Raw genomic sequence first — 72,089 nt, 5'->3', positions numbered from 1 at the left:
TAACACATACGTAATCATGATGTAGTAAGCCAAACAATTGTTCAACATATCAAAATGTATTTCATATTTGAAATTCTTCAAAGTAGCCACCCTTTGCCTTGATGAGTAAAAACAGACCTCCGTTTTCTGCTAGCTTGCTACCCATGACCTGGCTAGCTGTCTGAATCGCCGTGACCCCAACCAACCTCACTACTCACTGGACCCTTATTATCACTCGGCTAAGCATGCCTCTCCTTAATGTCATTATGCCTTGTCCATTGCTGTTCTGGTTAGTGTTTATTGGCTTATTTCACTGTAGGGCCTCGAGCCCTGCTCATTATACCTTATCCAACCCTTCAGTTCCACCACCCACATATGCGATGACATCACCTGGTTTCAATGATGTTTCTAGAGACAATATCGCTCTCATCATCACTCAATGCCTAGGTTTACCTCCACTGTATTCACATCCTACCATACCTCTGTCTGTACATTATACCTTGAATCTATTTTATCGCCCCCAGAAACCTGCTCCTTTTACTCTCTGTTCCGGACGTCCTAGATGACCCATTCTCATAGCTTTTAGCCGTACCCTTATCCTACTCCTCCTCTGCTCCTCTGACGATGTAGAGGTTAATCCAGGCCCTGCTGTGCCTAGCTCCACTCCTATTCCCCAGGCGCTCTCTTTTGTTGACTTCTGTAACCGTAAAAGCCTTGGTTTCATGCATGTTAACATTAGAAGCCTCCTCCCTAAGTTTGTTTTATTCACTGCTTTAGCACGCTCTGCCAACCCGGATGTCCTAGCTGTGTCTGAATCCTGGCTTAGGAAGACCACCAAAAACTCTGAAATCTCCATCCCTAACTACAACATTTTCAGACAAGATAGAACGGCCAAAGGGGGCGGTGTTGCAATCTACTGCAAAGATAACCTGCAGAGTTCTGTCCTACTATCCAGGTCTGTACCCAAACAATTTGAACTTCTACTTTTAAAAATCCGCCTCTCTAAAAACAAGTCCCTCACCGTTGCCGCTTGCTATAGACCACCCTCTGCCCCCAGCTGTGCTCTGGACACCATATGTGAACTGATTGCCCCCCATCTATCTTCAGAGATCGTGCTGCTTTGTGACCTAAACTGGGACATGCTTAACACCACGGCCATCCTACAATCTAAGCTTGTTGCCCTCAATCTCACACAAATGATCAATGAACCTACCAGGTACAACCCCAAAGCCGTAAACATGGGCACCCTCATAGATATCATCCTAACCAACTTGCCCTTTAAATACACCTCTGCTGTTTTCAACCAAGATCTCAGCGATCACTGCCTCATTGCCTGTATCCGTAATGGGTCAGTGGTCAAACGACCTCCACTCATCACTGTCAAACGCTCCCTGAAACACTTCAGCGAGCAGGCCTTTCTAATCGACCTGGCCCGGGTATCCTGGAAGGATATTGACCTCATCCCGTTAGTAGAGGATGCCTGGTTATTCTTTAAAAATGCCTTCCTCACCATCTTAAATAAGCATGCCCCATTCAAGAAATTTAGAACCAGGAACAGATATAGCCCTTGGTTCTCTCCAGACCTGACTGCCCTTAACCAGCACAAAAACATCCTGTGGCGTTCTGCATTAGCATCGAACAGCCCCCGTCATATGCAACTTTTCAGGGAAGTTAGAAACCAATATACACAGGCAGTTAGAAAAGCCAAGGCTAGCTTTTTCAAGCAGAAATTAGCTTCCTGCAACACAAACTCAAAAAAATTCTGGGACACTGTAAAGTCCATGGAGAACAAGAGCACCTCCTCCCAGCTGCCCACTGCACTGAGGATAGGAAACCCTGTCACCACCGATAAATCCACTATAATTGAGAATTTCAATAAGCATTTTTCTACAGATGGCCATGCTTTCCATGCAGCACTGCACCCCCATGCAGCACTGCACCCCCCACAGGAACTCGCCCAAGCCTTCCCCATTTCTCCTTCTCCCAAATCCAGTCAGCTGATGTTCTGAAAGAGCTGCAAAATCTGGACCCCTACAAATCAGCCGGGCTAGACAATCTGGACCCTTTCTTTCTAAAATGATCTGCCGAAACTGTTGCAACCCCTATTACTAGCCTGTTCAACCTCTCTTTCGTGTCGTTTGAGATTCCCAAAGATTGGAAAGCAGCTACGGTCATCCCCCTCTTCAAAGGGGGAGACACTCTTGACCCAAACTGCTACAGACCTATATCTATCCTACCCTGCCTTTCTAAGGTCTTTGAAAGCCAAGTTAACAAACAGATTACCGACCATTTCGAATCCCACTGTACCTTCTCCACTATGCAATCTGGTTTCAGAGCTGGTCATGGGTGCACCTCAGTCACGCTCAAGGTCCTAAACGATATCTTAACCGCCATCGATAAGAGACAATACTGTGCAGCCGCATTCATTGACTTGGCCAAGGCTTTCGACTCTGTCAATCACCACATCCTCATCAGCAGACTCAACAGCCTCGGTTTCTCAAATGATTGCCTCGCCTGGTTCACCAACTACTTTTCCGATAGAGTTCAGTGTGTCAAATCTGAGGATCTGTTGTCTGGGCCTCTGGCAGTCTCTATGGGGGTGCCACAGGGTTCAGTTCTTGGGCCAACTCTTTTCTCTGTATAAATCAATGATGTCGCTCTTGCTGCTGGTGAGTCTCTGATCCACCTCTACGCAGATGACACCATTCTGTATACTTCTGGCCCTTCTTTGGACACTGTGTTAACTACCCTCCAGACGAGCTTTAATGCCATACAACTCTCCTTCCGTAGCCTCCAACTGCTCCTAAATACAAGTAAAACTAAATGCATGCACTTCAACCGATCGCTGCCTACACCTGCCCACCCGCCCAGCATCACTACTCTGGACGGTTCTGACTTAGAATATGTGGACAACTACAAATACGTAGGTGTCTGGTTAGACTGTAAGCTCTCCTTCCAGACTCACATCAAACATCTCCAATCCAAAGTTAAATCTAGAATAGGCTTCCTATTTCGCAACAAAGCATCCTTCCCTCATGCTGCCAAACATACCCTCGTAAAACTGACCATCCTACCGATCCTCGACTTTGGTGATGCCATTTACAAAATAGCCTCCAACACCCTACTCAACAATTTGGATGCAGTCTATCACAGTGCCATCCGTTTTGTCACCAAAGCCCCATATGCTACCCACCACTGTCACTTGTACGCTCTCGTTGGCTGGCCCTCGCTTCATACTCGTCGCCAAACCCACTGGTTCCAGGTCATCTACAAGACCCTGCTCGGTAAAGTCCCGCCTTATCTCAACTCGCTGGTCACCATAGCAGCACCCACCCGTAGCACGCGCTCCAGCATGTGCATTTCACTGGTCACCACCAGGGCCAATTCCTCCTTTGGCCGTCTCTCCTTCCAGTTCTCTGCTGCCAATGACTGGAACGAACTACAAAAATCTCTGAAACTGGAAACACTTATCTCCCTCACCAGCTTTAAGCACCAGCTGTCAGAGCAGCTCACAGATCACTGCACCTGTACATAGCCCATCTATAAATAGCCCAAACAATTACCTCATCCCCTACTGTATTTATTATTTATTTTGCTCCCTTTCACCCAAGTATTTCTACTTTGCACATTCACCTACTGCAAATCTACAATTCCAGTGTTTATAATTGCTATATTGTATTTACTTTGCCACCATGGCCTTTTTATTGCCTTTACCTCCCTTATCTCACCTCATTTGCTCACATTGTGTATAGACTTGTTTTTGTACTGATTTATTGACTCTATGTTTGTTTTACTCCATGTGTAACTCTGTGTTGTTGTATGTGTCGAACTGCTTTGCTTTATCTTGGCCAGGTCGTAGTTGTAAATGAGAACTTGTTCTCAACTTGCCAACCTGGTTAAATAAAGGTAAAATAAAAAATAAATAAAAATGACAGCTTCACCTGGAATGCTTTTCCAACAGTCTTGAAGGATTTCCCACATATGCTGAGCACTTGTTGGCTGCTGTTCCTTCACTCTGCCGTCCAACTCATCCCAAAACATCTCAATTTGGTTGAGGTCGGGTGATTGTGGAGGCCAGTATGACATACCAGTGCTATGATGTAATCGGATAATTTAGTATGCAGATTGGCGCAATCACTCCTCTATTCTGAGAGCAGGCACCAATTAATTGTCACTTCCTGTGTGATAATGGCTCACTAAAATCACGACTACACACCGAGGGATATGTGTGTGTGTCTGAGAGAGAGAGAGAGACATTATGAGAGAGAGAGGTGAAGAGAAATAAAGAGAGCATTGAGAGAAGGAGAGACATAGAGTGAGACAGAAAGAAAGAAAGAAAGAAAGAGATAGTAACATCCACTAAACTACCAGGTGTGAAACAGGGAAGAGACTCAGGGGGTATGTTAATTTGGTATAGAGCAGACCTAACTCACTCTATTCAATTTATCAAAACAAGAACATTTTACATTTGACTAGAAATTCAAAAGGAAATGATCTCAACAGAGAAAAATGTCCTCTTGTATGCTACCTATATCCCCCCACTAGAATCCCAATACTTTAATGAAGACAGCTTCTCCATCCTTGAGGTGGAAATCAGTCATTTCCAGGCCCAGGGACATGTACTAGTCTCTGGTGACCTAAATGCCAGAACCGGACAAGAACTTGACACCCTCAGCACACAGGGGGACAAACACCTGCCTGGAGGTGACAGCATTCCCTCCCCCATATGCCCCTCTAGGCACAACTATGACAACATAAGCAACAAAATGGGTCACAACTCCTGCAGCTCTGTCGCACGCTGGGTATGTACATAGTCAATGGTAAGCTTCGAGGGGACTCCTACGGTAGGTACACTTATAGCTCATCTCTTGGCAGTAGTACTGTAGACTACTCTATCACTGACCTCAACCCAGAGTCTCTTAGAGCGTTCACAGTCAGCCTACTGACACCCCTATCAGAACACAGCAAAATCACAGTCTACTTGAATAGCGCAATACTTAATCATGAAGCATCAAAGCCAAAAGAACTGAATAATATTAAGAAATGCTATAGAGGGAAGGAAAGTAGTGTGGAAACCTACCAAAACACAATTAGGCAACAAAAAGTTAAATCCCTTTTAGACAACTTCCTGGACAAAACGTTTCACTGTAATAGTGAAGGTGTAAACTTGGCAGTAGAAAACCTAAACAGTATATTTTACCTCAGCATCCCTATCAAATAAAAAAAAATCAAACAGAAAACCCAAGAAAATGAACAACAATGACAAATGGTTTGACGGAGAATGCAAAAAACCTAAAAGAAATTGAGAAACCTCTCCAACCAAAACATAGAGACCCAGAAAACCTGAGTCTACGCCTTCACTATGGTGAATCACTAAAACAATACAGAAATACACTACGGAAAAAGAAGGAACAGCACGTCAGAAATCAGCTCTATGTAATTAAAGATTCCGTAGACTCTAACAATTTCTGGGAAAATTGGAAAACACTAAACAAACAACCACAACAGTTATTTATCCAAAATGGAAATATATGGGTAAACCACTTCTCCAATCTTTTTCAAATCAAATTGTCCCCACGGGGGACCAGTACAGGAAAAAAAATGTATGAAATGTATGCATTCACTACTGTAAGTCGCTCTGGATAAGAGCGTCTGCTAAATGACTAAAATGTAAATGTAAAATGTAAACATGCGCCGTATACAACAGGTATTCACCTTACAGTGAAATGCTTACCTCCTTAACCAACAATGCAGTTTTAAGAAAAATAAGTCTTATGTGAAGAATTGATAAGTAAAAAAATAAATGGTAATACATCAAAACATAATATTTTTTCCAAAAATACAAAAACATCAAAAAATAAAAATACATTAAAAAAATTAAATAGAAAAGTAACAAATAATTAAAGAGCAGCAGTAAAATAACAATAGCTAGGCTATATACAGGGGGTACGGTACAGAGTCAATGTGGAGGCTATATACAGGGTGTTACGGTACAGAGTCAATGTGGAGGCAATATACAGGGTGCTACGGTATAGAGTCAATATGGAGGCTATATACAGGGTGTTACGGTACAGAGTCAATGTGTACGGTACCCCATGTGTACGGTACACAGAGTCAATGTGTACGGTACCCCATGTGTACGGTACCCTAAAGTAAAGTGACTATGCATAGATAATAAACAGAGAGTAGCAGCAACGTATAAAAGAGAGGAGGAGGGTTGGGGACTTTGCGCTCCGGTACCGCCTGCTGTGCGATAGCAGAGATAACAGTCTATGACTAGGGTGGCTGGAGTTAGGGCCTTCCTCTGACACCGCCTTTTATCCTCTTTGGGGTAGCGTCCCACCTGGCCAACATCCGGTGAAATTGCAGAGCGCAAAACTCAAAATACAAAATTCGTAATATTAAACATTCATGGAAATACGAGTGTCTTACATCATTTAAAAGCTAAAGTTCTTGTTAATCCAGCCACTTTGTCAGATTTCAAAAAGGCTTTACGGCAAAGGCATACCATGCAATTATCTGAGGACAGCGCCCCGCGTACAAAAGCATTATAAACATTTTCCAAACAAGCAGAGGCGTCATGAAAGTCAGAAATAGCGATAAAATAAATCACTTACCTTTGAAGATCTTAATCTGTTTGCAATCCCAAGGGTCCCAGCTACACAACAAATGGTCCTTTTATTTGATAAAGTCCTTCTTTATATCCCAAAAAAGTCAGTTTAGTTGGTACGCCTGACTCAGTAATCCACCGGTTTCCCTCTTTGAAAATGCATACAAATGAATCCCAAAAGTTACCAACTTCATCCAAACAAGTCGAACGACGTTTCTAATCAATCCTCAAGTACCCTAATATGTAAATAAACGATCAATTTAAGATGGAGAATAGTATGTTCATTACTGGAGATAAATAACGAAGTGTGCGCTCTCATCCACGCACGCCACAATACTACAGCCCAAATGGGAGCCACCTAGAAAAACTACAAATTCATTAGCTCATTTTTCAAAAATCAAGCCTGAAACTATTTCGCAGGAACTGCAATCTGGGAGGTATTCCTTTGATTTTCCTATTTACAGGCATTTTAAATGGTGTTACCTCCAAAAACAAAATTCCCGGATGGATTCTCCTCCGGTTTTTGCCTGCTATATCAGTTCTGTTATACTCACAGACATTATTTTAACAGTTTTGGAAACTTTAGTGTTTTCTATCCAATACTACCAGTTTATGCATATCCTAGCTTCTGGGCCTGAGTAGCAGGCAGTTTACTTTGGGCACCTCAGTCTCTAAACTTCAGAATACTGCTTCCTAGACCGAATAAGTTATAGAGGTCCTGGATGACAGGAAGCTTGGCCCCAGTGATGTACTGGGCCGTACACACTACCCTCTGTAGTGCCTTGCAGTCGGAGGCGAGCAGTTGTCATACCAGGCAGTGATGCAACCAGTCAGGATACTCTTGATGGTGCAGCTGTAGAACTTTTTGAGGATCTGAGGGCCCATGCCAAATCTTTTCAGTCTCCTGAGGGGGAATATGCTTTGTCATGTCCTCTTCACGACTGTCTTGGTGTGTATGGGACATGATAGTTTGTTGGTGATGTGGACACCAAGGAACTTGAAGTTCTCAACCTGCTCCACTACAGCCCCGTCCATGAGAATGGGGGCGTGCTCGGTCCTCCTTTTCCTGTAGTCCACAATCATGTCCTTTGTTTTGATCACGTTGAGGGAGAGGTTGTTGTCCTGGCACCACACGGCCAGGTCTCAGACCTCCTTCCTATAGGCTGTCTCATATTTGTTGGGGATGAGGCCTACCACTGCTGTGTCATCTGCAAACTTAATGGTGGTGTTGGTGTCATGCCTGGCCATGAAGTCATGAGTGAATAGGGGGTAAAGGAGGGGACTGAGCACGCACCCCTGAGGGGTTCCCGTGTGGAGGATCAGCGTGGTGGATAGGTTGTTACCTATCCTTACCACCAGGATCCAGTTGCAGAGGGAGGTGTTTAGTCCCAGGGTCCTTAGCTTATTGATGAGCTTTGAGGACACTATGGTGTTGAACACTGAGCTGAAGTCAATGAATAACATTCTCACATATGTGTTCCTTTTGTCCAGGTGGGAAAGGGCAGTGTGGAGTGCAATAGAGATTTCATCATCTGTGGATCTGTTGGGTTGGGCCTGCACTCCCTAATTGACCAACAAACAAAACAAAACATAGGCAAAGTCTTCTCATGCTTTGTTGATTTAAAAACGCTTTTGACTCAATTTGACATGAGGTTCTGCTATACAAATTGATGGAAAGTGGTGCTGAGGAAAAAACATACAACATTATAAAGTCCATTTACACAAACCACAAATGTGCGGTTAAAATTGACAAAAAAAAATTTCTTTCCACAGGGCCGTGGGGTAAGACAGGGATGCAGCTTAAGCTCCACCCTCTTCAACATCTATATCAACGAATTGGCGAGGGCACTAGAACAGTCTGCAGCACCCGGCCTCATCCTACTAGAATCTGAAGTTAAATGTCTACTGTTTGCTGATGATCTGGTTCTTGTGTTCCCAACCAAGGAGGGCCTACAGCAGCATCTAGATCTTATGCACAGATTCTGTCAGACCTGAGCCCTGACAGTAAATCTCAGTCCCCTAAGCAAGCTGGTCCTGGGGCTCTGTTCACAAACACAAACAGATCCCACAGCAACACAATTAGACCCAACCAATTCATGAGAAAACAAAAAGGTGATTACTTGACAGATTGGAACGAATTAACAAAAAAACTAAGCAATCTAGAATGCTATTTGGCCCTAAACAGAGAATACACAGTGGCAGAATACCTGACCACTGTGACTGACCCAAACTTAAGGAAAGCTTTGACTATGTACAGACTCAGTGAGCATAGCCTTGCTATTGAGAAAGGCCGGAATAGTCAGACCTGGCTCTCAAGCGAAGACAGGCTATGTGCACACTGCACACAAAATGAGGTGGAAACTGAGCTGCACGTCCTAACATCCTGCCAAATGTATGACCATATTAGAGACACATATTTCTCTCAGATTACACAGATACACAAAGAATTCAAAAACAAACTGTCACATCTGCTTCTGCCACACCCCCTAGTGGTTATCCGGTGTCTGCTTGACCTGCAGCCATTCCCACAGTACAGACTCTCTCTCTCTCTCCCCCTCCCTTTCTGTTTGTGTGGTTGGAGACAGGTGTGCTGGAGTCAGAGCAGATCCCTACCAGCTGCAACTCGTTCCATAATCAAGACCTCTACAAATACTCAGTTCTGCCACTTCCACTCTGCCAGATTGTAATCTCTGCTCAGTCAGTTCACGCTTCTAGTCATTATTGTTACCCTGCTGTACCTGTTTTCCTGCATGACGCTGTTTATCCTCTTCATTGCAGTCTTGCCGCCCTGTCTCTGGCTCCTGTCTCCTCTTCCACATCTCACCAACCTGCCACCCTGTTCTGGAATCACCACTCCCTTGGATTCCCCTCTGGACCTGATTACCCTGTTCCAACCCAGCACACTCCAACCTCAGCCTTCACATCTGGTTTACTACAACTCATCCAAGCTTCCAAGGATCTGCACTCCATATCTCCCTGTGTTACAATAAATACATTGGTTCATTCATCTCTGTTTCCTCGTCTAAGTCCGCCTTTGGGATCCCCCTGTGCCGCTCCGCGTAACACAAACCCAATTTTGATAAACTGTGATAAAATCACAGCAGCAAGATTTGTGACCTGTTGCCACAAGAAAAGGGCAACCAGTGAAGAACAAACACCATTGTAAATACAACCCATATTTATGTTTATTTATTTTCCCTTTTGTACTTGAACTATTTTCACGTAATATGACATTTGAAATATGTCTTCATTCTTTTGGAATTTTTGTTTATCTATTTCACTTGCTTTGGCAATGTTTACATATGTTTCCCATGCCAATAAAGCCCTTCAGTTGGAGAGTGAGTGAGAGAGTCAGTCAGTGAGAGGCATCAAAGTCTTCAGCTGTCTTTATGTAATGTAACTTCCTCAGGGAAATGGGAGAGAACCCTTTAAGTCTCTCTATTCCCTGTCAGGTTGGGGGACTGTAGATCTGGTGGACTGAATGAGACAGATGGAGGTTGTGTGCGCAGCAGCATTGTGTGTGTGTGTGTGTGTGTGTGTGTGTGTGTGTGTGTGTGTGTGTGTGTGTGTGTGTGTGTGTGTGTGTGTGTGTGTGTGTGTGTGTGTGTGTGTGTGTGTGTGTGTGTGTGTGTGTGTGATCAGCTGGTGAGCAGATACACGTGGCCTAAAAGAGCAGAACACTGGATTGGCTTCACTATCGACTGAGATGCGTGGGTGTTTGTGACACGGAGGGTCTTTCACATCATCAAGATGCTATTGATCGCAGACATACTATAAAGGCTCTGGCACACCAATACCGTTTGCTGGCCGAGAGTACTTAGCACCTCTGAGCGTAATTTGCAAACCAAGTGAGCAACGATCTAGTGAAAAATGTCGCCAGTCAAACGACTACAGCGGATGGTACGTAAAAACACAACGCGCTGAACGATCGGCAGACGAACACTAGAAGCACATTCAGTGCGACGTGTTCGAGCCTTTAAGAGCCTTAAGATCCACTGAGGACATCAGACACCGCAGCCATATGTTTGGCACAACACACACACACACATACACACGGACACACACACGGACACACACACAAGATTCCAATAACAGCTCAAATAGCACTGTAACAGTATTCCAAATGTAATCAATACGTATATATCTATCGACACTGGATTACACAAGATATACAATGAGTGATAGGTACAGCAGTAGATACAATTAGACTGAACTATGTCAACAATCCAGTATATAAGAAAATATGCAATGTGTATAAACAATGTAACTAAAATACAATGTACAGTAGTAGAAATATTAGAATGAGCTATGTCGATAATACAGCAAATTTGATAGAATTGCAGGAAATTATGCCCAGTTCAAAACACCTGGGAGATCTGAACTTGGAACTCTGAAATCTCCGACTTCAGTGGGTTTAATAAGACATCTGTGAACTCGGGGAGAGAAAAAAACGAGCTCTGACTGTGAAAATTCATTTTGAACGATCATCCAACTAGGAATTCCAAGTCGGCAACTCGGGGCTCTTTCTAGAGCTTTCCGACCTTAAGCTTTTCCGAGCTTTTCTGACCTTAAGATCACTGACATCATGATTTGACCTAGTTTTTCCCAAGTTCCCAGTTGTCTTGAACACACCATTAGCTTCTGGATGGTGTGTATAGACAGTAGTTATATATCATTGTGTGTATAGACAGTATAGACAGTAGTTATATAGGATGGTGTATATAGACAGTAGTTATATAGGATGGTGTATATAGACAGTAGTTATATATCATTGTGTGTATAGACAGCATAGACAGTAGTTATATAGGATGGTGTATATAGACAGTAGTTATATATCATTGTGTGTATAGACAGCATAGACAGTAGTTATATAGGATGGTGTATATAGACAGTAGTTATATATCATTGTGTGTATAGACAGTAGTTATATAGGATGGTGTGTATAGACAGTAGTTATATAGGATGGTGTGTATATACAGTAGTTATATATCATTGTGTGCATAGACAGTATATATATATATATAATTGTGTGTATAGACAGTAGTTATATATAATTGTGTGTATAGACAGTTTGGACAGTATATGAATTGAAAAGGTGAGTACAGCAGTAGTTATATAGGATGAGCCATGACTAGAATACAGTAGGATATACTGAGTGATAAAACATTATGTAAACATTATTAGAATTAAAGCAGTGTCTAAGATGCAGAGTGGAGTATCGAAGGTAGCTGGCTTAGAGACAGTGTCTTATGTTCAGTGCAGGATACTAGTCGGAGCCCGGCTTGTATATATATCTGTCTCTCTGTCGCAGCCTTGACGCACAGCAGGGTGAACAAGCCGTGGGTCGGGTGAGGTCTATATCATGGTCACGTGGTTATTAAATCACAGTCTTGTAATGTTGCATCATGACATGCTTGAAAAAGGACTCCTAGAAAAAGGATTCCTTGAAAAAGGACTTTGAAAAGGGACTCCTTGAAAAAGGATTCCTTGAAAAAGGACTCTTTGAAAAAGGACTCTTTGAAAAGGGACTCTGAAAAAGGAGTCTTTGAAAAAGGACTCTTTGAAAAAGGACTCTTCGAAAAAGGACTCTTTGAAAAGGGACTCTGAAAAAGGACTCTTTGAAAAAGGACTCTTTGAAAAAGGACTCCTTGAAAAAGGACTCATTGAAAAAGGACTCATTGAAAAGGGACTCCTTGAAAAAGGACTCATTGAAAAAGGACTCTTTGAAAAAGGACTCTTTGAAAAAGGACTCTTTGAAAAGGGACTCCTTGAAAAAGGACTCTGAAAAGGGACTCCTTGAAAAGGGACTCCTTGAAAAAGGACTCATTGAAAAGGGACTCTGAAAAAGGACTCTTTGAAAAAGGACTCATTGAAAAGGGACTCTGAAAAAGGACTGTGTCCCTTTAAACGGCAGGCGTGGCTTTTCTCCTCTCCCCCCGCCTTTTATGCAAATCCCCGTCTTTCTCTCCCGCATCATATAGTGCAGTAGTCCGGTTGTCAAGTGTCTATTGTGAAATCTATCTAAGTTACTGGATGTGGAAAGTAGACCTACGAGTTACTTTTCCCAGTTTGAGCGTTCAAGTGGTAAACAACAGCTATTTATTGAGAGTAATTTACCGCAAGAAGCTTCAGCGTCGCTGTGTTGGTTACTACGCATTATAGGAATTCATTAAGAAGACGCCCGTTCAATTTCACCAACGCTAAAAGGATTATTCAAATATTTAACAAAGATAAAAAAATATATATATATATATATTTTTTTTTTTCTCCATCCCCGGACGGAAGTGTGTTCTGTTTCTTTACTCTCGCCCATTACTAGAAGACATACATCGCAGTGTTTCAGAAGTTTGGGTTTGTGAACACGCCTGTTGTTATTTAATTAATAATTATGTTAGATTTAGGCTCTACCAGTGGATTGCTATTTATTTGCTCTCCTGCCTCTCAGTGCTATGTGAGATAACGGTTTGTTTTGGTTACCGTAAAACGTTGAGTGTTGCTCTAAAGACTCAACACTTTTTTTTTATTGAGACATCTTGGGAATTGTTGTTTTGGCATCCATTTAAACGGCATTTTATTAGCCACGTAACCCTAAAGAAACATACAGGACGTTTGGTTTGGTTTTGGTTTTTAGCCGACAAACAGAGGGTTGCTGACCTGTAGCTCTATTTCCCCGGTGCAGTTGGACTGTTTTATTATGTAATGCAACTATGTTGCGAAACTTGTTGTTATGTAGTTTTATCATAACAGACTATTGTGTTTATCATAGCAGTCCAACGTGCTAGGCTGATTCCAAGTACCCTCTCTCTGTTCCAAGGTAGACTAGAGATAACGGAGATCAGTTCACAGAGTGCGCTTCCTCAACCACGCCTGCCCTGACCTCTAGATGCCGGGAATAAACTCCACCGCCTCTTCTCGCTATGAGTCCGGCTGGGAGATGGAGTACGATCACTACCAACATTATTTCTACGACGACCACGATCCGGACGAGGATTTCTCTAAATCCACTGCGCCCAGCGAGGACATATGGAAGAAATTCGAACTAGTACCAACCCCGCCCATGTCTCCTATCCGGACTTTGGAGGGGGCCGCCGGGGTCGGGATGGTCTACCCTTCGCTGGGGGACAAACTCGAGTGGGTGTCTCAGTTTTTGGGTCAAGAGGACGACCAGGATGTGCCGTGTAAACTCAGCTCCGCCGACGAGGCTTTGGGGAACCTGAGCTCCATTATCGTACAGGACTGCATGTGGAGTAGCTTTTCGGCGGGCAAGCAGCTGGAGAAAGTTGTCGGGGAGCGGCTTGCCTCCTGTCAGGTGTCGGTGCCGACTAAACTGCCCGTGCAGGCGTTGGGAGCTGCCATCAGCACCGCCGGGAGGGCGCAGTGCGTGACGGTACCAGTGGACGCGGCTGTTCCAGTTCTCGGTAGCCCGGCGACGGATTGTGTGGACCCGGCTGCTGTTCTCGCCTTCCCGCTAACCGGGGGAACGTTTAAGAAACCGTCGGTGTCCTCCGGTTCAGAGACCCACACAGACTCATCAGGTACGTTATAAGTTCAACATTGGACTGTGAAACTGACTATGAAAAGCTCATATATATATATATAATTCCATGCATAAGTGTGGATGTAGCCAATTTGCCATAATGACCTTACTGCCCACAAAGTTTTTTTAGCCTAGGTGGCAGTTTTCAAAATGGTTTTTTGAACAGTATTGGTTGTAATGTGGCTGCGGAAGGCTATAGGCTTAGTGACTGCATTGCTGCTGCCCCTCGCTGCCCCACTGCTTTGTGAAAATGACCCACCCATCTGAAACATCTGTTTCTTGACTATGGTCCAAGACACCAGCTGCTAGAAAGAACAGAGTCCCGGGCTACACACACTTCTCAAGTATAATTTACGGTTCACTTTAATGTTCTTATCATTTCCTCATCCTCAACTACACTGAAAGAAACACGTTACATTTTTATATGTTATATATATATCTGTGATGCACTTCTTGGATAAACAGAATAACTTGTATTAAATATGCTCTCTACATTCTCTTAATTTCATAGAGCTACTTTCTATTGGCCTTCAGTGTAGGTATTTAGGTTGGCATGTGACTAGTCTCTCTATCTAATGTGTGTGGAATGTCACAATGGAGACTTGTTGCAGTCCAAAGTCTTGGCATTCCTTCCTGAACTGAACTGAAGGGGCAACAGCACCAATTGTGTAGGCCAGTGATAAGAATGGACATTCACCTTGTTAAATCTCTTGCAATGTGTGACACTGTTTCATACCAAGGCTTGGTATTCATATGTATTAAGTCAGAAATGTGGTCTCATCTATTTCAATACTGTATGAAGGGGGTTGGATGCTAGAAAGCTAGGAATGAATGATTCCTCAGTGCAGGTAGGCATACACTAGTTCAGCACAGAAGTGTTTAAAAGGAAAATTGAGTTTTAATGGAAAATGCAGAATAGACCTCAGAAAAGTACTAGATACCAAGGATCCAATCTGTCCATATCTCTATCTGACCCCATGCATGATAATGGTATATAGCAGGGTTATTCAACTATAATCTTAAGGGGCCAGACTTTCATTTTTTTTAAAATGGTTATTTACAGGGGGGTCAGACATGCTCTACGTGCTCTACGTGGGATTGATCTTCCTAAAACCGCTATATATAAAGCCGCGGCTTTTGTGGCGTGATGGGTAACGATTCTTCGTGGGGTGTCAGTTGTTGATGTGTACAAGGGTCCCTGGTTCGAGCCCAGGTTGGGGCGAAGAGAGGGACGGAACCTACACTGTTTTATATATATATATATATATATATATATATATATATATATATAAAAAACTAAATATATGTATATGTATATATATATGTAAAACAAGACACAAACACAATTCTAATCTTATGAAGCACTTTTATTAACATTAAAATGTTGCAAAAAAAAAATATCCTTTTAAGTGCTTGAAGATTAGCCTAATTCATACATTTCTACTTTCCTGTCCGTTTGTACATAGCTTCATCTTTTCATTCACCTACACATAGGAGACATTTTATCTCAGTTGACCAGCATCATATTCTGTTTTCTATTTCTTTATCATTTAGTTATTTTCTGTCTTGTTTATTGTTATTTTTTCTACACATACACTTTTTTTTTTAATGCATGGCATTTCTCAGTTGCCCTGCTTTTTGAAGAGAAGTCTCTCCCCTGCATCAGTAGAGAACAAGTCCCTGTAATAAATTGCATCACCTCTGTGGGGACTTCATCTCGTTGCAAAGTTAGCTTTTCAGTTTATCTAAAAACGCTGACATCACGGAGTGATCTGTACTGATGACATAGACCATGATGCTCAACTTTGAAAACAAGCCATGTTGCAGGCTAGATGTTGATAGGATAAAGTTAATGAAAACAAGCCATGTTGCAGGCTAGATGTTGATAGGATAAAGTTAATGAAAACAAGCCATGTTGCAGGCTAGATGTTGATAGGATAACGTTTCAGAAACAAGCCATGTTGCAGGCTAGGTGTTGCTAGGCTAACATTTCTGATAGCCCATAACTGAGTCCATGGTGTTTAAGTCGTCGCTGAGTTAAGCACAAAGCACGCTCTGGTGTATGAGGAAGTTTAGTGATCTGATTTGGTGAAAGAGCCAATAGGCGGCCAGACAGACCCTGCACCCCTGTTAGCAGCTCTGATTGGCTGTAACTGGTACGTTAAATAATATTGATTGACAGCACTTAATGGACGGGACTACAGAAAAACAGATTCTCCCATTGGAGAATATTGGACGAAGGCTCCTTTTGGCATTAAACATAAGATTTTTACCAGATTTGCTTTTAATTAATGTTAAGACGATTGGGTGGTCTCGCTCTCTGAGGCCGACGTGAGAAAGGTTTTTAATCAGGTCAAGGCTGCGGGGCCTAAAGGTATTCCAGGGTGTTTTCTCAAAGCATGTGCAGAACAGCTGGCAGGCATATGCACAACAATTTTCAACCTCTCTTTGTCCCAGTCTGTAATTCCTGTCCCCAAGAACTCTAAGTTTTCATGCCACAATAACTACCACCCTGTAGCACTCACATCTGTAATCAGGATGTGCTTTTAGAGGCTGGTTATGGCAACACATTAACTCCACCATCCCAGACACCCTTGAGACTCACTCTAATTTGCATACCACCTCAACAGACCCATGACACAATCTCAATTGCGCTCCACACTGCCCTCACCCACCTAGACACATACAGTTGAAGTCAGAAGTTTACATACACCTTAGCCAAATATATTTAAACTCAGTTTTTCATAATTCCTGACATTTCATCCTAGTAAAAAATTACCTGTCTTAGGGGTCAGTTAAGATCACCACTTTATTTTAAGAATGTGAAATATCAGAATAATAGTAAAGAGAATGATTTATTTCAGCTTTTATTTATTTCATCACATTCCCAGTGGGTCAGAAGTTTACATACATTCAATTAGTATTTGGTAGCATTGCCTTTAAATTGTTTAACTTGGGTCAATCGTTTCGGGAAGCCTTCCACAAGCTTCCCACAATAAGTTGGGTGAATTTTGGCCCATTCCTTCTGACAGAGCTGGTGTAACTGAGTTGGGTTTCTAGGCCTCCTTGCTCGCACAGACTTTTTCAGTTCTGCCCACAAATTTTCGATGGGATTGAGGTCAGGGCTTTGTGATGGCCACTCCAATACCTTGACTTTGTTGTCCTTAAGCCATTTTGCCACAACTTTGGAAGTATGCTTTGGGTCATTGTCCATTTGGAAGACCCATTTGCGACCAAGCTTTAGCTTCCACACTTTTTGCATGTATGTTAGCACAGCTGAAAACTGTTGCCCTGCTTAAAGAAGCAATAAAACTGTCCTTCTTTAAACTAGTTGAATATCTGGAGCATCAGTATTTGTGGGTTCGATTCCAGGCTCAAAATGACCAGAAACAAAGAACCTTTTTCTGAAACTCGTCAGTCTATTCTTGTTCTGAGAAATGAAGGCTATTACATGTGAGAAATTGCCAAGAAACTGAAGATCTCGTACAACGCTGTGTACTACTCCCTTCACAGAACAACGCAAACTGGCGCTAACCAGAATAGAAAGAGTGGGAGGCCCCGGTGCACAACTGAGCAAGAGGACAAGTACATTACAGTGTCTAGTTTGAGAAACACAAGTCCTCAACTGGCAGCTTCATTTAATAGTACCCTCAAAACACCAGTCTCAACGTCAACAGTGAAGAGGCGACTCCGGGATGCTGGCCTTCTAGGCAGAGTTCCTCTGTCCAGTGTCTGTGTTCTTTTGCCCATCTTAAACTTGTCTTTTTATTGGCCAGTCTGAGATATGGCTTTTTCTTTTAATTCTGCGCCACTCGGGAGCCCCCTGCACATTGTAAGTATGGTATTAACTGACCCTGTATATAGTATGGTATTAACTGTATATAGTATGGTATTAACTGTATATAGTATGGTATTAACTGTATATAGTATGGTATTAACTGACCCTGTATATAGTATGGTATTAACTGTATATAGTATGGTATTAACTGACCCTGTATATAGTATGGTATTAACTGACCCTGTATATAGTATGGTATTAACTGTATATAGTATGGTATTAACTGACCCTGTATATAGTATGGTATTAACTGTATATAGTATGGTATTAACTGTATATAGTATGGTATTAACTGATCCTGTATATAGTATGGTATTAACTGACCCTGTATATAGTATGGTATTAACTGACCCTGTATATAGTATGGTAATAACTGACCCTGTATATAGTATGGTATTAACTGTATATAGTATGGTATTAACTGACCCTGTATATAGTATGGTATTAACTGACCCTGTATATAGTATGGTATTAACTGTATATAGTATGGTATTAACTGATCCTGTATATAGTATGGTGTTAACTGATCCTGTATATAGTATGGTATTGACTGACCCTGTATATAGTATGGTATTAACTGTATATAGTATGGTATTGACTGACCCTGTATATAGTATGGTATGAACTGATCCTGTATATAGTATGGTGTTAACTGATCCTGTATATAGTATGGCATCATTAACTGTATATAGTATGGTATTAACTGTATATAGTATGGTATTGACTGACCCTGTATATAGTATGGTATTAACTGTATATAGTATGGTATTAACTGACCCTGTATATAGTATGGTATTAACTGTATATAGTATGGTATTAACTGACCCTGTATATAGTATGGTATTAACTGTATATAGTATGGTATTAACTGTATATAGTATGGTATTAACTGACCCTGTATATAGTATGGTATTAACTGTATATAGTATGGTATGAACTGTATATAGTATGGTATTAACTGACCCTGTATATAGTATGGTATTAAGTGACCCTGTATATAGTATGGTATTAACTGACCCTGTATATAGTATGGTATTAACTGTATATAGTATGGTATTAACTGACCCTGTATATAGTATGGTATTAATTGACCCTGTATATAGTATGGTATTAACTGACCCTGTACATAGTATGGTATTAACTGACCCTGTATATAGTATGGTATTAACTGTATATAGTATGGTATTAACTGACCCTGTATATAGTATGGTATTAAACTGACCCTGTATATAGTATGGTATTAACTGACCCTGTATATAGTATGGTATTGACTGACCCTGTATATAGTATGGTATTAACTGACCCTGTATATAGTATGGTATTAACTGACCCTGTATATAGTATGGTATTGACTGACCCTGTATATAGTATGGTATTAACTGCCCCTGTATATAGTATGGTATTAACTGACCCTGTATATAGTATGGTATTGACTGACCCTGTATATAGTATGGTATTGACTGACCCTGTATATAGTATGGTATTAACTGACCCTGTATATAGTATGGTATTGACTGACCCTGTATATAGTATGGTATTAACTGACCCTGTATATAGTATGGTATTAACTGACCCTGTATATAGTATGGTATTGACTGACCCTGTATATAGTATGGTATTAACTGTATATAGTATGGTATTAACTGACCCTGTATATAGTATGGTATTAACTGAACCTGTATATAGTATGGTATTGACTGACCCTGTATATAGTATGGTATTAACTGTATATAGTATGGTATTAACCCGACCCTGTATATAGTATGGTATTAACTGTATATAGTATGGTATTGACTGACCCTGTATATAGTATGGTATTAACTGATCCTGTATATAGTATGGTATTAACTGACCCTGTATATAGTATGGTATTAACTGACCCTGTATATAGTATGGTATTAACTGTATATGTATTCTGACCCTGTATATAGTATGGTATTAACTGATCCTGTATATAGTATGGTATTAACTGTATATAGTATGGTATTAACTGACCCTGTATATAGTATGGTATTAACTGTATATAGTATGGTATTAACTGACCCTGTATATAGTATGGTATTAACTGTATATAGTATGGTATTAACTGTATATAGTATGGTATTAACTGTATATAGTATGGTATTGACTGACCCTGTATATAGTATGGTATTAACTGTATATAGTATGGTATTAACTGACCCTGTATATAGTATGGTATTAACTGACCCTGTATATAGTATGGTATTAACTGACCCTGTATATAGTATGGTATTAACTGTATATAGTATGGTATTAACTGATCCTGTATATAGTATGGTGTTAACTGATCCTGTATATAGTATGGTATTGACTGACCCTGTATATAGTATGGTATTAACTGTATATAGTATGGTATTGACTGACCCTGTATATAGTATGGTATGAACTGATCCTGTATATAGTATGGTGTTAACTGATCCTGTATATAGTATGGTATTGACTGACCCTGTATATAGTATGGTATTAACTGTATATAGTATGGTATTAACTGACCCTGTATATAGTATGGTATTAACTGACCCTGTATATAGTATGGTATTAACTGACCCTGTATATAGTATGGTATTAACTGTATATAGTATGGTATAAACTGACCCTGTATATAGTATGGTATTAACTGACCCTGTATATAGTATGGTATTAACTGACCCTGTATATAGTATGGTATTAACTGTATATAGTATGGTATTGAACTGACCCTGTATATAGTATGGTATTGACTGACCCTGTCTATAGTATGGTATTAACTGACCCTGTAAATAGTATGGTATTACCTGTATATAGTATGGTATTAACTGTATATAGTATGGTATTAACTGACCCTGTATATAGTATGGTATTACCTGTATATAGTATGGTATTAACTGTATATAGTATGGTATTTACTGACCCTGTATATAGTATGGTATTAACTGACCCTGTATATAGTATGGTATTAACTGTATATAGTATGGTATTAACTGACCCTGTATATAGTATGGTATTAACTGTATATAGTACGGTATTGAACTGGCCCTGTATATAGTATGGTATTAACTGACCCTGTATATAGTATGGTATTAACTGACCCTGTATATAGTATGGTATTAACTGACCCTGTATATAGTATGGTATTAACTGACCCTGTATATAGTATGGTATTAACTGACCCTGTATATAGTATGGTATTAACTGACCCTGTATATAGTATGGTATTAACTGTATATAGTATGGTATTGAACTGAATCTGTATATTGTATGGTATTAACTGACCCTGTATATAGTATGCTATTAACTGACCCTGTATATAGTATGGTATTAACTGTATATAGTATGGTATTAACTGACCCTGTATATAGTATGGTATTAACTGACCCTGTATATAGTATGGTATTAACTGTATATAGTACGGTATTGAACTGGCCCTGTATATAGTATGGTATTAACTGACCCTGTAAATAGTATGGTATTACCTGTATATAGTATGGTATTAACTGTATATAGTATGGTATTAACTGACCCTGTATATAGTATGGTATTACCTGTATATAGTATGGTATTAACTGTATATAGTATGGTATTAACTGACCCTGTATATAGTATGGTATTAACTGACCCTGTATATAGTATGGTATTAACTGACCCTGTATATAGTATGGTATTAACTGACCCTGTATATAGTATGGTATTAACTGACCCTGTATATAGTATGGTATTAACTGTATATAGTATGGTATTAACTGACCCTGTATATAGTATGGTATTAACTGAAACTGTATATAGTATGGTATTAACTGACCCTGTATATAGCATGTTATTAAACTGACCCTGTATATAGTATGGTATTAAACTGGCCCTGTATATAGTATGGTATTAACTGACCCTGTATATAGTATGGTATTAACTGTATATAGTATGGTATTAACTGACCCTGTATATAGTATGGTATTAACTGACCCGGTATATAGTATGGTATTAACTGACCCTGTATATAGTATGGTATTAACTGTATATAGTATGGTATTAACTGACCCTGTATATAGTACGGTATTAACTGTATATAGTATGGTATTAACTGTATATAGTATGGTATTAACTGACCCTGTATATAGTATGGTATTAACTGACCCTGTATATAATATGGTATTAACTGACCCTGTATATAGTATGGTATTAACTGACCCTGTATATAGTATGGTATTAACTGTATATAGTATGGTATAAACTGACCCTGTATATAGTATGGTATTAACTGACCCTGTATATAGTATGGTATTAACTGACCCTGTATATAGTATGGTTTTAACTGTATATAGTATGGTATTGAACTGACCCTGTATATAGTATGGTATTGACTGACCCTGTCTATAGTATGGTATTAACTGACCCTGTAAGTAGTATGGTATTACCTGTATATAGTATGGTATTAACTGTATATAGTATGGTATTAACTGACCCTGTATATAGTATGGTATTACCTGTATATAGTATGGTATTAACTGTATATAGTATGGTATTAACTGACCCTGTATATAGTATGGTATTAACTGACCCTGTATATAGTATGGTATTAACTGACCCTGTATATAGTATGGTATTAACTGACCCTGTATATAGTATGGTATTAACTGTATATAGTATGGTATAAACTGACCCTGTATATAGTATGGTATTAACTGACCCTGTATATAGTATGGTATTAACTGACCCTGTATATAGTATGGTATTAACTGTATATAGTATGGTATTGAACTGACCCTGTATATAGTATGGTATTGACTGACCCTGTCTATAGTATGGTATTAACTGACCCTGTAAATAGTATGGTATTACCTGTATATAGTATGGTATTAACTGTATATAGTATGGTATTAACTGACCCTGTATATAGTATGGTATTACCTGTATATAGTATGGTATTAACTGTATATAGTATGGTATTTACTGACCCTGTATATAGTATGGTATTAACTGACCCTGTATATAGTATGGTATTAACTGTATATAGTATGGTATTAACTGACCCTGTATATAGTATGGTATTAACTGTATATAGTACGGTATTGAACTGGCCCTGTATATAGTATGGTATTAACTGACCCTGTATATAGTATGGTATTAACTGACCCTGTATATAGTATGGTATTAACTGACCCTGTATATAGTATGGTATTAACTGACCCTGTATATAGTATGGTATTAACTGACCCTGTATATAGTATGGTATTAACTGACCCTGTATATAGTATGGTATTAACTGTATATAGTATGGTATTGAACTGAATCTGTATATTGTATGGTATTAACTGACCCTGTATATAGTATGCTATTAACTGACCCTGTATATAGTATGGTATTAACTGTATATAGTATGGTATTAACTGACCCTGTATATAGTATGGTATTAACTGACCCTGTATATAGTATGGTATTAACTGTATATAGTACGGTATTGAACTGGCCCTGTATATAGTATGGTATTAACTGACCCTGTAAATAGTATGGTATTACCTGTATATAGTATGGTATTAACTGTATATAGTATGGTATTAACTGACCCTGTATATAGTATGGTATTACCTGTATATAGTATGGTATTAACTGTATATAGTATGGTATTAACTGACCCTGTATATAGTATGGTATTAACTGACCCTGTATATAGTATGGTATTAACTGACCCTGTATATAGTATGGTATTAACTGACCCTGTATATAGTATGGTATTAACTGTATATAGTATGGTATAAACTGACCCTGTATATAGTATGGTATTAACTGACCCTGTATATAGTATGGTATTAACTGACCCTGTATATAGTATGGTATTAACTGTATATAGTATGGTATTGAACTGACCCTGTATATAGTATGGTATTGACTGACCCTGTCTATAGTATGGTATTAACTGACCCTGTAAATAGTATGGTATTACCTGTATATAGTATGGTATTAACTGTATATAGTATGGTATTAACTGACCCTGTATATAGTATGGTATTACCTGTATATAGTATGGTATTAACTGTATATAGTATGGTATTTACTGACCCTGTATATAGTATGGTATTAACTGACCCTGTATATAGTATGGTATTAACTGTATATAGTATGGTATTAACTGACCCTGTATATAGTATGGTATTAACTGTATATAGTACGGTATTGAACTGGCCCTGTATATAGTATGGTATTAACTGACCCTGTATATAGTATGGTATTAACTGACCCTGTATATAGTATGGTATTAACTGACCCTGTATATAGTATGGTATTAACTGTATATAGTATGGTATAAACTGACCCTGTATATAGTATGGTATTAACTGACCCTGTATATAGTATGGTATTAACTGACCCTGTATATAGTATGGTATTAACTGTATATAGTATGGTATTGAACTGACCCTGTATATAGTATGGTATTGACTGACCCTGTCTATAGTATGGTATTAACTGACCCTGTAAGTAGTATGGTATTACCTGTATATAGTATGGTATTAACTGTATATAGTATGGTATTAACTGACCCTGTATATAGTATGGTATTACCTGTATATAGTATGGTATTAACTGTATATAGTATGGTATTAACTGACCCTGTATATAGTATGGTATTAACTGACCCTGTATATAGTATGGTATTAACTGACCCTGTATATAGTATGGTATTAACTGACCCTGTATATAGTATGGTATTAACTGTATATAGTATGGAATAAACTGACCCTGTATATAGTATGGTATTAACTGACCCTGTATATAGTATGGTATTAACTGACCCTGTATATAGTATGGTATTAACTGTATATAGTATGGTATTGAACTGACCCTGTATATAGTATGGTATTGACTGACCCTGTCTATAGTATGGTATTAACTGACCCTGTAAATAGTATGGTATTACCTGTATATAGTATGGTATTAACTGTATATAGTATGGTATTAACTGACCCTGTATATAGTATGGTATTACCTGTATATAGTATGGTATTAACTGTATATAGTATGGTATTTACTGACCCTGTATATAGTATGGTATTAACTGACCCTGTATATAGTATGGTATTAACTGTATATAGTATGGTATTAACTGACCCTGTATATAGTATGGTATTAACTGTATATAGTACGGTATTGAACTGGCCCTGTATATAGTATGGTATTAACTGACCCTGTATATAGTATGGTATTAACTGACCCTGTATATAGTATGGTATTAACTGACCCTGTATATAGTATGGTATTAACTGACCCTGTATATAGTATGGTATTAACTGACCCTGTATATAGTATGGTATTAACTGACCCTGTATATAGTATGGTATTAACTGTATATAGTATGGTATTGAACTGAATCTGTATATTGTATGGTATTAACTGACCCTGTATATAGTATGCTATTAACTGACCCTGTATATAGTATGGTATTAACTGTATATAGTATGGTATTAACTGACCCTGTATATAGTATGGTATTAACTGACCCTGTATATAGTATGGGATTAACTGTATATAGTACGGTATTGAACTGGCCCTGTATATAGTATGGTATTAACTGACCCTGTAAATAGTATGGTATTACCTGTATATAGTATGGTATTAACTGTATATAGTATGGTATTAACTGACCCTGTATATAGTATGGTATTACCTGTATATAGTATGGTATTAACTGTATATAGTATGGTATTAACTGACCCTGTATATAGTATGGTATTAACTGACCCTGTATATAGTATGGTATTAACTGACCCTGTATATAGTATGGTATTAACTGACCCTGTATATAGTATGGTATTAACTGTATATAGTATGGTATAAACTGACCCTGTATATAGTATGGTATTAACTGACCCTGTATATAGTATGGTATTAACTGACCCTGTATATAGTATGGTATTAACTGTATATAGTATGGTATTGAACTGACCCTGTATATAGTATGGTATTGACTGACCCTGTCTATAGTATGGTATTAACTGACCCTGTAAATAGTATGGTATTACCTGTATATAGTATGGTATTAACTGTATATAGTATGGTATTAACTGACCCTGTATATAGTATGGTATTACCTGTATATAGTATGGTATTAACTGTATATAGTATGGTATTTACTGACCCTGTATATAGTATGGTATTAACTGACCCTGTATATAGTATGGTATTAACTGTATATAGTATGGTATTAACTGACCCTGTATATAGTATGGTATTAACTGTATATAGTACGGTATTGAACTGGCCCTGTATATAGTATGGTATTAACTGACCCTGTATATAGTATGGTATTAACTGACCCTGTATATAGTATGGTATTAACTGACCCTGTATATAGTATGGTATTAACTGACCCTGTATATAGTATGGTATTAACTGACCCTGTATATAGTATGGTATTAACTGTATATAGTATGGTATTGAACTGAATCTGTATATTGTATGGTATTAACTGACCCTGTATATAGTATGCTATTAACTGACCCTGTATATAGTATGGTATTAACTGTATATAGTATGGTATTAACTGACCCTGTATATAGTATGGTATTAACTGACCCTGTATATAGTATGGTATTAACTGTATATAGTACGGTATTGAACTGGCCCTGTATATAGTATGGTATTAACTGACCCTGTATATAGTATGGTATTAACTGACCCTGTATATAGTATGGTATTAACTGACCCTGTATATAGTATGGTATTAACTGACCCTGTATATAGTATGGTATTAACTGTATATAGTATGGTATTAACTGACCCTGTATATAGTATGGTATTAACTGTATATAGTATGGTATTAACTGACCCTGTATATACTATGGTAATGAACTGACCCTGTATATAGTATGGTATTGACTGACCCTGTATATAGTATGGTATTAACTGTATATAGTATGGTATTGACTGACCCTGTATATAGTATGGTATTAACTGTATATAGTATGGTATTGACTGACCCTGTATATAGTATGGTACTAACTGTATATTGTATGGTATTAACTCTATATTGTATGGTATTAACTGACCCTGTATATAGTATGGTATGAACTGATCCTGTATATAGTATGGTATTAACTGACCCTGTATATAGTATGGTATTAACTGACCCTGTATATAGTATGGTATTAACTGTATATAGTATGGTATTAACTGACCCTGTATATAGTATGGTATTAACTGTATATAGTATGGTATTAACTGACCCTGTATATTGTATGTTATTAATTGACCCTGTATATAGTATGGTATTAACTGACCCTGTATATAGTATGGTATTAACTGTTCCTGTATATAGTATGGTATTGACTGACCCTGTATATAGTATGGTATTAACTGACCCTGTATATAGTATGGTATTAACTGACCCTGTATATAGTATGGTATTAACTGACCCTGTATATAGTATGGTATTGACTGTATATAGTATGGTATTAACTGTATAGAGTATGGTATTAACTGACCCTGTATATAGTATGGTATTAACTGACCCTGTATATAGTATGGTATTAACTGTATATAGTATGGTATTAACTGACCCTGTATATTGTATGTTATTAATTGACCCTGTATATAGTATGGTATTAACTGACCCTGTATATAGTATGGTATTAACTGTTCCTGTATATAGTATGGTATTGACTGACCCTGTATATAGTATGGTATTAACTGACCCTGTATATAGTATGGTATTAACTGACCCTGTATATAGTATGGTATTAACTGACCCTGTATATAGTATGGTATTGACTGTATATAGTATGGTATTAACTGTATAGAGTATGGTATTAACTGACCCTGTATATAGTATGGTATTAACTGACCCTGTATATAGTATGGTATTGACTGACCCTGTATATAGTATGGTATTAACTGTATATAGTATGGTATTAACTGACCCTGTATATAGTATGGTATTAACTGAACTTGTATATAGTATGGTATTAACTGACCCTGTATATAGTATGGTATTAACTGTATATAGTATGGTATTAACCCGACCCTGTATATAGTATGGTATTAACTGTATATAGTATGGTATTGACTGACCCTGTATATAGTATGGTATTAACTGATCCTGTATATAGTATGGTATTAACTGACCCTGTATATAGTATGGTATTAACTGACCCTGTATATAGTATGGTATTGACTCTATATAGTATGGTATTAACTGACCCTGTATATAGTATGGTATTAACTGACCCTGTATATAGTATGGTATTGACTGACCCTGTATATAGTATGGTATTAACTGTATATAGTATGGTATTAACTGACCCTGTATATAGTATGGTATTAACTGACCCTGTATATAGTATGGTATTAACTGACCCTGTATATAGTATGGTATTAACTGTATATAGTATGGTATTAATTGATCCTGTATATAGTATGGTGTTAACTGATCCTGTATATAGTATGGTATTGACTGACCCTGTATATAGTATGGTATTAACTGTATATAGTATGGTATTGACTGACCCTGTATATAGTATGGTATGAACTGATCCTGTATATAGTATGGTGTTAACTGATCCTGTATATAGTATGGTATTGACTGACCCTGTATATAGTATGGTATTAACTGTATATAGTATGGTATTAACTGTATATAGTATGGTATTAACTGACCCTGTATATAGTATGGTATTAACTGTATATAGTATGGTATTAACTGTATATAGTATGGTATTAACCGACCCTGTATATAGTATGGTATTAACTGTATATAGTATGGTATTAACTGTATATAGTATGGTATTAACTGTATATAGTATGGTATTTACTGACCCTGTATATAGTATGGTATTAACTGACCCTGTATATAGTATGGTATTAACTGACCCTGTATACAGTATGGTATTAACTGTATATAGTATGGTATTAACTGACCCTGTATATAGTATGGTATTAACTGACCCTGTATATAGTATGGTATTAACTGACCCTGTATATAGTATGGTATTAAACTGACCCTGTATATAGTATGGTATTAAACTGACCCTGTATATAGTATGGTATTAACTGACCCTGTATATAGTATGGTATTAACTGTATATAGTATGGTATTAACTGACCCTGTATATAGTATGGTATTAACTGACCCTGTATATAGTATGGTATTAACTGACCCTGTATATAGTATGGTATTAACTGTATATAGTATGGTATTGAACTGACCCTGTATATAGTATGGTATTGACTGACCCTGTCTATAGTATGGTATTAACTGACCCTGTAAATAGTATGGTATTACCTGTATATAGTATGGTATTAACTGTATATAGTATGGTATTAACTGACCCTGTATATAGTATGGTATTACCTGTATATAGTATGGTATTAACTGTATATAGTATGGTATTTACTGACCTGTATATAGTATGGTATTAACTGACCCTGTATATAGTATGGTATTAACTGTATATAGTATGGTATTAACTGACCCTGTATATAGTATGGTATTAACTGTATATAGTACGGTATTGAACTGGCCCTGTATATAGTATGGTATTAACTGACCCTGTATATAGTATGGTATTAACTGACCCTGTATATAGTATGGTATTAACTGACCCTGTATATAGTATGGTATTAACTGACCCTGTATATAGTATGGTATTAACTGACCCTGTATATAGTATGGTATTAACTGACCCTGTAAATAGTATGGTATTAACTGTATATAGTATGGTATTAACTGACCCTGTATATATTATGGTATTAACTGTATATAGTATGGTATTGACTGACCCTTTATATAGTATGGTAATAACTGACCCTGTATATAGTATGGTATTAACTGACCCTGTATATAGTATGGTATTAACTGTATATAGTATGGTATTGAACTGAATCTGTATATTGTATGGTATTAACTGACCCTGTATATAGTATGCTATTAACTGACCCTGTATATAGTATGGTATTAACTGTATATAGTATGGTATTAACTGACCCTGTATATAGTATGGTATTAACTGACCCTGTATATAGTATGGTATTAACTGTATATAGTACGGTATTGAACTGGCCCTGTATATAGTATGGTATTAACTGACCCTGTATATAGTATGGTACTAACTGTATATTGTATGGTATTAACTCTATATTGTATTGTATTAACTGACCCTGTATATAGTATGGTATGAACTGACCCTGTATATAGTATGGTATTAACTGACCCTGTATATAGTATGGTATTAACTGACCCTGTATATAGTATGGTATTAACTGTATATAGTATGGTATTAACTGACCCTGTATATAGTATGGTATTAACTGTTTATAGTATGGTATTAACAGACCCTGTATATAGTATGTTATTAATTGACCCTTTATATAGTATGGTATTAACTGACCCTGTATATAGTATGGTATTAACTGTTCCTGTATATAGTATGGTATTAACTGTTCCTGTATATAGTATGGTATTGACTGACCCTGTATATAGTATGGTATTAACTGACCCTGTATATAGTATGGTATTAACTGACCCTTTATATAGTATGCTTACTTGTGTTCTTCATATGTCTTATTATTTCGGCTACATTGATATTGATTACTGCATTGTTGGGGTTAGAGTTTACAAGAAAGGCATTTCACTGTGCTTGTGCACGTGACATTAAAACTTGAATTGATCAAAAGACCATTTTTAAATTGCAAAAGGAGCCGGATCTGTTCCGCGGGCCACCAGTTGAACAGCCTGTGCTCTGTAGCCTGTAATCCCCTTCCTCCCTTTGGGCTCCCATTATATTTATCTTCAGGCTATTACCACTTCAACAGCAGCCGAATCCACAGGGAATCAATTACTTTGGTGTCTTTCTCTTTCAATTTACAAGGAGGCTTGTATCCCAAATGGAACACTTAGTCCCTATTTAGTCCACTACTGCCTTTTTTTTTCTTCTCTCTTTTTTCTTTCTTTTGCTCTTGTCAAAAGTAGTTCACTATATAGGGACTAGGGTGCCATTTGGGATGGGTTGAGGGAGAAGCAGTACTACCACTGGCTCCTTGGAGTCTAGTCAGAGTTGGAGCTGAAATCAACTATTATTACATTGACGTGTTAAATCAAGGCCCAGTGTTAAAAATCGCACGTTGACCCAAGACTAAGAGATTTCTGCATTGTGAATGACTGAAGTTCTTACAACCAACGATGCCTAAAATATTTAACGGTAAACATTACACACAAAGTTATGAGCGTAACTTTAAAAAATATATATTTTTACCTATTCTTTTGCCAGCAGGTCACAACCTTTTTATTTTGCGCAATGCGATATTTCACCTCACAGATACAGGAGTTTGTTTAATTGGAGTTGTGGGTTTGAGGGATATAAATGTGTCTCTTTTTATATGGTCGTACATTTAGAAGGAGGTCAGGAAGAGCCTCTCTGTTTCCAGCTCATTTTGTGGCCACGTATATCCTGTCTTCTCTTGAGATCATGCAGTTCTTTTGGCTTTGATGCCTCGTGGTTGAGTATTGCTCTGTTCAAGTAGACTGTGATTTTGCTGTGATCTGATAGGGGTGTCAGTGGACTGACTGAACGCTCTGAGAGACTCTGGGTTGAGGTCAGTGATAAAGTAGTCTACAGTACTACAGCCAAGAGATGAGCTATAAGTGTACCTACCGTAGGAGTCCCCTCGAAGCCTACCATTGACTATGTACATACCCAGCGTGCGACAGAGCTGCAGGAGTTGTGACCCGTTTTTGTTGGTTATGTTGTCATAGTTGTGCCTAGAGGGGCATATGGGGGAGGGAATGCTGTCACCTCCAGGTAGGTGTTTGTCCCCCTGTGTGCTGAGGGTGTCAGGTTCTTGTCCAGTTCTGGCATTTAGGTCACCACAGACTAGTACATGTCCCTGGGCCTGGAAATGACAGCTTCTCCATCCTGGAGCGGGAAATCAGTCTTCATTAAAGTATGGGGATTCTAGTGGGGGGATATAGGTAGCACACAGGAGGACATTTTTCTCTGATGAGATAATTTTCTTTTAGAATTTGTAGTCAAATGTAAAATGTTCCTGTTTGGAGTGAGTTAGGTCTGCTCTATACCAAATTAGCATACCCCCTGAGTCTCTTCCCTGTTTCATACCTGGTAGTTTAGTGGATGTGACTACCAGCTCTCTGTAATCTAGAGGGCAACCAGTGGGTCCATCTCCTCTATACCATGTTTCTTGTAGGATGACAATGTCTGTATTTCAGATTTCTTTGAAGTCTGGATTCCTGCCCTTTAGGCTAAAGGCAGATGACCTCAGGTCTTGAATATTCCAGCATGAGATAGTGAAAGGCTTTGTGTTCCATAGTGGTGTGGTTTGGCCTCAGACCAGTAAGTGTGAGCAGAGTCTGCTGAGCATCTGACACATACCATTGGCTTGGGCTAGTGTAAGAGTGGGGGTTGGGCCTGTTTGCCTGCTCACGGCCTGAGCGTATGGGTGACTCATGCTCAGGCCTTCTTTGCCGGAGGTGGAGGGCAGGATGGGCATTTGGTCTCTCTCTCTCTCTCTCTCTCTCTCTGTGTGTGTGTCTCTCATGACACATGACTGAGATGAATAACCGGAGAGAGAGAGAGAGAGAGAGAGAGCCTGAGCTCAGAGGAAGCTGGTGAGGGGAGGACAGCTCATAATAATGGGTGGAACGGAGCGAATGGAAACTGTGTGTTCTTGATGTATTTGATACCATTCCAGTGATTCTGCTCCAGCCATAACCACGAGCCCGTCCTCCCCAATTTTAAGGTGCCACCAACCTCCCGTGGCTGAGCTATGGTGTGTGTGTGTGTGTGTGTGTGTGTGTGTGTGTGTGTGTGTGTGTGTGTGTGTGTGTGTGTGTGTGTGTGTGTGTGTGTTTGAGAGTGTGTTTGAGAGTGTGTGGCCATGTCTAAATACCTGTACCTACGTTCTAAATAGTAGGGCATTATGGGTATGCAAAAATATAACTTTTTATAGTATGTGAAATATAGAAGAGAAAAAATGGTATGCTTTAAATGCCAGGATGTTCGTACTCATTTTGTCTTTTCATCTAGTTGAATTTACTGCAGAAATATTGAGGAAGAGAGTCATTTTTTTCAAGATCCACGTGTGTTTGACAACAGCTGATAATCAAATATGGCGACGCGGTTAAAAAGGGTCAATGAAAAGGGATTTCTGGAATCAACATCATACTTACTGTCACATTGTTCTGCTGTGGTCACTAACCTTCTCCATTCATTGTTCCACCAGATGATGAATCTAGTGGCCATGACCATGATGATGATGACGACGAAGAAGAGATTGATGTGGTGACGGTGGAACACAAGCAGTACAAGTCCCGACGGCTGGTCAACGGCAGAGTTACCGGGGGACGCGGCGGCGGGTTAAACAGGCGGACGCCGGTGACAATCACGGTCCGGGCGGATCCTCTGGACCCGTGTATGAAACGCTTCCACATCTCTATCCACCAACAGCACCACAACTACGCAGCGCCCTCCCCCGACACACACACAGCCCCCGACCTCCCGAGAAAGAGGGTCCGACACGAGCCCTCAAACCCTTCTCATATCTTCTCTAACACCCAGCCACCCCTGCACCCCGCCTCCACATCCAATCAGAACTCTGAGAGCAAACCACATGTCGCTGTAGCAACCGTTGGGTCGGAATCATCTGACGCCAACACACCCTCGCCCTGTGGATCCCCATCTGCCTCTCCCCGATTATCCTCCTCCCACCCCTGCAGCCCCCAGTCCTCCGACTATGAGGACACAGACAAACGCAAGACGCATAACTTCCTGGAACGGAAACGGCGCAATGACCTGCGCTCTCGTTTCCTGACACTGCGGGATGAGATCCCCGGCTTGGCAGAGTGTTCAAAGACGCCCAAGGTGGCCATCCTGACACGCGCCACTGAGTACCTGGGACAGCTGCATTCCAGCGAGCGCCAGCGGGCGCAGGAGAAACGGCAGCTGAAGGCCAGGCAGCAGCAGCTGCTCCGTAGGCTGGCGCAGCTCAAACAACGCCCCTGAACTCACTGACTGGCAGGCTGGCACAGCTCAAACAACGCCCCTGAACTCACTGACTGGCAGGCTGGCACAGCTCAAACAACGCCCCTGAACTCACTGACTGCCTGAATGACTGGCGACCTCTAGTCGACGGAACCTACTCTTCACCAGGACTGACTGAAAACCAACTCACTGACAGACTGTTAGTGGGTAGCATGGAGAGAAGCCTTTGGGATGGATCTGAACCCTATATTATTAAACCAGGACTGAGTCAAAACCAGGGATGGATCTGAACCCTATATTATTAAACCAGGACTGAGTCAAAACCAGGGATGGATCTGAACCCTATATTATTAAACCAGGACTGAGTCAAAACCAGGGATGGATCTGAACCCTATATTATTAAACCAGGACTGAGTCAAAACCAGGGATGGATCTGAACCCTATATTATTAAACCAGGACTGAGTCAAAACCAGGGATGGATCTGAACCCTATATTATTAAACCAGGACTGAGTCAAAACCAGGGATGGATCTGAACTCTATATTATAAACCAGGACTGAGTCAAAACCAGGGATGGATCTGAACCCTATATTATTAAACCAGGACTGAGTCATAACCAGGGATGGATCTGAACCCTATATTATTAAACCAGGACTGAGTCAAAACCAGGGATGGATCTGAACCCTATATTATTAAACCAGGACTGAGTCAAAACCAGGGATGGATCTGAATCCTATATTATTAAACCAGGACTGAGTCAAAACCAGGGATGGATCTGAACCCTATATTATTAAACTAGGACTGAGTCAAAACCAGGGATGGATCTGAACCCTATATTATTAAACCGGGACTGAGTCAAAAACAGGGATGGATCTGAACCCTATATTATTAAACCGGGACTGAGTCAAAAACAGGGATGGATCTGAACCCTATATTATTAAACCAGGACTGAGTCAAAACCAGGGATGGATCTGAACCCTATATTATTAAACCAACTCTTGAGTCAAAACCAGGGATGGATCTGAACTCTATATTATTAAACCAGGACTGAGTCAAAACCAGGGATGGATCTGAACTCTATATTATTAAACCAGGAATGATTTAAAATCAGGGATGGATTGAGGTTGACCCTATAATATTTGCAAACTGTGCATCTATTGTATGTCCTGTTATTGTCTGTAAGGTTCTATGATGTCATGAGTGAATCCATTGATTGTGAACTATGTCCAGATCAGCATGGCAATGTACATAGACTGTCACGTGTGTATCTCTCTTTCTCTTTCTGTGTGTATGTCTCTGTCTCTCTCTCTCTCTCTCTCTCTCTCTCTCTCTCTGTGTGTCTTTCTCTCTCTCTCTGTGTGTGTCTCTCTCTCTCTCTCTGTGTGTGTCTCTCTCTGTGTGTGTGTGTGTCTCTCTCTCTCTCTGTGTGTCTCTCTCTCTTTCTCTCTCTCCCTCTCTCTGTGTGTCTCTCTCTCTCTCTCTCTCTCTCTCTCTCTCTCTCTCTCTCTCTCCCTCTCTGTGCGTGTCTCTCTGTCTCTCCCTCTCTGTGCGTGTGGTACTAGTATCCTTCTGTAATGAAACAACACCAGAGGTTTCAGATCTCTTCCTATTGTCTTTCCTGTGTGCCCTGAAACTGGGTTAGCTCAAAGATCTCTCAAAATGCTTCTATTTTTGTTAATAAAGAGGATAAATAAATAAAAACATTTAAATAAAAATAATAACACTATTGAAACTTTACTTTGATCACATTAGTGACACTGTTTTCAATGCCTATCTTTACAGTTTTTGTTTGTTTTGTTGTCAGAGTTGCGAGGGGGGGGGAAGCAAAAGTTTTGTACTATATTTTCCTACAGAGTTGCTTTTTGGTGTGAGCTGAAGACTGTTTTATAATTGTATTATTTAGATGTATGGTTGTTATGTCCTGCCGTTCTCCTCTCTCTCTTCTCTCTCTTCTCTCTCTTCTGTCTTCTCTTCGTCTCTTCGTCTCTTCGTCTCTCTCTCTCTCTCTCTCTCTCTCTATAAAATCACTTGCAGACTGCTCCTCTGTTCAATCCAATCACATGTCTAGCTTTCACTCTCTAAAATCTCACATTAAGCACATTAGTGCTTAAATGCCTTGACTGGTCCGTGGCCTCAAGTGAACCCACCATCTCAGCCCTATCCCACCAGCTAGTTAGAAAGGCTGGGGGTGATTTAGTTCAAGCCATAGCAACAGAGTTGCTCTGAAACTAGGATTGTGTTCCAAATTGCTCACTCTTCTTTATATAGTGCACTAATTCTGACCAGAGCCCTATGGCACCCTATTCCCTATTGAGTGCACTACATTAGACCAGTACTTTATGGGCCCTATTCCCTATATAGTGCACTACTTTTAACCAGGTCCCTATGGCACCCTATTCCCTATATAGTGCACTTTTTATATTGTATTTTTTTGGTTGTTGCAAGAACCCTATGGGTCCTGGTCAAAATAAGTTCACTATGTAGGGAATAGAGTGCTATTTGGGACAGGCCCTAGTCCTGTACTGTAACGGACTTGACGGTGTCTTAATATAGCCTACTCAGTGGGCTGTCATCATCCTTAACCAGTGAGAGATCTCAGGACACCTCAGTAGAGATCTCAGGACACCTCGGTAGAGATCTCAGGACACCTCAGTAGAGATCTCAGGACACCTCGGTAGAGATCTCAGGACACCTCGGTAGAGATCTCAGGACACCTCGGTAGAGATCTCAGGACACCTCAGTGAGAGATCTCAGGACACCTCGGTAGAGATCTCAGGACACCTCGGTAGAGATCTCAGGACACCTCGGTAGAGATCTCAGGACACCTCAGTGAGAGATCTCAGGACACCTCAGTGAGAGATCTCAGGACACCTCGGTAGAAGTGCTCATCGTTATTGTTATTTTATTGTGTATGCTTTTTTTTTCTTACTTTAAACAACAAATTCTGTATTGTTTGTTAAGGGCTTGTAAGTAAGCATTTCACGGTAAAGTCTATACCTGATTATATTCGGCACATGTGACAAATAAAATTTGATTTGATCCGTTTTTTTTACATGTACAAAACATTATCAACATCTCTTTCCATGACGTAGATTGACCAGGTGAATCCAGGTGAAAGCTATGATCCCTTATTGATGTCAGCTGTTAAATGAAGGGGAGGAGACCGGTTAAGGAAGGAGGTTTAAGCCTTGATACATGGTGTATGTGTGTCATTCAGAGGATGAATAGGTAAGACAAAATATTTTAAGCACCTTTTTGAACGGGGCATGGTAGTAGGTGCCAGGCGTACCGGTTTCAGTGTGTCAAGAACTGCAACGCTGCTGGGTTTTTCCACGCTCAACAGTTTCCCCGAGAGGATCAAGAATGGTCCACCACCCAAAGGACATCTAGAACAATTTGACACAACTGTGGGAAGCGTTGGAGTCAACATGGGGCCAGCATCCCTGTGGAACGCTTTCAACACCTTGTAGAGTCCACGCCCTGAGGAATGGAGGCTGTTCTGAGGGAAAAGGAGGGGGGGGGGAGCTGCAACTCCCAATATTAAGGTGTTCTTAATGTTTTGTACACTAGATCATTACTCTTGACGCTTTGTGGATACGGGCCCAGGGAGCTAGAGGTTCAGGTTGGGTGACACCTTTTTGGCAGCCTGGGTTCAGAGGTTGAGCTGCTACTGATGGTAGTCCTGAAAGCTTGGATTACTCCCTCTGGCTGAGAGAGAGAGAGAGAGAGAGAGAGAGAGAGAGAGAGAAAGAGAGACAGAGAGAGAGAGAGACAGAGAGAGAGAGAGAGAGAGAGAGAGAGAGACATAGAGAGAGAGACAGAGAGAGACAGAGAGAGAGAGTAGGGTAGATAATCTCTTCACTTTAACTAGTCTTTCTATTCATCCCTTCATCGTGCTTCTACACCTGCATTGCTTGCTGTTTGGGGTTTTAGGCTGGGTTTCTGTACAGCACTTTGAGATATCAGCTGATGTACGAAGGGCTATATAAATACATTTGATTTGTTTTCAGCGAGGTCTATTTGCGCCTCGTCAGGATTGGCTGTAGCCCACTGGTGGTGTTTGATATTTGTCACTAGTCTGTCTCCGCCGTCAGACACAGTCACGTTGGCAGTGGACCAGAATACGTTTCAGTCTGGGTGGCAGGAAAGCCTGGTCTGAAAACACGTTAGTTTTCACTTCCTCATAAAGCCTATACGTATGGAGAGAATCAGACAAAGATAATACATTTAATTTAAAACGTAACCTCAGTCTCTGTTCTCCTTTCTATGTCTAACCTTCTTCCTGTTCGTGTATGATGACAAAGCCAATCTCACAGGAATGGTCTGGAATCATTCACGCTATGAAAACAGAGAAGATAGTCACAGAAATATGACACTGGTAGAATGATAACAAATAGCCACTTAGTTTACGGACTATAATATAATGGTGAGACGGTGTTTAAGACTAGCTTTATTAAAAAAACTTGTGTTCATTTCACTGGTGGGCAATTACTGCGTAGGCCTACTTCTTACACTTGTGAGATGGGAAGGAATTGCCCTACTTTTTTTCTCGATATTTTGTTTTGCTGAAGTAAAGCTTGTCAGTAGGGTCCTAGGTCTACTGAACCACTTTGAGCGGTTGAGGAAAAACAAGCTATTTTCAGAGGAAAGGTGTCTTTTCTTGTACTTTAAAAATCAACACCTGTGTGAGTGAGTGAAAACAAACTTCCACTCTTCAAGCGCCATCTCCACGGAAACACACCGTGGCCTCATTGCCACGGCAACAAGCATCTTCAGTTACTATGGCTCTGCTGCCCTCAGTTTCCATAGTAACTCTTATGAGCTGGATTTGCTAGGAGAAGCAGTCCCCTTAGTCAAGAAGTCAAGAACAGACAATATATTGGCTTTTATTATTGGCTATTATTATTATTGGATTTTTTATTGGCTATTATTATTATTGGCTATTATTATTGCTTTGTTTGTTCACATATAACAACAACTTACAACAGCCTAATATAATTTTATGGTTAAAAAATAAAGTTGGCATTTTTTTTGTGTGTCAGTGAGAAACACATTTAGGTTAGAGTACTATTTCCTATTGTATTAGAGTACTATTTCCTATTGTATTAGAGTACTATTTCCTATTGTATTCTGGAACAAAAGACCTTCCCAGTCCTCACTCACACCATCTTTTTATCCACACTGGTGCCATGGGAACCTCTTACCGTTGCCTAGTTACAGAGTCCGCCTGTCTCCATGCACAGATCAGCTGCGAACAGCTGGAAAGTAACATGGTCAGTGCTATCCGGGATCCTTGGGATGTCCCTACCCTTAACCCTTACCCTAACCATAACCACTTTCAATTTCAATGGGGTAGGGATGTCCCTAGCCGTTGATCCTGACTCTCAGTTCCACACATCCAAGTCATTGGACGAAGGCGTCTTCTGTCGTGGGGAGTTTTGTTGTTAAGAGCCCCAAACGCTCAGTCTAAACATTAACACGTGACGCTCAGTCTAAACATTAGCGCGTGACGCTCAGTCTAAACATTAACACGTGATGCTTCCGGTGCGGTTTTAGAAGCATAAGGACCTTATCTTTCATATCAGCAACAAATAATTTCCATAAAATAAAAGGTTCAATTGATACACACCTTGATAGGGTTAGTGTTCTCACACAGCCATGTCTCCATGTTCCAGCGCTTGTTTACAGAAAACAGACGAGGAGACAACCTGAGCTAATTCGCTATCTAGCATACTCTGAACACCTCAGGAAGTGTAGTTTAGTAGGATGGAGGCTCCATAGCTGTATGGATCTGTAACTGCTACAGTGTAGTTTAATAGGATGGAGGCTCCATAGCTGTATGGATCTGTGCCCTACTGCTACAGTGTAGTTTAATAGGATGGAGGCTCCATAGCTGTATGGATCTGTGCCCTACTGCTACAGTGTAGTTTAGTAGGATGGAGACTCCATAGCTGTATGGATCTGTAACTGCTACAGTGTAGTTCAGTAGGATGGAGGCTCCATAGCTGTATGGATCTGTAACTGCTACAGTGTAGTTTAATAGGATGGAGGCTCCATAGCTGTATGGATCTGTAACTGCTACAGTGTAGTTTAGTAGGATGGAGGCTCCATAGCTGTATGGATCTGTAACTGCTACAGTGTAGTTTAGTAGGATGGAGGCTCCATAGCTGTATGGATCTGTGCCCTACTGCTACAGTGTAGTTTAGTAGGATGGAAGCTCCATAGCTGTATGGATCTGTGGATCTGGAACAGTAATCTGCTACAGTAAGAAATATTTCTTAGTTAAATAAAGGTTAAATAAAACTAAATCTTGCTGATGAAAGATAAGGGCCATGTGTTTTGAAAGCCGTAATCACAAGCAATGATTATTATTGACATTTCTAAAGGTTAAAACACAGTGTTGTGATTATAGTTCACATAAACCAGTCGTGGGCGAAGCTAATGGCTGAGAACTGTAGGGAGAAGGCAGAATGCCACCTTGAGTTTGAGAGGTAGGATGTTACAAGGAGTCCGGATAGCATGGACCAAAGCAACATGGCGGCAGTGTTCTCTGAAAAAAAAAAGTATTGCATCACCGTTAGTCGTGATTTAGGAGCAACCGATACTGGGAGGTATAAACTGGTGATTGAAATTAGTAAACGACGTCAGGGAAAGATAGTCAATGTCGATTCCATGCAGGCAAGAGGACATGAGCGCCATGGATGTTTGGCACGCCATCGTGTGACATACTCTGCTAGGACTTAAACGTCGGCATTTAGAGAGAACGACTTCATGTCTAGTTCACTACTTTTATCTGCTTTCAGGCGTGTTTTGAACCGACGGACGTTATGAATTCGCTGTCAAACGTGTTATTGGTTTGATTTTTTTTTTAAGCTAACGTTAGCGAAGCTAGCAACCGTCGAAGTTCTGGACCCGATCTAGCTAACGTTGCAGTGGTTCTTTTGCCTGAATTCACATCGCCCTGGAGTGGACTTGGGTGTATATATACAGGGCATTCAGAAAGTATTCAGACCCCTTGACTTTTTCCACATTTTGTTACCTTACAACCTTATTCTACAATAGATTCAATTGTTATTTTCCCTCATCAATCTACACACAAAACCCCATACTTACAAAGCAAAAACCGGTTTTAAGAAATATTTGCGAATGTATTAAAAATAAAAAACTGAAAAATCACAATAACAGTCAAAAGTTTGGACACACCTACTCATTGAAGGTTTTTCTTTGTTTTTACTATTTTCTACATTGCATAATAATAGTGAAGACATCAAAACTATGAAATAAACATGGAATTATGTAGTATCCAAAAAAGTGTTAAACAAATCAAAATCTATTATATATTTTAGATTCTTCAAAGTAGCCACCCATTGGCTTGATGACAGATTTGCACACTCTTGGTATTCTCTCAACCGGCTTCACCTGGAATGCTTTTCCAACAGTCTTGAAGGAGTTCCCACATATGCTGAGCACTTGTTGGCTGCTTTTTCTTCACTTTGCGGTCCAACTCATCCCAATTGGGTTGAGGTCGGCTGATTGTGGAGGCCAGGTCATCTGATGCAGCACTCCATCACTCTCCTTCTTGGTCAAATAGCCTTTACACAGCCTGGAGGTGTGTTGGGTCATTGTCCTGTTGAAAAACAAATGATAGTCCCACTAAGCGCAAACCAGATGGGATGGCGTATCGCTGCAGAATGCTGTGGTAGCCAGGCTGGTTAAGTGTGCCTTCAGTTCGAAATAAATAATTGACAGTGTCACCAGCAAAGCACCCCCCACACTGTCACACCTCCTCCTCCATGCTTCATGGTGGGAACCACACATGCAGAGTTCATCCGTTCACCTACTCTGCGTCTCACAAGGACACGGCAGTTGGAACCAACAATCTAAAATGTGGACTCATCAGACCAAATTACAGATTTTCACAGGTCTAATGTCCATTGCCCATGTTTCTTGGCCCAAACAAGTCTCTTCTTCTTATTTGTGTCCTTTAGAAGTGGTTTCTTTGCAGCAATTTGACCACGAAGGCCTGATTCACGCAGTCTCCTCTGAGCAGTTGATGTTGAGATGTGTCTTTTACTTGAATTCTTTGAATCATTTATTTGGGCTGCAATTTCTGAGGCTGTTAACTCTAATGAACTCATTCTCTGACACAGCCCTTAGTGGTGGTATATTGGCCATATACCACAAACCCCCAAGGTGCCTTATTGCTATTATAACTGGTTACCAACGTAATTAGAGCAGTAAAAATAAATGTTTTGTCATACCCATGGTATACGGTCTGATATACCACGACTGTCAGCCAATCAGCATTCAGGGCTGGAACCACCCAGTTTATAATCTCATATAATTTCATATGTTATATGCTTTACCAGAAACAAAGCTCCTTGGGCTGTTTTATCTCTGTCTTGGAATATATGGGAATTGACTCCAATTTCATTAATGCGATTAAAATATTATATGCCAATCCCTCAGCCATAGTTATAACAGGCAAAATCTGTTCAGAATCACTACAAGCAGCAGACGAGGTGATCCAATTTCACCTTTGCTATTCTTATTATTATATTCGTATTATTATTATTACACCATGGAACCGCTGGACCGGGTGTATCAGTGTTCCTTCCGTCCCTCTCCTCGCCCCTACCTGGACTCGAACCAGGCACCCTCTGCACACATCAACAACTGACATCCTCGCAGGATGGTTACCAATCGCTCCACAAAAGCCGAGGCCCTTGCAGAGCAAAGGAAACAACTATTTCAAGGTCTTAGAGCGAGTGGCGTCACCGATTGAAACGCTATTAGCGCGCACCCCGCTAACTAGCTAGCCATTTCACACCTATTACACAGGCAATTCGCCAATCGAAGAAAATAACACCAATTACCCTAAAATCTACTGATCACTTAATCTCATTATACAAAGACAATATTTTACTATATCTAGACAATGTATCTCAATCCCTCCCAAAAGCTCTGCGAATCATAGACAAATTCAGCTCCATCTCAAGATCTGAAATGTATCTAACGAAATCAGCCTTACTGTCTCTCTAGACCCCGATGGAGGACTTAATTTCTACTTATGGAATCCCAATCGTTTCCCATTTTAAATATTTGGGAGTAGCTATATTTCTTTCCCTAGATTAAACTATTGTCAGAACCCTTAACAGAATGCTCAAATCAATTCAATCCGACCTCAGTAGATGGACTAATATCCCACTTGTTTTAACCAGCAGAATATCTATTGTCAAAATGAATATATTGCCAAAGCTGAATTTCTGTTGTTCGATACTTCCCATGGTCCTCCCTTCTGGGTATTGGGAAAACATTCATAGCGCAGTTTCAAAATGTATATCACAAGTTAAACAATCCCGGATAAAATTAACAACTTTACGAAGACGGAAAGATGGTAAAAGACTCTATGCATCTATACCAAACTTGAAATTGTATTTCCAGGCAACATTTTGCCACATCCTAAATTGGTTTAGACATTCTTCTGCCCCCTGGCTGAGAGAAATATGGTCTCTCCTTTTGTCCTGGAAGAAGTGGTATTCACTGATATATCCCTTAAACAATGTAATATGGTGTCTCCTATTGCCCTGGAAGAGGTGGTCTCCACTGATATATCCCTTAAACAATGTAATATGGTGTCTCCTATTGCCCTGGAAGAGGTGGTCTCCACTGATATATCCCTTAAACAATGTAATATGGTGTCTCCTATTGCCCTGGAAGAGGTGGTCTCCACTGATATATCCCTTAAACAATGTAATATGGTGTCTCCTATTGCCCTGGAAGAGGTGGTCTCCACTGATATATCTCTTAAACAATGTAATATGGTATCTCCTATTGCCCTGGAAGAGGTGGTCTCCACTGATATATCTCTTAAACAATGTAATATGGTATCTCCTATTGTCCTGGAAGAGGTGGTCTCCACTGATATATCTCTGAAACAATGTAAACTAAGCTTTGGTCCTATTATTGCTCACAAAATTTCAATTTGGCACAAAATTGAAAAACAATGCAACTGAGAATCAAAATGGCATGCCCGTACTCATATATTTCACAATAATGCCTTGAGATCTGAAGGGCAGCCTTTTGCATCCCCCCCAATGATCCAAATGTGGAATCCGTAGCCTTGACAATATCATGGACAGTCATGGTTGGAGAACAGTCCAAGATTTGAAAGACACATACACATTACCAGGCAACTCCATTTTTCTATATTATCAACTTAGGTCAGCTATGCTGGCCTCTGGAGTCCCTTGAAAAACCCAACTACCAAACCATCCAATGATAGGATTTATAAATACATTATCTGGGCTCCCCGAAAGGACTGATCTGCAATATATATATATCTATAAACAACTTTTGGAAAGCTCATATTCTGAGCTAGCCATTAAAAAAGTATGGTCAACAGATCTAACTGAATCTGAACAACCCTTTAACTAGAACAGAATATGAAATAATATGACCTTGGCATACCGTAATCTGAACCACCAATTTATACGTTTAATTGTGTTCACAGACTGTATTTAACAACAAGGAAATGTTTTATGATGAGATTGGCACCATCCCCCAACTGTTCACTGTGTCCCCGAAATCATTCCTTCACATGATGTGGGAGTGCCCTGAAGTTAAATGCTTCTAGGGCAAAGTTACAATTTTTTTTTCGAGGTGCATGAACGTAAATATTAAATGCTTTGCATCTGTTATGTTACTTAATGATGATAGCTTCTTGAATCTCTCAATCAGAGATGATTACTGCTGGCAGGCATCATTGACGCAAAAAAAAGATTTTGTCTCTAAGACAGAAATCACCTCACTCTCTCGCATTTAACCAGTGAATACAGTTACTGATAGATGTTATTACATTATAATTATCAACTGAGAGAATGAATGGTGATATAATCAAGGACCAATTGAGGCCTGGATAAATATATTTGACTCTACAAAGAACAATCTAAAGTCCAACACACATATACCAGTTCTAGATATTTATTTAAACTTTCATTATTTTCTTTGCTTTCAGGCCCATGGGGAGGGGTGGCATGGTGTGGGGGTCTCTGGTCATTGTGGGGGAGGGCAGTTGGGGGGAATGTAAGTGGAGCCTCAGGGGATGGCTGGGTGGGAGGGGGACTGATAAGCAACCTTGGTTGTTGGGGAGGGATAGCAAGGAGTGGGAGGCATGCTTTCTTTGGGGAGTTTGAGAGGAGGGCTAGGTGGGGGGGGGCATGGTTTGGGGGGGATGCAGGCGCGTGGATGGGGACTAAGTGGGGGAATGGGTTAGGGTCAACTTTGTATGCATTTATTTGATTGTTTTTGTACCGGTAACCAACCCCTCTGTACCCACCCCCCCTGAAAATAATACAAACCAAATAAAAAGTTGGTCACAAAAACATAACTAATTCGACTTAGATTTCATCGTTACCACTTACATGGGATGTACAAAATTCAGCCGGATCGCTAGTAGGTGCTCCTTGTAGCGGGAGAGGGTGTAATGCAGATCAATCTGCACGGGTGAGTTGAGTTATTAAACAATGGGTGGTGACATGTCTGATGAGTATGCAGGCCATGGAGGAACTGGGACATTTTCAGCTTCCAGGAATTGTGTACAAATCCTTGCGACATGGGTCCGTGCATTATCATGCTGAAACATGAGGTGATGATGGTGGATGAATGGCACGACAACGAGGTGATGGCGGTGGATGAATGGCACGACAACGAGGTGATGGCGGTGGATGAATGGCACGACAATGAGGTGATGGCGGTGGATGAATGGCACGACAATGAGGTGATGGCGGTGGATGAATGGCACGACAACGAGGTGATGGCGGTGGATGAATGGCACGACAATGAGGTGATGGCGGTGGATGAATGGCACGACAACGGGGTGATGGCGGTGGATGATTGGCACGACAACGAGGTGATGGCGGTGGATGAATGGCACGACAACGAGGTGATGGCGGTGGATGAATGGCACGACAATGAGGTGATGGCGGTGGATCAATGGCACGACAACGAGGTGATGACGGTGGATGAATGGCACGACAACGAGGTGTTGGCGGTGGATGAATGGCACGACAACGGGGTGATGGCGGTGGATGAATGGCACAACGACGGGCCTCAGGCTCTCGTCACGGTATCTACGTGTATTCAAATTGCTGTTGTTAAAATGTATTTGTGTTTGTTCTGTGTAGTTTATGCCTGTGCATACCTTAACCCCACCACCACCATGGGGCCCATACCTTAACCCCACCTCCACCATGGGGCCCATACCATAACCCCACCTCCACCATGGGGCCCATACCATAACTCCACCTCCACCATGGGGCACATACCATAACTCCACCTCCACCATGGGGCCCATACCATAACCCCACCTCCACCATGGGGCCCATACCTTAACCCCACCTCCACCATGGGGCACTCTGCTCACAACGTTGACATCAGCAAACCGCTCGCCCACACAACGCCCTACACGCTGTCTTTCATCTGCCTGGTACAGTTGAAACCGGGATTCATCCGTAAAGAGCCCATTTCTCTAGTGTGCCAGTGGCCTTCAAAGGTGAGCATTTGCCCACTGAAGTGTGTTACGACGCCGAACTGCAGTCAGGTCAAGACCCTGGTGAGGACAACGAGCGAGTAGATGTGCGTCCCTGAGACGGTTTCTGACAGTTTGTGCAGAAATTCTTTGGTTGTGCAAAACGCTGTTTCATCAGCTGTCTGGGTGGCTGGTCTCAGACGATCCCACAGTTTCATCAGCTGTCTGGGTGGCTGGTCTCAGACGATCCCACAGTTTCATCAGCTGTCTGGGTGGCTGGTCTCAGATGATCGCGCTGTTGAAGAAGCCGGATGTGGAGGTCTTGGGCTGGCGTGGTTACATGTGGTCTGCGGTTGTGAGGCCGTTTGGACTTACTGCCAAATTCTCTAAATCGACATTGGAGACAGCTTATGGTAGAGAAATGAACACTCTATTCTCTGGCAACAGCTCTGGTGGACATTCCTCCAGTCAGCATGCCAATTGCACGATCTGTTAAAATTTGAGACATCTGTGGCATTGTGTTGTGTGACAAAACTACACATTTTAGAGTGGCCTTTTATTGTCCCCAGCACAAGGTGCACCTGTGTGATGAGCATGGTGTTTAATCAGCTTCTTGATATGCCACACGTGTCAGGATTATCTTGGAAAAAGAGAAATTCTCACTAACAAGACATGAAAACAAATTTGTGCACAACATTTGAAAGAAATAAGCTTTTTTTGTGCATTTCTGGGATGTTTTATTTTCAGCTCATGAAACATGGGACCAACACTTTACATGCTTTTTATATTGAGTTTTATATTTTTTTGTTTACAAATATCCTCACATGGTGATGTTTCCATTAGTTAAAAAAAGAAATAGTTTGTTTTTAACATTGGAAAAAGGGCTTTCTTAAATTCACTGTGTGATTTCAATGCCCTGATTTCTATAGGTAAATTATTCCAGTCAGATTTGTATTTGAAAGATCTTGCTCCAACCGCTGTTGTCGAAAGGAGCAGTGTGAGTCTCGTAAAGTTAGGTGTTCCTTAATATACTGTATACAGGGACATTTTAAGTTGATTTATTTAAAAATAAATTGGTACCATGCAGTTGTCTATGGTTTGTTAAGTTATTCATACATGCAATGACCCGTCTTATGGTATCCAAGAATGAATCCGCAAACAATTTTATAAATTACATCTAATTAGCAAAGTAAGGTATTGGTTGAGTTTTGATGGATACAGTAAAACAATTTCTTAGATCTGTGTAGTAACCTAAGATTACAGTTAGTTTTCTATTATAATTAACAAGATTTCCAAAAGATAATTCACAATCTATCATCAAACCCAGATATTTGAAACAATCAACGCTTTCAATTGTTGTTCCATCAGTTGCATGAATTTTGAAATTGCCATCTGTGGAGTTTATTATTTGCCGTGTACCAAACAGCATGACATTAGGTATTTGGTATTTTATTAGGTGTTGATCTGTTTCACGTCTTGTGCTCCCAGCTGGCCTAGTGGCAGGAAACACACTGCAGCTGGCCTAGTGGCAGGAAACACACTGCAGCTGGCCTAGTGGCAGGAAACACACTGCAGCTGGCCTAGTGGCAGAAAACACACTGCAGCCTAGTGACAGGAAACACACTGCAGCTGGCCTAGTGGCAGGAAACACACTGCAGCTGGCCTAGTGACAGGAAACACACTGCAGCTGGCCTAGTGGCAGGAAACACACTGCAGCCTAGTGACAGGAAACACACTGCAGCTGGCCTAGTGGCAGGAAACACACTGCAGCTGGCCTAGTGACAGGAAACACACTGCAGCCTAGTGACAGGAAACACACTGCAGCTGGCCTAGTGGCAGGAAACACACTGCAGCCTAGTGACAGGAAACACACTTCAGCTGGCCTAGTGGCAGGAAACACACTGCAGCTGGCATAGTGGCAGGAAACACACTGCAGCTGGCATAGTGGCAGGAAACACACTGCAGCTGGCCTAGTGGCAGGAAACACACTGCAGCCTAGTGGCAGGAAACACACTGCAGCTGGCCTAGTGGCAGGAAACACACTGCAGCTGGCCTAGTGGCAGGAAACACACTGCAGCCTAGTGGCAGGAAACACACTGCAGCTGGCCTAGTGGCAGGAAACACACTGCAGCTGGCCTAGTGACAGGAAACACACTGCAGCCTAGTGACAGGAAACACCCTGCAGCTGGCCTAGTGGCAGGAAACACACTGCAGCCTAGTGACAGGAAACACACTGCAGCTGGCCTAGTGGCAGGAAACACACTGCAGCTGGCCTAGTGGCAGGAAACACACTGCAGCCTAGTGACAGGAAACACCCTGCAGCTGGCCTAGTGGCAGGAAACACACTGCAGCCTAGTGACAGGAAACACACTTCAGCTGGCCTAGTGACAGTAAACACACTGCAGCTGGCATAGTGGCAGGAAACACACTGCAGCTGGCCTAGTGGCAGGAAACACACTGCAGCCTAGTGACAGGAAACACACTGCAGCTGGCCTAGTGGCAGGAAACACACTGCAGCTGGCCTAGTGACAGGAAACACACTGCAGCCTAGTGACAGGAAACACACTGCAGCTGGCCTAGTGGCAGGAAACACACTGCAGCCTAGTGACAGGAAACACACTTCAGCTGGCCTAGTGGCAGGAAACACACTGCAGCTGGCATAGTGGCAGGAAACACACTGCAGCTGGCATAGTGGCAGGAAACACACTGCAGCTGGCCTAGTGGCAGGAAACACACTGCAGCCTAGTGGCAGGAAACACACTGCAGCTGGCCTAGTGGCAGGAAACACACTGCAGCTGGCCTAGTGGCAGGAAACACACTGCAGCCTAGTGGCAGGAAACACACTGCAGCTGGCCTAGTGGCAGGAAACACACTGCAGCTGGCCTAGTGACAGGAAACACACTGCAGCCTAGTGACAGGAAACACCCTGCAGCTGGCCTAGTGGCAGGAAACACACTGCAGCCTAGTGACAGGAAACACACTGCAGCTGGCCTAGTGGCAGGAAACACACTGCAGCTGGCCTAGTGGCAGGAAACACACTGCAGCCTAGTGACAGGAAACACCCTGCAGCTGGCCTAGTGGCAGGAAACACACTGCAGCCTAGTGACAGGAAACACACTTCAGCTGGCCTAGTGACAGGAAACACACTGCAGCTGGCATAGTGGCAGGAAACACACTGCAGCTGGCCTAGTGGCAGGAAACACACTGCAGCCTAGTGACAGGAAACACCCTGCAGCTGGTCTAGTGGCAGGAAACACACTGCAGCCTAGTGGCAGGAAACACACTGCAGCTGGCCTAGTGGCAGGAAACACACTGCAGCTGGCCTAGTGACAGGAAACACACTGCAGCCTAGTGGCAGGAAACACACTGCAGCTGGCCTAGTGGCAGGAAACACACTGCAGCCTAGTGACAGGAAACACACTGCAGCTGGCCTAGTGGCAGGAAACACACTGCAGCCTAGTGACAGGAAACACACTGCAGCTGGCCTAGTGGCAGGAAACACACTGCAGCTGGCCTAGTGGCAGGAAACACACTGCAGCCTAGTGACAGGAAACACCCTGCAGCTGGCCTAGTGGCAGGAAACACACTGCAGCCTAGTGACAGGAAACACACTTCAGCTGGCCTAGTGACAGGAAACACACTGCAGCTGGCATAGTGGCAGGAAACACACTGCAGCTGGCCTAGTTGCAGGTCCTTTGTGTGTCCATGCACGTGTGTATGCGTGTGCGTGCGTGCGAGTGTGTGTGTGTGTGTGTGTGTGTGTGTGTGTGTGTGTGTGTGTGTGTGTGTGTGTGTGTGTGTGTGTGTGTGTGTGTGTGTGTGTGTGTGTGTGTGTGTGTGTGTGTGTGCGTGCGTGTGTGAGAGAGAGAGGTAGAAAGAAAGATAATATCTACAAAATCGCACATGCAGCAGAAACACACTGGTTTAGTTGTGACCATGCGAGAGAAAGGGTCTGTTTGTGTCTGAGAGAGAAAGAGAGAGACTCTGTGCTTGTTTAACTAGAGAAGCCAGCTATTGTGCCTTGTGGGTTGCATATTTAGCATAGCGTGGCTCTCTCCTTCAATAGCTAACCCTAACTGCCAGTGAGTGAATGGGGACTGTGTGTCTGTGAATGGGGACTGTGTGGTGACTAGGTGGAAGTGTCTCTTGTTCCCAGCGGAGAAATGGTTCCCACAGTCTGCCACTCCCATTGTCTCCCCACATGATCTCTCCCCTACACTCTCCCCTAACTCTACCACTCCCACAGGACCCAGTCTCTCCCATAACTCTCCCCTAACTCTACCTCTCCCACAGTACCCAGTCTCTCCCCTACACTCTCCCCTAACTCTCCCACAGTACCCAGTTTCTCCCCTACACTCTCCCCTAACTCTACCACTCCCACAGGACCCAGTTTCTCCCCTACACTCTCCCCTAACTCTACCACTCCCACAGGACCCAGTTTCTCCCCTACACTCTCCCCTAACTCTACCACTCCCACAGGACCCAGTCTCTCCCCTACACTCTCCCCTAACTCTACCACTCCCACAGGACCCAGTCTCTCCCCTACACTCTCCCCTAACTCTACCACTCCCACAGTACCCAGTCTCTCCCCTACACTCTCCCCTAACTCTCACACAGTACCCAGTCTCTCCCCTACACTCTCCCCTAACTCTACCACTCCCACAGTACCCAGTTTCTCCCCTACACTCTCCCCTAACTCTACCACTCCCACAGGACCCAGTTTCTCCCCTACACTCTCCCCTAACTCTACCACTCCCACAGGACCCAGTCTCTCCCCTACACTCTCCCCTAACTCTACCACTCCCACAGGACACAGTTTCTCCCCTACACTCTCCCCTAACTCTACCACTCCCACAGTACCCAGTCTCTCCCCTACACTCTCCCCTAACTCTACCACTCTCACAGGACCCAGTCTCTCCCCTAACTCTCTACCCTAACTCTCTCACAGGACCCTGACTCTGCCCTGACTCTGCCCTGACTCTGCTCTGACTCTCCCACACGACCCTGACTCTGCCCTGACTCTGCCCTGACTCTGCTCGGACTCTCCCACAGGACCCTGACTCTGCCCTGACTCTCCCACAGGACCCTGACTCTGCCCTGACTCTCCCACAGGACCCTGACTCTGCCCTGACTCTCCCACAGTATCCTGACTCTGCCCTGACTCTGCCCTGACTCTGCCCTGACTCTCCCACAGGACCCTGACTCTGCCCTGACTCAGCCCCGACTCTCCCACAGGACCCTGACTCTGCCCTGACTCTGCCCTGACTCTGCCCCGACTCTGCCCCGACTCTCCCACAGGACCCTGACTCTGCCCTGACTCTGCTCTGACCCTGCCCTGACTCTGCCCCGACTCTCCCACAGGACCCTGACTCTGCCCTGACTCTGCCCTGACTCTGCCCCGACTCTCACACAGGACCCTGACTCTGCTCTGACTCTGCTCTGACTCTGCCCTGACTCTGCCCCGACTCTCCCACAGGACCCTGACTCTGCCCTGACTCTTCCCCGACTCTCCCACAGGACCCTGACTCTGCCCTGACTCTGCCCTGACTCTGGAGTTCATTGAAAAGGGATCAGATATTATTAACTCATTATAAAAGATGCTCTATTCTCCCTGTCAGACAATACTGCCTAGCGTGTGTGTGTGTGTGTGTGTGTGTGTGTGTGTGTGTGTGTGTGTGTGTGTGTGTGTGTGTGTGTGTGTGTGTGTTGTCGGTGTGTGTGTGTGTGTGTGTTGTCGGTGTGTGTGTGTGTGTGTTGTCGGTGTGTGTGTGTGCGTGCCACTGTGTAAGCTAGCTTGCAGGCCTATTTACTGTAGTGTGTAGAGGTATAAGGGCAGGTATTGAGAGGGGTGAGGGGAGAGGAGGGGAAGGGACGGGACGGGATGGTGGTGTAGCCATGGGGTTTCTTGTCACGAGAGGGTAAGGGAGGGTAAAGGAGGCTAAAGGCGTCTGCATGCTTCCCAGACGAAAAGGTTCGGAAGAGTATATTATGATGACATTTCGTTTTGGACTTAGGTAAGGGTTTTTTCGGTTGTTTCGGAGAATCTCCATTTTTTCTTGAGGCAAGCCGAAGTCAGTAGCCGAAGTCCACGCCCCTTCGTTGGTGATTGGTCAACAGTAGGGATTCTTAAATAAAGTCTTTGTTGTCAATCAAGGAGAGACGACTCGTTTTCATACACATTTTTTTCATTGAGAAATACTTCCCCAAACACCTTAGTTAGATGTTAAATTACACGGCTAAGATTTCCTCAGATAACATCTCCTGAACTGATACACAAAACGACGGCGGATTCAAAACTTTGAGTTTTTCAATTTAAATTATTATACAAAATTCTTGCAAGTAATAGAATGTTATATATATATATATATATATATGGAGGATAGAACCATACCAGCTCTGCAGATTTTTCTGTAAAGAGAAAAAATCATTAGATCACTTGTTTAGGTACTGTCCATATGTAGCTTTTTAATGGTACTGTCCATATGTAGCTTTTTAATGATACTGTCCATATGTAGCTTTTTAATGGTACGGTCCATATGTAGCTTTTTAATGGTACGGTCCATATGTAGCTTTTTAATGATACTGTCCATATGTAGCTTGTTTCTGTACGCAGGTTCAGGAACGGTTGAAGAATTGCAACATTTACCTGGAACTAACTCTACATATAGCAAATCAAATCAAATGTATTTATATAAAGCCCTTCTTACATCAGCTGATATCTCAAAGTGCTGTACAGAAACCCAGCCTAAAACCCCAAACAGCAAACAATGCAGGTGTAGAAGCACGGTGGCTAGGAAAAACTCCCTAGAAAGGCCAAAACCCAGGAAGAAACCTAGAGAGGAACCAGGCTATGAGGGGTGGCCAGTCCTCTTCTGGCTGTGCCGGGTGGAGATTATAACAGAACATGGCCAAGATGTTCAAATGTTCATAAATGACCAGCAGGGTCAAATAATGCATGGTCACTGCTGGGTGATTTGAAAAGTCATAGTCAGTTAAACAATAATATAATAATACTCTTAGCAAAAACTAATGTAAAATATACTGTGTCCGTAACATGTATATAGTATGTATAAGCTTGAAGTAGAAGCCTAACTGTTGTTGTCCATTAGTTTACTCCAATTAGGGGGACGGGTGGTAGGGGAAAATAATAAAGAAGGAAAATACAAAAGTTAATGACAGATTTCTTTATTCTGACTATTTTGAGGAAGTGTCTACTGGCTATGGCTCCTCAAGAGGGACAAACTATTAGTATTGCTGTTTTCATTTTCAAATGTTTAAAGCGAAGGTCTTTTCAGGGGAGGGGGGTGTAGCGAGGGTTTTACGTCCCTCTTTTCACAGTAGGGGACCTCCCGAGGTGGCAATTTCACGGGTCACGCACAAGCTAGAAGGACCCGGCATGGTTTATTGTGAGTGTGTGGATGACCACCAACCTCTCATGCGTAACCAATGTGATTACTGTGTGTGACTGGTGTGTGTGAATGTGACCGATGGACTGTTATTGATCCCACTATTGGTCAGGATAACTTAAGGGCGACAAACCATGTTATGACAAAATATATATAATGAAGAAAGTTGGATGTAGTTTCACTAGCTTAGCGCAAACACTGTAAGTCTTTGGGTACAGCTAGCATGTGACGACTTCCAGTATTTGCGCTAAGCCAGTTAGCATTATCTCGCAAAACTACCTCTAAACTTCCTTCACACTGGACGCGGAGACATAAAAATTGGTTCATCTGACTCTATCCCTTTAAATGTCTGTGGCAAATGTTGACAGTCATATGCACAGTAGTTACTAAAGGTTAACATGGAATAGACTGTGCAAGTGGAGCTTGTTCTATAGGCCTAATGAATAGGGTAAGGAACACATCTCAAATGGTACCCTATTCCTTATAGAGTGCACTACTGTACATTTGATGATCAGTGCCCTATGGGCCCTGGTAAAAAATAAAAACCAGTGCCCTACATAGGGATAATGGTACCATTTCGGACAAAGGCATTGATAGATTATAGTTGGAATTCCCCTTTTTAACTGCTTGGCAACAGCTAACAGGAATATATATATATATATATATATATATATATATATATATATATATATATATATATATATATATATACCAACCAGTTAAAAAGGGGAATTCCAACTATAATCTATCAATATATATATATAAAATACAAAAAATTATAAAATACAAAAACAAATAAACAAAAGTGAGAAGAAACAAAATACAAACAACAGCAAACACCGTATCATAAAGGTCTGAGAAGGATGAAGACATTGTAAATGTTAGATCATCAGCTATGTACAGTACAGTGTTTTTTAACAATGTGAAAATAGTTGTACGAATAGTAGGGGAAGATAAGTAATCAGAAAAAATATTGGTTGTATTTACAATGTTGTTTCTGCTCCACATTTTGACGTTTTGTCATGGCAACGGGTAAAGCATCTTGCTGCTGTGATTGCACATTGTGGTATTTACAATATGGGAGTTAATCAATGTTTTATTTGTTTTCAAATTCTTTGTGAGTCTGTGTTATCAGTGGGACATACAGTTGAAGTCGGAAGTTTACATACACCTTAGCCAAATGCATTTAAACTCAGTTTTTCACAATTCCTGACATTTAATCCGAGTAAAAATCCCTATTTTAGGTCAGTTAGGATTACCACTTTATTTTAAGAATGTGAAATGTCAGAATAATAGAAGAGAGTGATTTATTTCAGCTTTTATTTCTTTCATCACATTCCCAGTGGGTCAGAAGTTTACTTACACTTAATTAGTATTTGGTAGCATTGCCTTTAAATTGTTTAACTAATTGTTTAACTTGGGTCAAACGTTTTGTGTAGCCTTTCACAAGCTTCCCACAATAAGTTGGGTGAATTTTGGCCCATTCCTCCTGACAGAGCTGGTGCAACTGAGTCAGGTTTGTAGGGCTCCTTGCTCGCACACGCTTTTTCAGATCTGCCCACACATTTTTTATAGGATTGAGGTCATGGACAGAACGCGTCTCCTTCTTAAGCGGTATGATGGCTGCGTAGTCCCATGGTGTTAATTCTTGCATACTATTGTTTGTACAGATGAATGTGGTACCTTCAGGAGTTTGGAAATGGCTCCCAAAGATGAACCAGACTTGTGGAGGTCTACAATTGTTTTTCTGAGGTCTTGGCTGATTTATTTTGGTTTTCCAATGATGTCAAGAAAAGAGGCACTGAGGTTGAAGGTAGGCCTTGAAATACATCCACAGGTACACCTCCAATTGACTCAAATGATGTCAATTAGCCTATCAAGAAGCTTCTAAAGCCATGACATCATTTTCTGGAATTTTCCAAACTGTTTAAAGGCACAGTCAACATGGTGTATGTAAACTTCTGACCCACTAGAATTGTGATACAGTGAATTATAAGTGAAATAATCTGTCTGTAAACAATTGTTGGAAAAATTACTTGTGTCATGCACAAAGTAGATGTCCTAACCGACTTTCCAAAACTATAGTTTGTTAACAATACATTTCTGGAGTGGTTGAAAAACACATTTTAATGACTCCAACCTAAGTCTATGTAAACTTCCGACTTGAACTGTATCTGTCTCTAATGTGGTCATACATTTGGCAGGAGGTTGGGATGCGCAGCTCAGTTTCCACCTCATGTTGTGGGCAAAATCCATGTCTTCTCTTGAGAGTCAGGTCTGCCTACGGCGGCCTTTCTCAATAGCAAAGCCATGCTCACCGAGTATGTACAGGTCTACCTATGGCGGCCTCTCTCAATAGCAAGGCCACGCTCACTGAGGATGTTCAGGTCTTCCTATGGCGGCATCTCTCAAAAGCAAGGCCATGCTCTCTATGTACAGGTCTGCTTACGGTGGACTCTCTCAATAGCAAGGCCATTCCAACTTCCAGGTAGCAAACAAGAACCTCCCCGGCCCTCTTTTCGGCAAATCTGACCATGACTCCATTTTTCTCCTCCCTTCCTATAGACAGAACGTCAAACAGGAAGTACCCGTGCTAAGGACTATTCAACGCTGGTCTGACCAATCGGAATCCACACTTCAAGATTGTTTTGATCACGTGGCCTGGGATATGTTCCGGGTAGCTTCAGAGAATAATAGCGATATACACTGCTCAAAAAAATAAAGGGAACACTTAAACAACACAATGTAACTCCAAGTCAATCACACTTCTGTGAAATCAAACTGTCCACTTAGGAAGCAACACTGATAGACAATAAATTTCACATGCTGTTGTGCAAATGGAATAGACAACAGGTGGAAATTATAGGCAATTAGCAAGACACCCCCAATAAAGGAGTGGTTCTGCAGGTGGGGACCACAGACCACTTCTCAGTTCCTATGCTTCCTGGCTGATGTTTTGGTCACTTTTGAATGCTGGCGGTGCTTTCACTCTAGTGGTAGCATGAGACGGAGTCTACAACCCACACAAGTGGCTCAGGTAGTGCAGCTCATCCAGGATGGCACATCAATGCGAGCTGTGGCAAGAAGGTTTGCTATGTCTGTCAGCGTAGTGTCCAGAGCATGGAGGCGCTACCAGGAGACAGGCCAGTACATCAGGAGACGTGGAGGAGGTCGTAGGAGGGCAACAACCCAGCAGCAGGACCGCTACCTCTGCCTTTGTGCAAGGAGGAGCAGGAGAAGTACTGCCAGAGCCCTGAAAAATGACCTCCAGCAGGCCACAAATGTGCATGTGTCTGCTCAAACGGTCAGAAACAGACTCCATGAGGGTGGTAGTGTTAATCCTCGCAAGGCTGCCGGCCCAGACGACATCCCTAGCCACGTCCTCAGAGCATGCGCAGACCAGCTGTCTAGTATGTTTATGGACATATTAAATCTCTCCCTATCCCAGTCTGCTGTCCCCACATGCTTCAAGATGGCCACCATTGTTCCCGTAGCCAAGAATGCAAAGGTAACTGACTATCGCCCCATAGCACTCACTTCTGTCACCATGAAGTGCCTTGAGAGACTAGTCAAGGATCATATCACCTCCACCCTACCTGTCATCCTAGACCCACTCGAATTTGCTTACCGCCCCAATAGGTCCACATATGATGAAATCGTCATCACACTGCACACTGCCCTATCCCATCTGGACAAGAGGAATAGCTATGTAAGAATGCTGTTAATTGACTATAGCTCAGCGTTCAGCAGCATAGTACCCTCCAAGCTCATCATTAAGCTTGAGACCCTGGGTCTGAACCCCGCCCTGTGCAATTGGGTCCTGGACTCCAGGTGGTGAAGGTAGGAAACAACACCTCCACTTCGCTGATCCTCAATGCTGGGGCCCCACAAGGGTGCGTGCTTAGCCCCCTCCTGTACTCCCTGTTCACCCATGATCGCGTGGCCATGCACGCCTCCAACTGAATAATCAAGTTTGCAGACGACACAACAGTAGTAGGCTTGATAGTCTACAGGGAGGAGGTGAGGGCACTGGGAGTGTGGTGTCAGGAAAATAACCTCTCACTCAACGTCAACAAAACAACATCAACAAAACAAAGGAGATGATCGAAGACTTCAGGAAACAGCAGAGGGAGCACCCACCTATCCACATTGACGGGACAGCAGTGGAGAAGGTGGAACGTTTTAAGTTCCTCGGTGTACATATCACTGACAAACTGAAATGGTCCACCCACACAGACAGTGTGGAAAAGAAGGCGCAACAGCACCACTTCAACCTCAGGAGGCTGAAGAAATTTGGCATAACACTTAAAACCCTCACAAACATTTACAGGTGCACAATTGAGAGCATCGTGTCGGGCTGTATCACCGCCTGCTACGGCAACTGCTCCGCCCATAACCGTAAGGCTCTCCAGAGGGTGGTGCCGTCTGCGCAACGCATCACCGGGGGCAAACTACCTGCCCTCCATGACACCTACAGCACCCGATGTCACAGGAAGACCAAAAAGATCATCAAGGACAAAAACCACCTGGGCCACAGCCTGTTCACCCCGCTATCATCCAGAAGGCGAGGTCAGTACAGGTGCATCAAAGCTGTAACAGAGAGCCTGAAAAACAGCTTCTATCTCAAGGCCATTAGACTGTTAAACAGCCATCACGAACACAGAGAGGCTGCTGCCTACATACACAGACTTGAAATAATTGGCCACTTTAATAAATGGAACACTAGTCACTTTAATAATGTCACTTTAATAATGTTTACATATCTTGCATTATTCATCTCATATGTATATACTGGATTCTATACTATCGTAGTCGATGCCGCTCTGACATTGCTCGTCCATATATTTATATATTCTTAATTATATTCCTTTACTTAGATTTATGTATATTAAGTATTAGTTGTGGACTTGTTAGATATTACTTGTTAGATATTACTTGTTAGATATTGCTGCACTGTCGGAACTAGAAGCACAAGCATTTCGCTACACCTGCAATAACATCTGCTAAACACGTGTATGTGACCAATAACATTTGATTTGATGCTCACTGAGTCTGCATTTCTTGTCCATATCCCTGACCACATACTCACTTTCTTTCCCTCCTTCTTTCCAACCATCCCTCTCTCCTCTTCCTCCCTTTCACCCCAACCTCCTCTCCAACTCCCTCTATCCTCCCCCCACCCACCCACCCACCCCCTCTGTCCCGTCCTGGTGTCGTGCAGAGAAAGTGTGTTAAATAATTCAGTAGTAGTGTTCCTGAGCAGCTCAGTTTATAGCACGCGATGGTACGGCTGCCTGCTACTGTTGTACAGTTACACACATTGGAAGGATACAGCGCTAACTTAATCCCACTACATTTTGGTGATGGGTATGGAGACTAAAGACAGACTACAGTACATTAATAGGTAGGGAGACTACAGAGAGACTACAGTACATTAATAGGTAGGGAGACTACAGAGAGACTACAGTACATTAATAGGTAGGGAGACTACAGAGAGACTACAGTACATTAATAGGTAGGGAGACTACAGAGGGACTACAGTACATTAATAGGTAGGGAGACTACAGAGAGACTACAGTACATTAATAGGTAGGGAGACTATAGAGAGACTACAGTACATTAATATGTATGGAGACTACAGAGAGACTACAGTGCATTAATATGTAGGGAGACTACAGAGAGACTACAGTACATTAATAGGTAGGGAGACTACAGAGAGACTACAGCACATTAATAGGTAGGGAGACTACAGAGAGACTACAGCACATTAATAGGTAGGGAGACTACAGAGGGACTACAGTACATTAATATGTATGGAGACTACAGAGAGACTACAGTACATTAATAGGTAGGGAGACTACAGAGGGACTACAGTACATTAATATGTAGGGAGAACACAGAGAGACTACAGTACATTAATATGTAGGGAGACTACAGAGAGACTACAGTACATTAATATGTATGGGGACTACAGAGAGACTACAGTACATTAATATGTAGGGAGACTACAGAGAGACTACAGTACATTAATATGTATGGAGACTACAGAGAGACTACAGTACATTAATATGTATGGGGACTACAGAGAGACTACAGTACATGAATAGGTAGGGAGACTACAGAGGGACTACAGTACATTAATATGTAGGGAGACTACAGAGAGACTACAGTACATTAATATGTAGGGAGACTACAGAGAGACTACAGTACATTAATAGGTAGGGAGACTACAGAGGGACTACAGTACATTAATATGTAGGGAGACTACAGAGTGACTACAGTACATTAATATGTATGGGGACTACAGAGAGACTACAGTACATTAATATGTATGGGGACTACAGAGAGACTACAGTACATTAATATGTATGGAGACTACAGAGAGACTACAGTACATTAATATGTATGGGGACTACAGAGAGACTACAGTACATTAATATGTAGGGAGACTACAGAGAGACTACAGTACATTAATATGTAGGGAGACTACAGAGAGACTACAGTACATTAATATGTAGGGAGACTACAGAGAGACTACAGTACATTAATATGTAGGGAGACTACAGAGAGACTACAGTACATTAATATGTAGGGAGACTACAGAGAGACTACAGTACATTAATATGTAGGGAGACTACAGAGAGACTACAGTACATTAATATGTAGGGAGACTACAGAGTGACTACAGTACATTAATATGTAGGGAGACTACAGAGAGACTACAGCACATTAATAGGTAGGGAGACTACAGAGAGACTACAGCACATTAATAGGTAGGGAGACTACAGAGGGACTACAGTACATTAATAGGTAGGGAGACTACAGAGAGACTACAGTACATTAATATGTATGGGGACTACAGAGAGACTACAGTACATTAATATGTATGGGGACTACAGAGAGACTACAGTACATTAATATGTAGGGAGACTACAGAGAGACTACAGCACATGAGAGGAATACTTTCGGAGCATCTTAGCATTCCGAGACGTTCCGTAAATCGATTGGAGAGGCTTCAGTCAGAGATGGTGACACTCAGTTGTAACGTTCTGACAGCCAACTTTCTAGCTCCGCCCATAACTTTTGGACTTTATAGCGTTCCCAGAAGGCATGGATTATTGAAATGTTGTTCTTTTTAAACGTCTTTTCACATAAGACATGAATTTGTCAATTATGTCTCTTGTAAAATAGATTCTAAACTTTAGTTTACTGGATTAAGCATACATTTTTGTTAACTGTAATTTTAGTTATGTTCCAACATTCCCTCCATCTTGTGCCAATATCAAATCTTTTTAAGTCTTGGTTCCAACAGCTTATATTTTTTTCTAAGAGATTGTCAGTTGGATAGGCACTCTTCAAGGTATTATATATCTTACCTATCGTATGAACATCCTTTTCTGTCTCAAAATAGGATTCCCTCAAGATTGCTCTGATGTTGAAAAGATTTCAAATCCACATTTCGTGATATCTTTTAAGTTAAAATGTTTTTGAAAATATCTACATTGGTCAGTCCAGAATTACTTTTTAATTCTGTCATGGAAATGCATATATTTGCAATTACGTTGTTATATTGTTATAGTGTTCTATAGTGTTATAGTGTTCTATATTGTTCTATATAGTTATATTGTTCTATATTGTTATTGTGTTCTATATTGTTATAGTGTTCTATATTGTTATAGTGTTCTATATTGTATATAGTTATGTTCTATATTGTTATAGTGTTCTATATTGTTAAACTGTTGAATATTGTTATAGTGTTCTATATTGTTATAGTGTTCTATATTGTTATAGTGTTCTATATTGTTGTAGTGTTATAGTGTTCTACATTGTTGTAGTGTTCTATATTGTTATAGTGTTATAGTGTTCTATATTGTTATAGTGTTTTATATTGTTATAGTGTTATAGTGTTCTATATAGTTATAGTGTTCTATATAGTTATAGTGTTCTATATTGTTATAGTGTTATAGTGTTATAGTGTTCTATATAGTTATAGTGTTCTATATTGTTATAGTGTTATAGTGTTATAGTGTTCTATATTGTGTTCTATATTGTTATAGTGTTCTATATAGTTATAGTGTTCTACATTGTTGTAGTGTTCTATATTGTTATAGTGTTCTATATTGTTATTGTGTTCTATATTGCTGTAGTGTTCTATATTGTTATAGTGTTCTATATTGTTATTGTGTTCTATATTGCTGTAGTGTTCTATATTGTTATAGTGTTCTATATTGTCATAGTGTTCTATAATGTTATAGTGTTCTATATTGCTGTAGTGTTCTATATTGTTATAGTGTTATAGTGTTCTATATTGTTATAGTGTTCTATATTGTTATAGTGTTATAGTGTTCTATATTGTTATAGTGTTCTATATTGTTATATTGTTATAGTGTTCTATATAGTTATAGTGTTCTATATTGTTATAGTGTTCTATATTGTTATAGTGTTCTATATTGTTATAGTGTTATAGTGTTCTATATTGTTATAGTGTTCTATATTGTTATAGTGTTATAGTGTTCTATATATTGTTATAGTGTTCTATATTGTTATAGTGTTCTATATTGTTATAGTGTTATAGTGTTCTATATTGTTATAGTGTTCTATATTGTTATAGTGTTATAGTGTTCTATATAGTTATAGTGTTATAGTGTTCTATATAGTTATAGTGTTCTATATTGTTATAGTGTTATAGTGTTCTATATTGTTATACTGTTATAGTGTTATAGTGTTCTATATTGCTGTAGTGTTCTATATAGTTATAGTGTTCTATATTGTTATAGTGTTATAGTGTTCTATATTGTTATAGTGTTCTATATTGTTATAGTGTTCTATATTGTTATAGTGTTCTATATAGTTATAGTGTTCTATATTGTTATAGTGTTCTATATTGTTATAGTGTTCTATATTGTTATAGTGTTCTATATTGTTATAGTGTTCTATATTGTGTTCTATATTGTTATAGTGTTCTATATTGTTATAGTGTTCTATATTGTTATAGTGTTCTATATTGTTATAGTGTTCAATATTGTTATAGTGTTCTATATTGTGTTCTATATTGTTATAGTGTTCTATATTGTTATAGTGTTCTATATTGTTATAGTGTTCTATATTGTTATAGTGTTCTATATTGTCATAGTGTTCTATATTGCTATAGTGTTATAGTGTTCTATATTGTTATAGTGTTATAGTGTTCTATATTGTTATAGTGTTCTATATTGTTCTAGTGTTCTATATTGTTATAGTGTTCTATATAGTTATAGTGTTCTATATTGTTATAGTGTTCTATATTGTTATAGTGTTCTATATTGTTATAGTGTTCTATATTGTCATAGTGTTCTATATTGCTATAGTGTTATAGTGTTCTATATTGTTATAGTGTTATAGTGTTCTATATTGTTATAGTGTTATAGTGTTCTATATTGTTATTGTGTTCTATATTGTTATACTGTTATAGTGTTATAGTGTTCTATATAGTTATAGTGTTCTATATTGTTATAGTGTTATAGTGTTCTATATAGTTATAGTGTTCTATATTGTTATAGTGTTCTATATTGTCATAGTGTTCTATATTGTTATAGTGTTCTATATTGTTATAGTGTTATAGTGTTCTATATTGTTATAGTGTTCTATATTGTTATAGTGTTATAGTGTTCTATATTGTTATTGTGTTCTATATTGTTATACTGTTATAGTGTTATAGTGTTCTATATAGTTATAGTGTTCTATATTGTTATAGTGTTCTATATTGTTATAGTGTTCTATATTGTTATAGTGTTATAGTGTTCTATATAGTTATAGTGTTCTATATTGTTATAGTGTTCTATATTGTCATAGTGTTCTATATTGTTATAGTGTTCTATATTGTTATAGTGTTATAGTGTTCTATATTGTTATAGTGTTCTATATTGTTATAGTGTTATAGTGTTCTATATTGTTATAGTGTTATATATTGCTATATTGTTCTATATTGTTATAGTGTTCTATATTGTTATAGTGTTCTATATTGTTATAGTGTTATATATTGCTATATTGTTCTATATAGTTATAGTGTTCCATATTGTTACAGTGTTCTATATTGTCATAGTGTTCTATATTGTTATAGTGTTCTATATTGTTAATAAAGATGATCCAATTCCTGCTAATTGAGTCTCTGCAGGTTCCCGTGGTATTGGGATTCTCTTGGCTCCAGCGACACAATCCCTCGATTGACTGGTCCACTGGTGCCATCGTGGGCTGAAGCCCATTCTGCCTTGCACATTGAGACAACAGCCATTATTGGTAAATCTATATCTTGTTTTTTAGCGTATTGTGTTACACTAAAATATGTTCTTGTATTTGTTTGTGTCTATTTTTAATAAACCTTGGGAAGACTTTTGCCATTCTGTTTCACGGCAACTGGTTTGATACATTCACCTCTGAAGGTAAATAATGTAATTACATTCAGTAATCTTGCTTTGATTTGTCATCCTGAGGGTCCCAGAGATAAAATGTAGGGTAGTTTTGTTTGATAAAATCAATTTTTATGTCCAAATGTAGGAACTGGGGTTTACAGTTAGACCCCACTGCTGTCTCTGGCTCCACATCCACCCGCCTGGCCATCTAGATGTGTGAAAGTTAGTTTATAAACTGATGATCCATCATGTATGACATTCCTGGGAGTGTGTAAACAAACAAAAAAATATTACCATAGAATTTTCGTATGTTCTCTATAGTTATCTACTTGAAAATGTATCAATTGACCAATTCAGCACATTTGGGCAAACTCCTGGCAGAGTTCATGCTAAATATTGTGCAGTAAAATAATTATCCACTGGATCAGTCTGAAACTTTACACACACACAGCACTGCCATCTGGTGGCCACAATCTAAATTTCACCTAGAATCCTATCTGAAAGTATGGCCTTTCTCTTGCATTTCAAAAATGATGAAAACAAAACGCATATTGTTTTGTTTGTATTATCTTTGACCATATCTAATGTGTTATATTCTCCTACATTAATTTCACATTTCCACACACTACAAAGTGGTTCCTTTCAAATGGTATCAATAATATACATATCCTTGCTTCGGGCCTGAGCTACAGGCAGTTAGATTTGGGTATGTTATTTTAGGCCGAAAATTGAAAAAAAAGGGTACAATCTTTAAGTTACCAGTGTCTAATATACATTTGTTGTGTTTATTTTTTAGCTACTGATAATTGCTTCAGGGTTGTTGAGTCTAAGAACTCTGTAGGATCAGTCCAACTGTTGTTTCATTCTGATTAATAATCGCATTATTTCATTCTGATTAGCACAATTTGAATCTTTATCTTTAAAATTATATCTAGTTTGGTGTGTATTTGTTTTCTGAGTGCCACGAGATATTTACCAGGTTTATTTGCTATTAAGTAGTAGGTTTTGTTTAAGTAGGTGTTGGCTCTCTACAAAAGTAAAAGATAATATTCCTGCTTAAGTTCAGAAACTGTATTTTCTTCTTTACCTTTGTTGGCTTTTCTAAGATATATTTATATTAAAGAAAAATAAATCACTAACTCAGATTAAACTAACTCAGATTGGACTTTTGCCGAGTATGAAATGATCATTCCCATCATATCCAGTAAATTGTTTTTTTTTTAAAATAAAAATGCAGTCAATTCTTGAATAGCTTTTCTTATTTTGAGAAAAAAAAGGAATAGTCTTGTGTAGTTGGAATAGTAATTTCCTGACTATTCTAATACCATCTACTAAGCTTAAGTGTCTAGAGAATGTTCTGTTTTTTGGATTGAAATCTGAAGCACAACACATTTTATGAACAACTTTCTCAGCCTTGTTGATTTTGTCATCTGATTGGTTCTCTCTGTCTTCCTCAAATGTATTGTGGGTTGGACATCATAACCAATAAGATGATGGCTGAGGAGCGTGCCCTGTGCAGTCATGACATGATCAGCTTCCTGGATCCCCTGGTCAGCAGCAATACTGTTGTTGACTTCAGGAACAAGGCCCTAGCTCTCATATCTTTTATTATTTTACTTCCTGTAGTCACAGAATATACCAGAGGACAGGTTTGGTTGTAACACTGCGGTGGACTTCAGGAACAAGACCCTGGCTCTGATATCCTTTATGATTCTACTTACTGTGTTTATGTGTGTGTGTCTTATACACACAGTAAATCAACACTTACACACTGAAACACTGGTCACCAGTGACACTCACTGGTCACTTTTTCCATCTTGTTTTACCACTTTATATGTACACAGAACAGAAATATAAACGCAACATGTAAAGTTTCATTAACTGAAGTGAAAGATCCCGGACATTTTTCCAAGAAAGAAATTCAAAAAATAAATCACGAACTCAGATTGAACTTTTGCAGAGTATGAAACTGTCATTCCCATCATATCCAGTAAAATGTTGAGTGTATTTTTTTAAATACATTTTTTGTCAATTCTTGAAAAGCTTTTCTTACTTTGAGACACACAAAAAGCTTATTTCGCTCAATTGTTGTGCATACATTTGTTTACATCCCTGTTAGTGAGCATTTCTCCATTGCCAAGATAATCCATCCACCTGACAGTTGTGGCATATCAAGAAGCTGATTAAACATCATTGTCATCGACGGGGCTGTAGTGGAGCAGGTTGAGAGCTTCAAGTTCCTTGGTGTCCACATCACCAACAAACTAACACGGTCCAAGCACACCAAGACAGTCATGAAGAGGGCACGACAAAACCTATTCCCCCTCAGGAGACTGAAAAGATTTGGCATGGGTCCTCAGATCCTCAAAAGGTTCTACAGCTGCACCATCGAGATCATCCTGACTGGTTGCATCACTGCCTGGCATGGCAACTGCTCGGCCTCCGACCGCAAGGCACTACAGAGGGTAGTGGATATGGCGCAGTACATCACTGGGGCCAATCTTCCTGCCATCCAGGATCAGGCGGTGTCAAAGGAAGGCCCTAAAAATTGTCAAAGACTCCAGCCACCCTAGCCATAGACTGTTCTCTCTGCTACCGCACGGCAAGCAGTACCGGAGCGCCAAGTCTAGGTCCAAAAGGCTCCTTAACAGCTTCTACCTCCAAGCCATAAGACTCCTGAACATCTAATCAAATAGCTACCCAGACTACTTGCATTGTCCGTCCCCCCCCTATTTTACACCGCTGCTACTCTCTGTTGTTATAATCTATGCATAGTCACTTCAATAACTCTACCCACATGTATATATTACCCCAACTAACCGGTGCCCCCTACCATTGACTCTGTACTGGTACCTCCCTGTATATAGTCTCGCTGTTGTTATTTTACTGCTGCTCTTCAATTACTTGTTACTTTTATTTCGTTTTCTTACTCATATTTTTTTTTAAACTGCATTGTTGGTTAGGGGCTTGTGAGTAAGGATTTCACAGTAAGGTCTACACCTGTTGTATTCGGCGCATGTGACTAATACATTTTGATTTGATTACACAGGTGCACCTTGTGCTGGGGACAATAAAAGGCCACTCTAAAATGTGCAGGTTTGTCACATAGCACAATGCCACAGATGTCTCAAGTTTTGATGGAGCATGCTATTGGCATGCCTACTGCAGGAATGTCCACTAGATCAGTTGCCAGAGAATTTAATGTTAATTTCTCTACCATAAGCCACCTCCAATGTCATTTTAGAGAATTTGGGCAGTACCTCCAACTGACCTCACAACCATATACCAAATGTAACCATGCCACGTGGTCAGATGAGGAGAGAGCAGTAGGAGTAGCAGTGTTTTCTGTGGTAATCCATGTTTCCACCAGCGCCAAGAAGTCGGGGGACTGGAGGGTAGCATAGGCTGAGATGAACTCTGCCTTGTTGGCCGCAGACCGGCAGTTCCAGAGGCTGACGGAGACCTGGAACTCCACGTGGGTCGTGCGCGCTGGGACCACCAGGTTAGAGTGGCAGTGGCCATGCGGTGTGAAGCATTTGTATGGCCTGTGCAGAGGGGAGAGAACAGGGATAGACAGACACATAGTTGACAGGCTACAGGAGAGGCTACGCTAATGCAAAGGAGATTGGAATGAAAATTAACTAAACAACTGGGGAAGCGAGAGAGCAGGGCCTCCCTCACTAACCATTCACTGAAACACTCAAATATAACTTTTCCAACTTCCACTTTAGAAATTATAATTGATGTAAACTACAGTGGTTCAATGTTTCCAGGAATAGGCTCAAACTTAGTTTATTCAGCTAGAAAACTTGGTACAGTATTCCTCCGTGAAACCCACCCAGTGCACCGTATCCTATGACGCCGTAGCTAACTAGCATCCAATAACACACGGTTAGCACCAATACTTGGTTACAACAAAATATCAATGGATCACTCGTGTCCGTGTCTAGTTCCTTTCATAACGCAGAAGTAATTAAACATTGGCTAGCAAACGTAAAGTCAGTCCTGCTAGCTACACAAGTGGACTACACAACTCGAAAGTTCAGAAAGTTAAGCTTATGTTGCAAAAATCTTATTGACTAAAAATGATACAGTACTGCTAGCTGGTAGAGTTGGATAGCTAGCAGTGGCTGCGTTTACCTTTATCTTTGATACAAAGACAACTATGTAGCTAGCTAACATTACACTAATCAAATCGTTCCGTTGTAATGTATTTAGTTTCTACAGTACTGCTAGTTGGTAAAGTTGGCTAGCTAGCAGTGGCTGTGGTGTTGTGGTGTTGACGCCGTTTGGAAAACGCTGCGAACGAATACAGCTGGCTAGCTAACCTTGTTAGTTTCTCAGAGTTAGTTTCTCAAAGCTACACCTTTAGCTACACCTTTATCCTTGATACAAAGACAGCAAAGACAACTATGTAGCTAGCTAGCTAACATTACACTAATCAAATCGTTCCATTGTAATGTAATGTAATATTACCCGCATATGTATGTATGTATGTATGTATGTATGTATGTATGTATGTATGTATGTATGTATGTATGTATGTATGTATGTATGTATGTACAGTATGTATGTACAGTATGTATGTATGTATGTATGTATGTATTGTATGTATAGTATATATATATATATATATATATATATATATATATATATATATATATATATATATATATATATATATATATATACCGGTCAAAAGTTTCAGAACAGCTACTCATTCAGGGAATCTTCTTTATTTTTACTATTTTCTACATTGTAAAATAATAAGGATGGACTGTCATTTCTCTTTGGTTATTTGAGCTGTTTTTGCCATAATATGGACTTGGTCTTTTACCAAATAGGGCTATCTTCTGGATAACCCCCTTACCTTTTCACAACATAACTGATTGGCTCAAACGCATTAAGTAGGAAAAGAAATTCCACAAATGAACTTTTAATAAGGCACACCTGTTAATTGAAATGTTAATTGAAATGTATTCCAGGTGTCTACCCCATGAAGCTGGTTGAGAGAATGCCAAAAGTGTGCAAAGCTGTCATCAAGGTAAAGGGTTGCTACTTTGAAGAATCTCAGATATTGAATATATTTTGATTTGTTTAACACTCTTTTGGTTACTACATGATTCCATATGTGTTATTTCATAGTTTTGATGTCTTCACTATTTTTGTACAATGTAGAAAATAGTAAAAATAAAGGAAAACCATTGGATGAGTAGGTGTGTCCAAACTTTTCACTGATATTGTATAAATATTACTGTACTGTTGGAGCTAGAAATATAGGTATTAGATATTACTGCTCTGTTGGAGCTAGAAATATAGGTATTAGATATTACTGCTCTGTTTGAGCTAGAAATATAGGTATTAGATATTACTGCACTGTTGGAGCTAGAAATATAGGTATTAGATATTACTGCACTGTTGGAGCTAGAAATATAGGTATTTTGATGTACCTACGATAACATCTGCCAAACTGTGTACGTGACTAATAAACTTTGATTTGACACACACACACACACACACACACACACACACACACACACACACACACACACACACACACACACACACACACACACACACACACACACACACACACACACACACACACACACACACACACACTAGTGTAATTTCAGCTGTAGTGAGTGAGACTCTAATAATAGTATCGATGCAGGTGAAGAGAAATTGAGAGAGGGGGAGCGAGAGCGAGACAGACGGTGGAAGGGATGGGTGGGGAGAGAGAGAGACGATGGGAGGGGAGAGACAGATGGACAGGGAGACGGACGGACAAGACAGAGACTGGCAGACAGACACAGGGAGAGAGACAGGTAGGTAGACACAGAGACTGGGAGCAAGAGACAAGGATTGAGAGAGACAGGGAGAGAGACAGACAGATGCAGAGACTGAGAGAGAGAGACTCGGACAGACGTGGAGAGAGAGACAGAGATGAGGAGCGAGACAGATGGTGAGAGAGGGGGAGGGAAGGAGAGACAGATGGTGGCAGGGAGAAGGGGAGGGAGACAGACGGGGGAGAGACAGTGGGAGAGGGGGAGGGAGAGAGAGAAAGATAGAGGGGCATGGAGAAAGAGGGGGAGAGATTGAGAGGTAGTTGATGGAGGGAGAGAGAAAGTTGGAGGTGTTAGAAGAATGGAATGGAGGGAGGAAATGAGAGGAGGTGTAGAGGAATGGAATGAAGGAGGGAGGAAATGAGAGGAGGTGTAGAGGAGTGGAATGAAGGAGGGAGGAAAAGAGAGGGCCACATAATTTTGCCATCGCGGGCCAGAATCATATTACAGGATTATACATCATGTGTATGACTGTGTTGACAGATAAATCTACTGTATATCCTACTGCTACTTATTTTACTTTTTTTTTAACATGCACAGAAATAAACCACATACATGTTCTCCTTTTGGTAGGTATTTTTTATTATTAAACATGCAATGAACTACACGGAGGGAAAAGTACACTGTGCATTCAGCACCACGGACAGAACTCTTGTTAACAGGTATTAACAAAAACACAAGAAAGAGAGACAGAGCTCAACATTACATCTAATCTACTCAATCAGTGTGAGGAGTGAAGTCTCTGATGGGCCTCGACTAGAGCAGTGAAGTCAGGTATAGTTTCTGACGTCGCTATGCGCAGGATTTCTGAGATGTGAGAGTCAGTAAGAGATGATCTGTGCCTTGACTTGTTATATTTCATCACTGAAAATGTCTGTTCACAATATATAGGTTGATCCAAACAGAACAAAAATCTTCTGAGCATGATTCCTAATTTTTTGAAAGTTTTGTTCATCGAGAAATGCATAGAACCTCGTCAGTGACATTGTTTTGAATAGTTATCCAATCACTGCATCAGACTGAAGATGGATAAACTCAAGTTGCAGGTCAGTGGGAGCGTTATCCACATTGAAGGTGAAAGGAGAGGAAACTAACAGCATGTCATTTTCCAACACTTTGAAATCCTCAAAGTACGCAGCAGCGATGTATACTTCTCCCACTGGTCATTTGATAGGGAACAGACTAGTAGTGTGGGAAGGTGGGTGAGATTGGGGGTTATGGGGCTCTGGGGTTATGGGGTTATGGGGCTATGGGGTTATGGGGTTATGGGGTTCTGGGGTTATGGGGTTCTGGGGTTATGGGGTTATGGGGTTCTGGGGTTATGGGGTTCTGGGGTTATGGGGTTCTGGGGTTATGCCTCATGCCGTGTCACGTGCATCACTGCTCTCATCCAGGGCCAAGAAGAAATAGGTGAAATACTTTACCTTGTCTTAGAATGGAATGGAGGAGGGAGGAAATGAGAGGAGGTGTAGAGGAATGGAATGGAGAGCAAAGAGAGCAGGAGACAATTTGCAGTGAGAGGAGGAGAAGGATAACGAGGTAGTCAGGGGAGAGTGTGAGAGAGAGAGAGAGAGAGAGAGGAAGGAAGGAAGGAAGGAAGGAAGGAAGGAAGGAAGGAAGGAAGGAAGGAAGGAAGGAAGGAAGGAAGGAAGGAAGGAAGGAAGGAAGGAAGGAAGGAAGGAAGGAAGGAAGGAAGGAAGGAAGTGGAGGATAATGTCCTGTCATGACCTGTCATTCTTTCTCTTTAACATGCTGCTCACATATAACCTCTCTCTCTCCGCTTCTCTCTCCGTTTCTGTGCTTCTCTCTCTGCTTCTCTCTCTCTCTCAGCTTCTTTCTCAGCTTCTCTCTCTCACTCTCTTTCTCTCTCTGCTTCTTCTGCTTCTCTCTTTTTTGCTCTCTCTGCTTCTCTCTCACTCTCTTTCTCTCTTGCTTCTCTCTGCTTCTCTGCTTCTCTCTACTTCATTCCCTGCTTCTCT

At 40.7% G+C, this 72,089-nt stretch overlaps 1 protein-coding gene across 1 annotated transcript; it reads left to right on the top strand.

The window, feature by feature from the left end:
* The first annotated feature begins 12,475 nt into the window (after positions 1-12,475).
* LOC106570728 (protein L-Myc-1b) lies at positions 12,476-36,985 on the top strand. Its single transcript, XM_014143214.2, has 2 exons — positions 12,476-14,124; positions 33,184-36,985. The coding sequence occupies exons 1-2, from the start codon at positions 13,473-13,475 to the stop codon at positions 33,960-33,962; spliced, it is 1,431 nt and encodes a 476-aa protein (XP_013998689.1). The 5' UTR covers positions 12,476-13,472; the 3' UTR covers positions 33,963-36,985.
* The last annotated feature ends 35,104 nt before the right edge of the window (positions 36,986-72,089 follow it).

Source organism: Salmo salar, chromosome ssa14, assembly GCF_905237065.1.
Source record: "Salmo salar chromosome ssa14, Ssal_v3.1, whole genome shotgun sequence".
Lineage (NCBI taxonomy): Eukaryota > Metazoa > Chordata > Actinopteri > Salmoniformes > Salmonidae > Salmo > Salmo salar.
Note: the sequence above shows the minus strand (reverse complement) of the source record. Positions and strands in the feature narration are given on the sequence as shown.

Coding starts and splice junctions, on each gene's coding strand:
- LOC106570728 (XM_014143214.2), top strand. CDS start 13,473: ATGCCGGGAATAAACTCCACCGCCTCTTCTCGCTATGAGTCCGGCTGG. Junction 14,125..33,183: donor GACCCACACAGACTCATCAG/GTACGTTATAAG, acceptor TTGTTCCACCAG/ATGATGAATCTAGTGGCCAT.